At 38.7% G+C, this 72,089-nt stretch overlaps 3 protein-coding genes and 1 non-coding gene across 7 annotated transcripts; 3 read left to right on the top strand and 1 right to left on the bottom strand.

The window, feature by feature from the left end:
* Positions 1–31,734: 31,734 nt before the first annotated feature.
* LOC104118814 (F-box/LRR-repeat protein 14) lies at positions 31,735–37,435 on the top strand. 4 transcript variants are annotated; one of them, XR_691319.4, is made up of 4 exons: positions 31,743–31,976; positions 33,094–34,573; positions 36,325–36,394; positions 36,475–37,435. XR_691319.4 is itself a non-coding variant. In XM_033652190.2 (3 exons), exon 2 carries the CDS (start codon positions 33,131–33,133, stop codon positions 34,532–34,534), a length of 1,404 nt encoding a protein of 467 aa, XP_033508081.1. In that variant the 5' UTR covers positions 31,743–31,976; positions 33,094–33,130; the 3' UTR covers positions 34,535–34,573; positions 36,325–37,435. The 4 variants fall into 4 exon arrangements, 2 of the variants coding, with proteins under 2 accessions (XP_009628468.1, XP_033508081.1); XR_011407945.1 differs by having other exon boundaries at positions 33,094–34,574; positions 36,334–36,394; XM_033652190.2 differs by having other exon boundaries at positions 36,325–37,435.
* A 1,052-nt stretch (positions 37,436–38,487) lies between these two features.
* Positions 38,488–40,841, top strand: LOC117273091 (uncharacterized). The gene is made up of 4 exons (XM_033652191.2): positions 38,488–38,619; positions 39,206–39,259; positions 39,327–39,380; positions 40,173–40,841. Exons 1-4 carry the CDS (start codon positions 38,553–38,555, stop codon positions 40,610–40,612), a joined length of 615 nt encoding a protein of 204 aa, XP_033508082.1. The 5' UTR covers positions 38,488–38,552; the 3' UTR covers positions 40,613–40,841.
* Positions 40,842–40,847: 6 nt separating this feature from the next.
* Positions 40,848–46,722, top strand: LOC104118813 (DNA glycosylase/AP lyase ROS1-like). Its single transcript, XM_033652189.2, has 18 exons — positions 40,848–40,962; positions 41,075–41,431; positions 42,539–42,629; positions 42,772–43,249; positions 43,323–43,402; positions 43,713–43,797; positions 43,885–43,976; positions 44,061–44,129; positions 44,245–44,281; positions 44,363–44,445; positions 44,558–44,983; positions 45,160–45,196; positions 45,285–45,342; positions 45,486–45,661; positions 45,787–45,852; positions 45,990–46,104; positions 46,186–46,224; positions 46,438–46,722. The coding sequence occupies exons 1-18, from the start codon at positions 40,956–40,958 to the stop codon at positions 46,554–46,556; spliced, it is 2,415 nt and encodes an 804-aa protein (XP_033508080.1). The 5' UTR covers positions 40,848–40,955; the 3' UTR covers positions 46,557–46,722.
* An 8,813-nt stretch (positions 46,723–55,535) lies between these two features.
* On the bottom strand, positions 55,536–55,642 carry LOC117273092 (small nucleolar RNA R71). Its single transcript, XR_004503054.1, has one exon. It is a non-coding gene; the product is annotated as a small nucleolar RNA R71 (small nucleolar RNA).
* Between the last annotated feature and the right edge of the window lie 16,447 nt (positions 55,643–72,089).

Raw genomic sequence — 72,089 nt, 5'->3', positions numbered from 1 at the left:
ATCGAAATGTTATGGCATCCATAACTGGTGAATATGTTTTTTCATAATCGACTCCAGGTCGTTGTGAGAATCCTTGTGCGACAAGGCGAGCCTTGTATCTTTCAACTTTATTTTGGTCATTCCTTTTTCGCACAAAAACCCATTTATGACCAACTAGTTTTACACCAGCAGGTGTTTGGACTACTGGTCCAAAGACCTCTCTTTTAGCAAGTGCGTTCAATTCTAATTGAATTGCCCCTTGCCATTTTGGCCAATCAGATCTTTGTTGATATTCTTCGATAGATTGGGGTTCACAATCCTCACTATCTTGCATAATGTTAAGTGCAATATTATATGCAAAAATATTATCCACCACTATTTTAGATCGATTTAAATTAATCCCATCACCAGTAGAACTTATTAAAAGTTCCTCACTCACTTGAGTCTCGGGTTCATTGATTTCTTCAGGAATCTCAGAACTAATCAGATCTTGGGTCTCTTCAGGAGATCCCTTCATAATATCATTTTAATCGTTTGTCGATTTTCTTTTTCTAGGATTTCGATCCTTACAACCCAAAGGCCTACCACGCTTCAGGCGTGCTTTAGGTTCACTAGTTCGCTAGTAGATGGTCCTACTGGGACATCAATTCGTATAGGCACATTCTCTACAAGGATATGTGATTTAGTTATCCTTTTCAAATCAGTAAACGCGTCTGGCATTTGATTTACTATATTTTGTAAATGGATGATCTTCTGAACCTCCTGGTTACATATAGGGGTACGTGGATCAAAATGAGATAATGATGAAACTTTTCACACAATTTCTCTTTTGATTTCCTTTTTCTCTCCCCCCTAATTGTGGGAAATTTGTTTCATCAAATCGACAATCTGCAAATCGAGCAGTAAATAAATCTCCCGTCAATGGTTCAAGATAGCGAATAATAGAGGGTGATTCAAACCCAATATATATTCCTAACCTTCTTTGGGGGCCCATCTTACTACGCTGTAATGGGTGCTACTGGTACATATACAGCACATCCAAAAATTCGTAGATGGGCAATATTTGGTTCATGACCAAAAACTAATTGTGACGGAGAATATTTATTATAATGTGTTGGTCTGAGACGGATAAGTGATGTTGCGTGCAAGATAGCATGGCCCCAAACAGTAGTGGGCAATTTTGTTTTCACAAGTAGTGGTCTTGCTATCAATTGCAGTCGTTTAATAAATGACTCTGCAAGGCCATTTTGAGTATGAACATAAGCTACATGATGTTCAACTTTTATTCCAACTGATAGACAGTAATTATCAAAAGCTTGAGATGAAAATTCTCCAGCATTATCAAGGCGAATAGCCTTTATAGGATAATCTGGGAATTGTGCCCTTAATCGAATTATTTGGGCTAATAACTTTGCAAACGCCAGGTTACGAGATGATAGTAGGCAAACATGAGACCAGCTTAAAGATGCATCTATTAGGACCATAAAATATCTAAACAGCCCACTTGGTGGGTGAATAGGTCCACATATATCCCCATGTATACGTTCTAAAAAAGGTAGGGGATTCAATGCCAACCTTCATTGGTGATAGTCTAGTGATCATTTTGCCTTGATAACAAGCATCACAAGAAAATTCATCATTTGTAAGAATCTTCAGGTTCTTTAATGGATGCCCACTCGAATTTTTAGTAATTTGTCTCATCATTATTGATCCAGGATGGCCCAAACGGCCATGCCAAAGCATAAAAATATTTGAATCAGTAAACTTCTGGTTTACGATAGAGTGTGCTTCAATTGTACTAATCTTTGAATAATATAAGCCAGAAGATAAAGTTGGTAACTTTTCTACAATGCATTTCTGGCCAGAAATATTCTTTGTAATACAAAGATATTCCACGTTTATTTCATCTATTGTCTCAACATGATACCCATTTCGGCGGATATCTATAAAACTCAACAAGTTTCTTCGGGACTTGGAGGAGAATAATGCATTGTCTATAATAAGTTTTGTTCCTTTAGAGAGAAATACAATAGCTCTTCCAGAGCTTTCAATCAAACTTATATTACCAGAAATTGTAGAAATATTTGTTTTTTCCTTATGCAAATAAGAAAAGTATTTCTGATCTTTGAATATGGCATGAGTTGTTCCACTATCAATTACACAAATATCTTCATGATTGGTCTTTGATCCAAACATAATTTGAGGATTATCCATATTCTTCAAAATGACATAAACAAAATAAATATGATAGTAAACATTATTATCAAAGCATAACTTTTATTTATGTACAACAATTACATAACCATACTATCTACTACAAACAACAAAAATTAAAATATTTACATTTCTACATATTCACTACCGATCACATGACTTGTTTCTCCTTCTGGGAGTGCAAAATAATCAGCTACATCCAAATGCATGAAGTCTAAATTATCTTCAGAAATAAAATTTGCTTCAGCATTTTTCTCTGTCTTCTTCAGGGAGGCTTGATACAGCTCAACCAGGTGCTTTGGCATACGACATGTACGTGACCAGTGCCATTTTTCTCCACATCTATAGTATGCATTTTCTGGCTTTGTTGCTTGCACCGCTTCATGCTTTTGTTCCTTCCTTTTCCATTGCTGGTGGTGAAGAGAGTTCTTTGGTGCATTGTTATTACCACGATTAGAGTTTCCTCCCCGACCACGGCCATGACCACGATTGGGGCCATGTACTCTTCCACGCTTAGCTTGGTGGAAGTTCATCTCATTCACTTCAGGGAATGGATAAGAACCAGTAGGTCGACTTTCGTGGTTTTTCATTAATAACCCATTATGTTGCTCGGCTACAAGAAGATGTGAAATAAGTTCAGAATACTTTTTAAATCCCATCTCTCGATATTGCTGCTGCAGGAGCATATTCGAGGCATGAAAAATGGTGAAAGTTTTCTCCAACATATCATGATCAGTAATATTATCACCACATAGTTTCAATTGGGAAATAATTCTGAACATAGCAGAATTATACTCACTGATAGATTTAAAATCTTGTAGCCTTAGATGAGTCCAATCATAACGTGCATGTGGAAGAACGACCATCTTCAGGTGGTCATATCTATCTTTCAAATTATTCCACAGTATGACTGGATCTTTAACAGTAAGATATTCCATTTTCAGGCCCTCATCAAGGTGATGGCGTAGGAATATCATTGCTTTGGCACGTTTTTGGTTTGATGCCTTATTTTTATCTTTGATGGTGTCTGCCAGATCCATCGCATCAAGATGAATTTCGGCATCAAGCACCCAAGACATGTAGCTTTTGCCCGATATATCCAGGGCTACAAACTCAAGTTTAGAAAGATTTGACATTATTTAGAAAAAGAAAGTTCGTACCTCTGATACTTTCAAAGTATTTTCTCGAGATGACAAAGTCTCGTGATGATAACGTGTTATAAAATAAAAGCTGTAAAGTAAAGAAAAGTATAGAGAGAAACTGATATACTATTCAAACTTCAAACTTATGTACATAATGAACTGAAAACTCCTCTATTTATAGAAGAAAGGAAGCAGCTGCAAGGCTTTTCTTTAGCTGCTTGTAAGCTGTCTACATGAGCTACTTGCAACCTGTCTGTTTAATAAGAAGCTGTTGCAAATCATTTCATTGAGCTGCTTGCAACCTGTCTGCATCAGCTGTTTGTCGATAAAATTCAACAGAGTACTAAATGGATAATCTTCTTCAGGAAGATTATCTATAGCGGAGTAATAAATAAACATCCACAATATAATTATTTTCATAACAGTTACATAATTTTTTTATTTTTTTTAATTTTTTTGGCTTAAAGATACTAGTAATAAAGATACCTTCACTTGACACAAGTTGCTTTGTGAATACACGGTCTAGCAAACCTTACACGCGGTATCATGGATGACGTGTCAAACAGACAAACTAACAAATGACACGTGCATTTTTTTAAAAAATTAACTTTTTACATATGTAACTCTTACATTTACATCCAAACATAAAAAATAATAATAGCCTCACTTTTTAAAACCTATCCGAGGTAGGTTGGATTTGACAATAACTCCTACTTGTTATAAAATAAAGATTGTAAAGTAAAGACAATTATAGAGAAACTGATATATTATTCAACTTTAAACTGGTGTACATAATGAACTGAAATTTTCTCTATTTATAGAAGAAAAGAAGTTGTTGTGTAAGCTGCTTGTAAGCTACTACTGCAAGCTGTTGTGTAAGCTGCTACTGCAAGCTGCTGTGCAAGCTGCTTGTAAGTTGCTACTGTACCAGATATAGATAATCTTCTACCGGGGGTAATGTTTATCCATAACGGAGTACCAAAATGATAAGCTTCTTCAAGAAGCTTATTTTCAATAGAGTACTAAATAGATACACATATTTACGGCGGATTCTCATATGGATAAGCTTTTTCACGAAGCTTATTTACAACATAGTACTAAATGAACATCCATAATATAATATATTTATAACACCCACCCTTGGATATTTATTAAAAGATAATGTGCCTCATTAAAACCTTACTATGAAAAAACCTATGGGAAAAAATCCTAGTGAAGGAAAAAAGAGTACACATATTTAGTAATACGCATAACTAGTTGTCTCATTAAAAACCTTATAAGAAAAATCCTGTGGGAAAAACCTTAGTAAGGAAAAAAAAGTATAACGCGTATTTTACTCCCCTTGATAAAAACTTTGTTTCAAATATTTGAGTCTCCGCATTCCAATATTGTATACCATCTTCTCAAAAGTTGAAGTAGGCAAAGATTTAGTGAATAAATCTGTCGGATTGTCACTTGAACGGATTTGTTGCACAACAATATCACCATTTTTCTAAAGATCATGTGTGTAGAATAATTTTGGTGAAATGTGTTTCGTTCTATCTCCTTTTATAAATCCTCCCTTTAATTGGGCTATGCATACAACATTTTCTTCGTATAAAATTATGGGTCTTTTCTCACATTCCAAACCACATTTTTCTCGAATAAAATGAACTATTGATCTCAACCATACGCATTCCCTACTTGCTTCATGAATAGCTATTATCTCAGCATGATTTGAAGAAGTAGCACCAATAGATTACTTTGTGGAGCATCATGATATGACAGTACCTCCACATGTAAACATGTACCCGATTTGAGATCTAGATTTATGGGGATCAGATAAATAACCAGCATCTGCATAACCAACAAGATCTGCACTATCTTTGTTAGCATAAAACAAACTCATATCAAGATTTCCCTTTAAATATCGCAATATATGCTTAATCCCGTTCCAATGTATATCTTGCTATTAAATTAACAGAAAATGCTATGTCAGGCCTTGTAGCATTAGCAAGATACATTAGTGCACCAATTGCACTGAGATAGGGTACTTCGGGACCAAGGAGTTCCTCATCCTCTTCTGGAGGTCGGAACAAATACTTATTCACTTCAAGTGATCGAACAACCATTGACGTACTCAATGGGTGCGCTTTGTCCATGTAAAAGCGTTTTAAGTCCTTTTCTGTATAGGCAGATTGATGGATGAAGAACCCGTATGCTAAATGTTTAATTTGCAGACCAAGACAAAGTTTTGTCTTTCCAAGATCTTTCATCTCAAATTCTTTCTTAAGATATTCAATTGTCTTTGGGATCTCTTCTCGAGTTCCAACAAAATTTATGTTATCAACATAAACAACAAGTGTAACAAATTCTGAAGCCATTTTCTTTATTAAAATGCATGGACAAATAACATCATTTATATAACCCTCTTTCAGCAAATATTCACTAAGGCGAATATACCACATGCGTCCAGATTGCTTTAAACAGTACAAAGATCTTTGTAATCTGATTAAGTACATTTCCCGATATTTTGAATATGCTTCAGGCATTTTAAATCCTTCAGGGATTTTCATATAACTTTCATTATCAAGTGAACAGTACAGATAAGTTGTAACTACATCCATTAGATGTATTTCAAGCTTTTCATGTAGTGCTAAACTGATGAGATTTCGAAATGTTGTGGCATCCATAACAGGTGAATATGTTTCATCAAAATCGACTCCAGGTCGTTGTGAGAATCCTTGTGCAACAAGGCGAGTTTGTATCTTTCAATTTCATTTTTATCATTCATTTTTTGCACAAAAACCCATTTATGACCATCTGATTTTATACGAGCAAGTGTTTGGACTACTGGTCCAAAGACCTCTCTTTTAGTAAGTGTGTTCAATTCTGATTGAATTGTCTCTTGCCATTTTGGCCAATCAGATCTTTGTCGACATTCTTCGACAGATCGGGGTTCAATATCCTCACTATCTTTCATAATGTTAAGTGCAACATTATATGCAAAAATATTGTCCATCATTATTTCAGATCGATTTAAATTAATCCCTTTACCAGTAGAACTTATTAAAAGCTTCTCACTCACTTGAGTCTCGGGTTCATTGATTTCTTCAGGAATCTCATAACTAATCAGATCTTAGGTCTCTTCAGGGGATCCCTTCATAGTATTGTTTTGATCATTTGTCGATTTTATTTTTCGAGGATTTCGATCCTTAGAACCCAAAGGCCTATCATGCTTCAGGCGTGCTTTAAGTTCACTAGCTCTCATGCTAATAGATGGTCCTGCTGGGACATCAATTTGGATAGGCACATTCTCTGCAGGGATATGTGACTTAGTTATCCTTTTCAAATCAGTAAACGCGTATGGTGTTTAATTTGATATATTTTGTAAATGAATGATCTTATGGACCTTCTGATTACATATAGGGGTACATAGATCAAAATGGGATAATGATGAAACTTTTCACACAATTTCTCTTTTGATTTCCTTTTTCTCTCCCCCTAATTGTGGGAAATTTGTTTCATCAAACCGACAATCTGCAAATCGAGCAGTAAATAAATCTCTCGTGAATGGCTCAGGATAACGAATAATAGAGGGTAATTCAAACCCAATATATATTCCTAACTTTCTATGTGGGCTCATCTTACTGTGTTGTGGTGGTGCTACTGGCACATATACAACACATCCAAAAATTCGTAGATGAGAAATATTTAGTTCATGACCAAAAACTAATTGTGACGGAGAATATTTATTATAATATGTAGGTCTGAGACGGATAAGTGATGTTGCATGCAAGATAGCATGGCCCCAAACAGTAGTGGGTAATTTTGTTTTCATAAGTTGTGGTCTTGCTATCAATTGCAGGCGTTTAATAAATGACTCTGCAAGACCATTTTGAGTATGAACATAAGCTACAGGATGTTCAACTTTTATCCCGACTGATAGACAATAATCATCAAAAGGTTGAGATGAAAATTCTCCAGCATTATCAAGGCGAATAGCCTTTATAGGATAATCTAGGAATTGTGCCCTTAATCGAATTATTTGGGCTAATAGCTTTGCAAATGCCAGGTTGCGAGATGATAGTAGGCACACATGAGACCATCTTGAAGATGCATCTATTGGGACCATAAAATATCTAACGACCCACTTAGTGGGTGAATAGGTCCACATATATCCCCATGTATACGTTCTAAAAAGGCAAGGGATTCAATGCCAACCTTCATTGGTGATGGTCTAGTGATCATTTTGCCTTGATAACAAGTATCACAAGAAAATTCATTATTTGTAAGAAAATTTGTCTCATCATTATTGATCCAAGATGGCCCAAACGACCATGCCAAAGCAAAAAAATATTTGAATCAGTAAACTTCTGGTTTACAATCGAGTGCGCTTCAACTGTACTAATCTTTGAATAATATAAACCAGAAGATAAAGTTGTTAACTTTTCTACAATGCACTTTTGGTCAGAAACATTCTTTGTAATACAAAGATATTCCATATTTATTTCATCTATCGTCTCAACATGATAACCCATTTCGGCGGATATCTATAAAACTCAACAAGTTTCTTCGGGACTTGGAGGAGAATAATGCATTGTCTATAATAAGTTTTGTTCGTTTAGACAGAAATATAGTGGCTCTTACGGAGACTTCAATCAAACTTGTATTACCAGAAATTGTTGAAACATTTGCTTTTTCCTTATGCAAATAAGAAAAGTATTTCTGATCTTTGAATATTGCATGAGTTGTTCCACTATCAATTACACAAATAACTTTATTATTGGTCTTTGATCCAAACATAATTTGAGGATTATCCATATTCTTCAAAATGGCATAAACAAAATAAATATGATAGTAAACATCATCATCAAAGCATAACTTTTATTTATGTACAACAATTATATACCCATACTATCTACTACAAACAACAAAAAATAAAATATTTATATTTCTACAGATTCATCACCGACCACATGACTTGTTTCTCCTTCCGGGAGTGCAAAGTAATCAGCTACATCCAAATGCATGAAGTCTAAATTATATTCAGAAATAAAATTTTCTTTAGCATTTTTCTCTATCTTATTCTGGGAGGCTTGATAAAGCTCAGCCGTGTGTTTTGGCATACGACAGGTACGTGACTAGTGCCCTTTTCCTCCACATCTATAGCATGCATTTTCTGGCTTTGTTGCTTGCATCGCTTTATGCTTTTGTTCCTTCCTTTTCCACTGTTGGTGGTGAGGAGTGTTCTTTGGTGCATTGTTATTACCACGATTAGAGTTTCCTCCCCGACCACGATCATGACCACGACTGGGGCCACGTCCTCTTCCACGCTTAGCTTGGTGGAAGTTCGTCTCATTCACTTCAGGGAATGGACAAGAACCAGTAGGTCGACTTTCATGGTTTTTCATTAATAGCCCATTATGTTGCTCGGCTACAAGAAGATGTGAGATAAGTTCAGAATAGTTTTTGAATCTCATCTCTCGATGTTGTTGCAGGAGCACATTCGAGGCATGAAAAGTGGGCGAAGTTTTCTCTAGCATATCATAATCAGTAATAGTATCACCACATAATTTCAATTTGGAAATAATTATGAACATAACAGAATTATATTCACTGATAGATTTAAAATCTTGTAGCCTTAAAAAGAGTCCAATCATATTGTGCCTGTGGAAGAACGACCATCTTCGGGTGGTCATATCTATCTTTCAAATTATTTCACGGTATGACTGGATCTTTAACAGTTAGATATTTCATTTTCAGGCCCTCATCAAGGTGACGACGTAGGAATATCATTGCTTTAGCACGGTCTTGGTTTGATACCTGATTTTTGTCCTTGATGGTGTTTGCCAAACCCATCACATCAAGATTAATTTCGGCATCAAGAACCTAAGACATGTAGCTTTTTCCAGATATATCCAGGGCTACAAATTCAAGTTTATAAAGATTTGACATTATTCAGAAAAAGAAAGTTCGTACCTCTGATACTTTTAAAGTATTTGCTCGAGATGGCAGAGTCTCGTGCTGATAACGTGTTATGATATAAAGACTGTAAAGTAAAGACAAGTATAGAGAGAAACTGATATATTATTCAACTTCAAATTGATGTACATAATGAACTGAAATCTCATCTACTCATAGAAGAAAGGAAGTTGTTGTGTAAGCTACTACTGCAAGCTGTTGTGTAAGTTGCTTGTAAGTTGCATGTAAGATGTTACTGCAAGCTGTTGTGTAAGCTACTTGTAAGCTGCTACTACAAGTTGCTGTGTAAGTTTTTTGTAAGTTGCTTGTAAGCTACTACTGTACCAGATATAGATAATCTTCTATCGGGGTAATGTTTATCCACAACGGAATACCAAAATAATAAGTTTCTTCATGTGACTTATTTTCAATAGAGTACTAAATAAATAAACATATTTACGGTGGAGTCTCATATGGATAAGCTTTTTCAGGAAGCTTATTTACAACGGAATACTAAAACATCCATAATATAATATATTTATAATACTAGATGGTTATTTGTTGAACTTTTAGGCAACTCAATGACAAATTCTAACCAAATCTTAATTCATTCTCTCTTTCTCTAAAAAAAAAATTAGCTTACCTACTCTAAACCACTAAACCTCTTTTTTCTCCTTCCACCTTCCGCCTCCTACCACCTCTTTCTCACTTCTTCTCCCAACATAAAAAAATAGTAACCTCCTCTTTTCATTCCCACCTTCTCTCTTATTATTGTTCTTTTTGCTTAGTAATTTTCTGTGAGGTATTGAATTACTAGCATATAACAGTCAAGGATTTCATCAATTTGTCTCAAAATTAGGGAGCTATTGTGATACCTTCTGAACATATCATGGGCAAAAGATAAAAATAATGTACAATCAAAGGAGGATAATTATAAAAATTAGGGAGCTATTATTATACCTTTCGTACCACATGACTCTCTAGACCAAAAAAAAAATCAAAAGATACTCCAAAAGGAACTTATGCTCAATGGCTAAGAAAGTCAAACATAAAATATTGGTACAGAATAAAGTATGCTTTACAATGTTCACGTATATACGTCTAAATGGGCAAATTTCACGTAGACAAGAGGTAAGGGTAAATCTAAAATCTCTACTAAAGGAACGAAAACCAACTAAAACTATTTTTTCTTCGATGCTCACCTTTCTCTTCTTTCAAAACAACCAAGAAAAATCTACTCCTAGTATTAAATTATATTCCAATTGTATTATGAGTGCATATATAATATAATTGTATTATGAGTGCATATATAGTCATTATATATGCAATACATACTCAATGAATATATACATTCAATACACATTAATTATATAATAAATATATATCTTATACTCAAATGGTGTTGGAAGAGGTGATAAAGTGTATAATGTGAAATCGATGTATAATAAGTGTATATTGTGTTTATAATGTATACCCGGTGATTATACATTAATAAATTTACTTAATGAGTAAACATTGATTATATAGTATCTATTGTTCATTCTAATTGTTATTGTTAGCTCGTCTTTCGTTATCTTTTTTTTTCTTCGTCTTCCTCTTTAGTTGTGCCTGGATAATGATGATGTTTCTCTCGGCTAGTTCTCATTTTTTTATAGGTCTAATAGCGTGGATTCTTCTAAGAATGATTTTTGGGCTTGTCGTATATTATACGTGATTGTGAATACGAAAAGATGAAACAGGAGATGGTAACGGGGCTACTAATGATTCGATGCTTTGAGGTTGCATTGATGGCAGAGTAGTGGTGGAGGAGCGGACATAGGGGAGAAGATAATAGAGGTGGTAGCATAAAGATGAATTTTATCGAGTAGTAGATTTTATTTTATTTTGGCTACATTTAGTTAAGTATAAACCTAGGCCAATTGACTGTAATTAGCAATACAATTATTCAATTTTTTAAAAAAAATTAATTTTTGGTTTTGCTAGTCCTTTTTCGATTCTTCTTCTTAATACATAATATACAAATTCAATCCATTCGATCTATGAAGAATTTATGATCAATAGTAATATATTTACATATAAGAATTTCTCTATAATTATTTCCTTGCATTAATCTAACAACAAACTTACAATTGTATACTTTTTACTAAAAAATAATAATAATTAAAAAGAAATAAACAAATAACTCCTAAATTTTTTATTAACAAACGTTGATACAATATAGAGGTTAAACTATGATATGGTATATATTTAAGAATGGTCAATAACATAATATTTACACATCTAAACAAATACATTAGCTTAATAAATTTTTGCTTGTGAAGATAAAAGGACAAATAGATTGAAGAATATAAGCAACAATTAATAACAAAAATGGGCATATACTATTGGATGGGGCATTTAAATAGACAAAAATAGATCCTCCATTAATGGTCATGTTAAATAACACATTCCAAGCAAGGATTGTGTTTAAGTATAAACTATTTTTTTTAAAAAAATATATTAGAATTTTAAATTATCTATAAAAAATTAAAAATAAATAAAATTATTTATATGTCATTTTGGTTCATCTTTTCTTGCTCAATACTAAATCAAACCAACTTATATAACATAGAAATAGGTTGAAAGTTACCCATGAAGTATTAAATTTGTCTTATATTTGTCCTTTGTTTATTTATTAGTCCATGAAAGTTCTCGCCCTTATCTTTCGTCTCAATTATGCCCCCCTCCCTTTGATGGATGTCCAGCTTGACTCTGGCATCTGCCCCGGTGAAGCCACGTATATAAGTAAAAGTAACAGATCCAAACTTTTCACCTAACAATTGAAAATATCCACATATATTACTTTGAGCCATAAAAAAAATGTTCAATTATACCCCCTATATGTGGCTTCCAAATCAAACCAATTTTATTATGATGAAAAATCAACAGTGATAGAATCATATTTAACCCGGAAGATAATAGTGGGGGCTTTCATTGGATATCACTTGAGAAAAGCTTGTCGAAGAAACTCGACAAAATGACCCATAACTTCGAGAGAATGAGTGCCCTCCTATCTTTTGGTTAAGAAAGCGATGCATATCGGGGATTAAACGTAAAGATATATTTGTGAGGCTACTTTAGAGCTAGCTTTGGATGTAATAAGACGTAGTTACACATGGCTTTTGAACACTAGCTATCTTCAAACCTATCCATATTACTCATGAGCGACAACTAAGCGTATTTGAAAGAAAAGAAACTTGACATGCCAAAATTTGACTTGCGAACTCGTAACGAATTGAGCGAAAGGGATCAAAAGTTCCAGGAACAGACAAAAAAGGACGAGCACTTTGGGTCACAAAGCCAACGTTTAAAACAAGACTAAAAGAGGCCATACGTATAGTAAACTACTTTCATTGCGAAGAGAGTGAGTCTATAGAGCATACGAACCATCATTTATCTTACTACTAGTAAGCGATAGTCCGTGCTGTGCACAGGCCCAAGATCTAATAGATAAATTATTATAATTCAAATTAATTAATTTAACTTTGTATTCTACAGATTTTATGATGAAGAAATTTAATCTCAATTTTGTTCCCTATATTCAATATTTAAAACACTGATCAAATATTGAGAAAATTGTTTAAGGAGTATTTCACATGAAATAAATGAAATTTTCCAATCAAAATTTTTTAGATTTTAATTTTAAATATTAGTTTCTTTCCCTCACTCAGATATTTTTTTAACTCTTACAAATTTTTAAATTTTAACCCTAGCAAATATTATACATAGCCTATTGATCGCACTCAACTATGCCTTATAAAAAAGACTAAGCGGTTGTTACAAATATAGTCTAGTTAACAAGTTCGGAGTCGAATGCCACAAGGAATTAACCTACTAATAACAACTACTAGACTCGCACCAATTCACGCCATCAATCTTCAGAAATATCAAATAATAAATTGGATGTTTACTAACTAAAGATCAACTAATGAAAATGCAGTAATTAATAACTAACTACGAATAGGTTGTAGATAAGATTTGGAATGATCTAAGGTTCTGATTTTCCCTATTGTCGGACTCCTTTTCGCTACGTTTTCTATAAATTTGCCTAAGTTTTCTCTACCGATCATGAGCGCTCTGAGTGTCGTAATTCTCTTTCGAGTATCTACCACAATTTACTAGACATATTCTTCCGAACTACGCTAGCTGGCACTAAGTTACGGCTCACTCAGATCGCATCAAGATTTCGTTATTCCTAATCCCACCTTTAAACCCTCCGTATTGATCCCTCGCATATGTTAGGAGTGATGTTGTTCAACAACTACCTCAATATGTACTCTCTTCCGAGTAATACACACTAAATAGGCACAGTCGATTGAGAGCTCTTCAACCAACCACAATATAAACGTAGTTGAACAAATAGAGAAAAAGCTACGACAAATCTATATTAAACGTAATAGAAAAATCATCTTCCAATAGGTTATATCAAAATTCTAGATTAGAAGTTTAGCTACTCATACTCATAGTAACAATTTCTCAAGTATTTTGCATAATTAAATTACAAAGAAAAGATGAAGGAATGTAGAACTCGATGATTCTTTCCCCCCAAAAGTTGTTCCACGAGCTATTATTGCCTCCGGTCGCAAAAACTCCTTCAAAAGTAGTGTTTAATACCTATTTATATGTGTAGGAAAAGACCTAAATGATATAGCTCAAGTCTAAGTTCAACAAGGAGACGAAATAAGCCTTCAAAATCCGGTTCAGGCTCGCTATGGACCGTGCCTCGCGAGGTGAAACGCGAGATGTATCTCACCTCAGATTGTGCAGCGCGAGACATTCCACGCACTCAACCTCGCCCTACACCTCACGTCGCGCGCTTCCACGCGAGCTCAATGGCTCGCCTCGCCTGCTCTAACACGAGCCTCTGGCTTGCTTCGTGTGCTGCTTCATTTTTCCGCTACTCAATTCTTTCTTTCTTCTTTCCTATTATTTTCAAGCATGATTTATACTTTAAATACTCATTTTGCTCTAATTTCATCTCCAATGTACCTACATATAAAATAGACTCCATTACGCGCAAATAAAGTATAATTTAGAATTAAGGCACCTAAAATGTAAGGTAAATCATGTACTAAAATATGGAATTATAGCCAAACATCACTACCCCACACTTAAACGTTGCTCGTCCTCGAGCAATCAAACTATACTTTATAGATACGACCTTTTTAAGCAATTCTCTTAACTCGTCACACCAAGAATCTTTAAAATATACTAAGCACACAGGTGTAACATCTTCACCTCAAGATTTGACTCACAAATACGATGCATTTTTCACCATTCACTCACTTACTCTAACATAGATGTCAATGACATTACCTTTCCGTTATGAGTCATGTGCCCTCACCCAACAAAAGAGATTAGTTCCACACACAATGAATTTTAAGAATGTAGGAACTCAAGATAGGAAGAATTCACTCGCTCTCAGAAATAACATTCATATGCCACAAAAGATGCATCATAGGCTTGCCCGTAGTGTAATACTTTACTAATCGAGCTCATTCAGTCTAGGATCAAGTAGGACTTTAATTGGTTGTAATGTAGGCTGCGGGTCAGGTAGGATACATTTGGATATGAGTGACTACACCTCCCTTAAGCACTTTAATACATATACTTTAATACTTAAACCCGTACTTATGTCAAACCAAAATTCTACCTTCACATCAATGTATACTACCCCATACTTCTTTAAGCACAATTACATCACTAGCCAGCGCCATCAAGAAATATTTTTTTCATACAATACAACTATATATATTTTTTTTTCTCTTTTTTTTTCTTCAATCCAAGTGGCTTTTATTGATAATTTTTTTCCTCCTTATTTCATTTGTTCCACTCAAAAGCCGAACCACCACCCCACACTTTAACTTTACATAATTCATAACAATTTAAGTGCTCATGGATGGCGACAAGGTTCAAATATATGGTCAATTCAAACAAATGGGTAAGACTTGTAATGTGGTTACCAAAGAAATAGGATTATAGGCTCAAAGGGGTTAACTACGTTATATAACATTTAGGCGGGTAAACTATATATATCCGGCTCAACAAAAAAATACCTATATCACTTCCCAGACTGAACAAGACTACTATTTTGCTTTGCAAACATACGAGGCAAGTTCTAGACATCAACTGCAATGCACGGAATACAAACAAACCTCACACACACATGGCACATACTCACTCAGGATTGGTTTTATCACGATACTCTAGTCAAAGCAGTTAAGCAAATTTAAGAATCTCTGATTTAAGGTACTTATACTAGAGTCAAACACTGAGCCTAAGCATCACAACCCAAGTACTCACTATTCTCAAGGCATAACAAAATCAAGAGATATCGCTGCAATTCAATTCATAGAACAATGGTTTCTACTCCTAAAAATTAAAACTAACTACACCCGATTCAACTAAAACCCTTGAAAAAGAACCGCGGTCCAAAGAAAATCCAAGGGGGAATTACTACACTACTACAAAGCAAATCTATTTTTTTTCTTTAGACATAATTCCCTAAAGAAAACTGTCTCGGAGATCCATCGTCGGGAAGAGTTCAATTTTTCTAAAAAAAATTCTCAAAAGCAAGACGACACTACACATTTTTATCATATTTTTCTCTAAAAGGCTAAGACGACACTAAATACAAAAAACTACGAATTCAAACAAGACTAATATTTACAGGTTACCACCCCACCCTTATTTCATGCAATGCCCTTAGTGCATACTCAAACAGACAAAACAAGAAAAATAACAAGTAGGGTGTATAACAACTCCCTGATCAAGCCTCGTCATCGCCTCAATCCTCGAAGGCTGCCCATTCCTCATCTTCTGCTTCCTCCTCCTCATCAGAATCATCATCCGACTATTCTTTCTCGGCCTCGGACTGCTCAGGTGTGTTGACATACTCATCCTTTGGGAGTCTGTAGCCATCACCAAGCCCAACCAACTGCTGAGCATGAGCATTGAGAGGGAAACGCTCCTCCAATATGGCCCTCTCCTCTGTAGTGACCAGTCGTCCCCCAATCTGAAGCTCAAGTCCATTATCCCATATAAATGGGCCATAAAGTTATCATTGCGAGCATTGCGCTCGACACCTGTCATTGATGGCATAACAGTCTCCTCCTTAACCCGGACATTTGTAATGTCCATTAGTCGTAGGGGCCGATCAATGGTGTGATCGAAAGCTTTCTCCTCCTCTACCTCTTCTTGTCTCAAGTACCGAGTCAACATGTTTGCGAAGGGCATTCGATCAATTCTCTTGCTAGTTCTCACTTGAATCATTTGGTAGCGGATCAAGTGGACCATATTCACCCTCTGGCCAGTCATGAGAAAATATAACACACACGTCCTTTCACGGCTAATAAGAATGTCATGGTTGCAAGGTAGGAGCCGTGTATTAATCAATTTCAACCACACTTGAGCTTCTGCCTTTATTTTCTTCTTAGGGAATTTCCTATGGCGATTGGTTTTTTTGTCCCGAACCCAAGCCGCCAAGGAATTGACACCACAAAGAGTGTGTCTCAGTTCTCAATATGTAGGACGGGCGATGAAGTTGTCCAAAGGTTCCTAGGGAACATCCGGCGCACCTAAGAAATTGCATATTGCCGGTGCTGAAAAATCGATCAACCTTCCCCTAAAAGGCACCAGCTGCTCAGGATCATTTGGATCAAAACCGGCATAAAACTCCCGAACTAGATTGACATCGATATCCCCGGTATTTCTGAACATATAACCGAGCCCCAAATCATTAATACCTCTCCAGATTGCTTGGTACTTGGCTTGTAGGCGACACTCATGAATGGCAGATTCCGGATGTATATGTATCGGCCTACAACATTTGTACCAGTCCTTAACATATGGAAGTATGCTCTTGAGTCCAAATTCCCTCTGTCCTTGAAGTTGTGGGTGAGTGGCTGCTATAGCTGCCACTGCTTGGAGTCCTTCAACTTGACTTGAAATGGCTCCCCCCCCCCCCCCCCAATTTTTCTCTTATTCGATGGAGGTGCGGGGGGACCCTTAGCCTTAGACGGAGCAGTGGATGTGGCCTGCCTTTACCGGTGTCCTTCCTTGGAGGAATATTTGTACCTACACAAGTGAGCATTCATCAGTTTAGGACGCATTACAAAATTCAAAACATGGTCTTGCGACCCCACACTTAAGAGTTCATCAAATAATGTTCAACAATTTTCTGAGGTTACTTAGACTTCACCTCATCTCCTTCTCTTAGCATGAGAATCAAGCAATGACACAAGGATGTTTCCTCCAATTTCGAAGCATCGGGATACCGGTGAGCCACCCCATACTTAAAATTTTAGAATGGTGCACGGAGACATAACACTAATCTTACAATCCCGGAAACTCGGGCTCCAATTGGGGATAAAGAATTCCTTTGAGGCATTATGACAAACACTTAGCATGAACTAGTGCTATGGTATTGCTTGTACGGATGAGGGATTGCCTCACCCTCCCAAATCGGCTTGGGAATTCCGTGCTACCATTTTTCACACAATAACAACACAATTCCTATGGGGTTTATGGGTTAGAGACACACAAACACATTGTTACAATGAAGAACAACCCCAACATTTTTATCCAATGACATGCATTCACCCACTTCGAAATTGTCAAAGAATGGGAGTAGAAACCATACCTTAGATGTTTAGGGGGAGGTATTGCTCTTGAATTGACGTTGCAAGTGAAGGAAGAAGCAGAGAATGCTTTTCTTCAAAAGGGTTTGTGAGGGAGGGGGTGACAGTGTGTTCTTGTCGTGAGTGTGTTTGAGGCATTTAATTTAGGTTTTAAGGGAGGGGGTTAAAAGAAACAAAAGAAAGAATTGAAAAGAAAAATGAAAAAATTACTTACCTGGCGATGCAAGGTTACTGTCGCGCTTTCCCCCGTGCGAAGCGAGCTCCAACGCGAGTTGTGGGGCGCGCGGCGCGATACAGTACGCGAGTTGCACCTCGCTGTAACCCATGCGAGGTGAGCTCCCACGCGAGAAATAAAGTTGGTGATGCGAGGCTTTCCACCTGGCCAAGCTCGCTGGGGACCGGACGACGCGAGGTCCAGTGCACGATCCGCCGAAATTGCCTGCAAACATGTTAGTTCCTACAAACGAAAAGAAAAATTCTAATTACGCTAAAAATCAACTACGAATTGGGTTGCCCCCCAATGAGCGCCTTAGTTAACGTCACAGCATGAAGAATACAACATTACAATGGGTTGCCTCTCATGAAGCGCCTGATTTAACGTCGCGACACGACGCAAGCAATTGAACTTAAGACTCGTTCAACATTTTTGGCTCTTGCAAATGAGTCACTGATACTACTTTCGTCTCATCTATGCCCAAGTAATGTTTCAACATGTGACCATTGACTCTAAACTTGCGAGAGCCATCTTCTGATGCAATCTCTACGGCTCCGGTGGAATGAATCTCTAGCACACAAAATGGTCCTGACCATCTTGACTTCAATTTTCCCGGAAACAATCTCAATCTCGAATTGAATAATAATACCACATCTCCCTGCTTAAAAATTCGCTCAAGAATGTTTTTGTCATGCACCAGTTTCATTTTTTCCTTATATAACCGTGTAGTCTCAAAAGCATGGTAACTGAACTCGTCAAGTTCATGCAGCTCTATGACTCTACTGGTTCCAACGGTCTTCAAGTCCAGATTTAATTGTCGTAACACCCAAAAGGCTTTATGTTATAACTCCATCGGTAAGTGACATGCCTTTCCAAACACCAATTTATACGGTGACATACCAATCGGAGTTTTGAATGCAGTGCGGTAAGCCCATAGCGCATCATCCAATTTTATAGCTCAATCAGTCCGAGTAGCATTTACAGTTTTGGTCAAAACACTTTTGATTTCTCTGTTTGATACCTTTACTTTCCCCACTTGTTTGTGGGTGATACGAAGTAGCAACGTTATGGCGAACGCCATATTTCTCCAACAACTTTGCAAAGGCTCGGTTGCAGAAGTGGGTGCACCCATCACTGATGATAGCTCTTGGAGTGCCAAATCTGGTGAAGATATGCTTTCTTAGGAAACCAATAACTGTCTTCGCATCATTTGTTGGAAGTGCCACAACTTCTACCCATTTGGAGACATAGTCCACCGCTACAAATATGTACTTGTTATTATATGAGCTGACAAATGGTCCCATAAAATCGATTCCCCATATATCGAATACTTCTACCTCTTGAATTGGGTTCATGGGCATCTCATGTCGACGGGAATATTCCCCGTCCGTTGGCACTCATAACAACTTTTCACCCAGAAGTGTGCATCTTTAAATAACGTCGGCCAATAAAAACCCGACTCCAACACTTTAGCAGCTGCCCTTACTCCTCCAAAATGACCTTCATACGGTGAAGCATGACATGCCTGCAAAACAGAAGATTGATCTATCTCGGGAATGCATCTCCGGATCATATTATCAAGACAAATCCTAAAAAAATATGGTTCATCCCAGAAATACATGCGACAATCAGGAAAAACTTTTTATTTTGCATAGAAGACAAGTCATAGGGAACAATACCACTTGCCATGTAATTTGCAATATCTGCATACCATGGTGTAGCGTCGAGGCTTGCTGCTAAAAGTTGTTCATTTGGGAAAGTCTCCATGATCTCTTCCACCTCAACCTTCTTTTCCTCTCTTTCAAGCCTGGACAAATGATCAGCAACTTGGTTTTCTGTTCCATTTCGGTCACGGATTTCCATGTCGAACTCTTGTTGCAGTAGCACGCATCAAATTAGGCGCGGATTTGACTCATTTTTCTCAATTAGGTACCCGAGAGCAGCATGGTCAGTGTAAACAATTACCTTTGAGCCTATCAGGTATGACCTGAATTTATCAAATGTGAACACCACATCTAGCATCTCTTTCTCTGTCACTATGTAATTCAGTTAGGCGCCACTCAAGATTCTACTTGCATAGTAGATCAGATGCATGACTTTATCTTTTCGTTGCCCAAGAACTGCTCCCACAGCATAGTCATTTGCATCACACATCAGCTCGAAAGGTTGCCCCCAGTTGGGGGCCACTATGATTGGTACAGTCACCAGTTTCTTCTTCAACTCCTCAAAAGCTACCCTGCAGTCATCAGAAAACACAAAAGGGTGATCTTTTTCAAGCAGTTTACACAAGGGGTTAGCAATTTTGGAGAAATCTTTTATAAACCATCTGTAGAAACGGGTGTGGCCAAGGAAACTTCTTATTGCTTTGACGGAAGTGGGTGGTGGTAACTTTTCTATCACGTCAACCTTTGCACAATCCACCTCAATTCCCTTACTTGACACTAGGTGCCCTAAGACTATACCTTCATGTACCATGAAATGACACTTTTCCCAGTTGAGCACCAGATTAGTCTCCACACATCTTTTCAGCACTCTTTTCAGATTCTTAAGGCAGTCATCGAATGAGTCTCCCACCACTGATAAATCATCCATGCAGACTTCCATTATGTATTATACCATATTTGTGAAGATGACTATCATGCACCTTTGAAATGTGGCGGGTGCATTGCATAGGCCGAACGACATTCTCCGGAAAGCGGAGACACCATATGGACATGTGAATGCTGTTTTCTCTCTATCTTCTGGGGCAAATAAAGATCTGATTATACCCCGATTATCCATCCAGAAAGCAAAAGTGGGACCTCACAGCCAATCTATCTAACATCTGATCAATGAACGGCATGGGAAAATGGTCTTTTCGGGTGGCCTTGTTCAATCTTCTGTAGTCCATACAAATTCGCCATCCCGTGACTGTTCTTGTTGAGATCAGCTCATTGTTCTTGTTTTTCACAGCAATCATTCCACCTTTCTTTTGCACACATTGAACTGGGCCAATCTAGTTGTTGTCGGAGATGGGAAAAATGATTCCCGCATCTAACCACTTTATCACCTCCTTTTTCATAACTTCTTTCATGTTGGGATGAGCTTTCTTTGATATTCTCTGGAAGGTTTGTGGCCATCTTCCAGTAAAATCTTATGCATACAGAAGGCTGGGATGATACCCTTAATTTCTGCAATGGTCCAACCAATTGCAATTTTGCACTCTATTAATACCTGCAAAAGATGTTCTGCCCGCATATCTAACAAACCAGATGAGATAATAACAGGTAAAGTTGAGTTAGGTCCTAAGAAAGCATACCTGAGGTGAGGTGGTAGCGGTTTCAGTTCCAACTGTGGTGGCTTTTCGATCGATGGTTTAGCTGGAGGAGTCTTTCTTTCTTCTAAGTGCAAAGACTCAAATTCGAGCTCTCTTTTCCAGAACCCTTGGCCTTCAAGAGCCAGCACTCACTCCGCTAAGTCCTCTCCATTTACTTCTTCTAAGTTCATGAGACATGCTGCTAGAGGGTCTTTAGCGTTCAGAGTTTCATCTTCCTCCTCCAAAATTACATACATAGCTTCTATCAGAGAGCAGTTAGCAAATTCATTTGGTCGCCGTATAGACTTATGCACATTGAACGTTATCTCTTCATCGTTCAGTCTCATTTTTAGCTCTCCAGTTTCACAATCAATTAGAGCTCTCCCAGTGGCCAATAATTGTCTTCCCAAAATTATGGGAATCTCCTCGTCAACCCGGCAGTCCAGAATGACAAAATCTGCTGGAAACACAAATTTTCCAACCTGTACTAGTACATCATCAAGGATACCTGATGGACTCTTCACTGTCCGGTCGGCTAGCTGTAGTAACATAGATGTGGGTCTTGCTCTTCCAATGCCTAACCTTTTGTAGATAGCCAAGGGCATCAAATTTATGCTTGCCCCTAAACCACACAATGCTTTAGCAAAAACATAACTCCCTATTGTGCATGGGATTGTGAAACTCCCTGGGTCTGACAACTTCTCAGCTATGGGTCTCGTCACGACAGCACTACATGTGTGGGTTAGCGTAACAGTGGCCAAGTCTTAGAAGTCAAACTTGCGAGACATCAAATCCTTCATCATTTTGTTATACCCAGGCATCTCCCTCAAGGAGCCAATCAGTGGAATGTTCACCTGGATTTGTTTCAACATCTCCATGAATTTCTTATACTGCTTACCCTTCTGATATTTTGTCAATCTTTGTGGGAATGGTGTTGGAGGTCTCTTCCTTCCTGTGATTTGAGTTTTATCCTGCTAGGGCACTGCTTCTACTGTCATTTCTTGCACTACCTCAGTCTCCTTCGCAACCTCTTTTTCCTTGCTTGTGCTCTCTTGTGCATGTTGTATCATTACCTCAGTTAACCCTGTTGAATCATCTACCACAATGGGTACTGGCACAAGTGTTTCAGTTGGTCGACTTTCACGAGCAATTTCTTACTCTAGATATAGGTCTCTACTATTTCTTAGACTCACTGCCATAAGCTGCTTCGGGCCCTGCTCTTTTGATTGACATGGGTGTCCGCAGGTAACGTCCCTTGGGGACGATTATTCAGAGCCATCGATATTTGCCCTAGTTAAATCTCAATGCCTTTGATAGATGAGTCGTGCGATACTACCTTTTCATGCATCTGGTGCGCCTTTTCTTGCATCTGGTGGACCTTTTCTTCCATTTTCCCACTGGCCCCAATGAGTTGTTGCAACATTCCTTTAATTTCAAACAACCCATCATCTTGTCGCACTATCTGTTGTTGTTGAGGCTGTTGATAAGCTGGCTGCTGATTTTGCTGATTGCATCCCTGTTGCCTTTGGTAAGGCACAACTTGACCCTGTGGTCGCATAGCTCCAGGATTGCTGCTATTATTGTACTCATGTTGTGCTGGTCTATATTGCGGATTTTGTTGCCCCCAATTCTGACCACCTTGCCTCTATCCTCCATAGTTGGCCACTTAGTTCATATTTTCCTGATAGTTCTGATTGTCACTTTCCACACTCTACGAGCATACATATGGTTGGTTAATTTATGGTGTGCATAAGCCCCCATTAGTCGCGTCAACTATGTGTACCTGATGCTTCTGGCCTGATTTATCGATCTTTATGGTGAGGATACTCATTTGCATCATCAGAGTGGCCATATTCTCGGCTATGGAGTTGTTTGGGTCCAAAGCCACTGAGTGAATGACATGATTGATCGTAGAGTCTCTTGTCATCCATCCTGAGTTTTAAGCCATTTTATCAAGTAAGATCTTGCATTCTCTGAATGATTTGCTCAAAAATGCTCCACCTGCTGAAACATCAACATTGGCCTTCAAACTGTCTGCCAATTCCATGTAGAACCTCTGCCCCAATATCTGATCTGGAATGCCATGATGTGGATACTTAACCAGCATACCTTTGAACCTCTCCCACGTTTCTTGTTGTGTTTCTGTTGGTCTCTACCAGAAGCCCAATATCTCATCAACTTGTTTGGCAGTCTTATTGGGTGGGTATAATTTGTTCAAAAATTGCTTGACTAATTCCTCCTAAGTAGCGATGGAGTTTATGGGGAGTGAATTGAGCCAAGTCTAAGCCTCTCCCGTCACCGAGAATGGAAACAACAACATCTTTATTGCTTTTGGTGTCATATTTGGTTGCCTTTGCGTGACACATATCGACATGAAATTTTCAGATGCTGTTTGTGATTTGAAATGATTCCGCTTGTATCTGAGGGACTGCAATTACGGTTGCCAGATTTTTGGCGGTGGGTTGTTCCTAATCATACAAGGTTTCTTCTGGCATAAAAGGTGCCACACCCTGATTGTTCGGGTCATTCGCATTATTTCTGTTGTTTGGATTTTCTATTACGTCATCCATGTGTAATTCGATTCATTCTGTTGAGTTCTATTACTGTTTGTCCTTCTTGTTTGCACGATTCAATGCCTTGAAAAGTTCTCAGGATCTGATAATGCTTTGAACAATTCACCAGTTTTTGAGGAGTTTCTAGGCATGCACCTGTAACACCCAAGACTACGAACGTTAGAATTTCAATGTATTTAGTTTAAAATGAAGAAAATTGACTACACTACGAATTCTAGCACTTCTTTAGCTGTAATTAATAACACCATTAATTCTCCGGCAACGACGCCAAAATTTGATCTCGCCCAACTATGCCTTATAAAGAGGACTAAGCGGTCGTTGTAAATATAGACTGGTTAACAAGTACGAAGTCGAATCCCACAAGGAATTAACCTACTAATCACAACTACTAGACTCGCACCAATTTACGCAATCAATCTTTAGAAATATTAAATAACAAATTGGATGTTTACTAACTAAATATCAAGCAATGAAAATACAGTAATTAATAACTAACTACGAACAGGTTGAAGACAAGATTTGGAATGATCTAAGGTTCTGATTTCCCCTATTGTCGGACTCCTTTCCGCTACGTTTCCTATAAATTTGCCTAAGTTTTCTCTACCGATCATGAGTGCTCTGAGTGTCGTAGTTCTCTCTCGAGTAACTACCACAATTTACTAGACATATTCTTCCGAACTACGCTAGCTGGCACTAAGTTACGGCTCACTCGGATCACACCAAGGTTTCGTTATTCCTAATCCCACCTTTAAACCCTCTGTATTGATCCCTCACATACGTTAGGAGTGATGTTGTTCAACAACTACCTCAATATGCACCCTCTTGCGAGTAATACACACTAAATAAGCACAGTCGATTGAGAGCTCTTCAACCAACCACAATATAAACGTAGTTGAACAAATAGAGAAAAAGCTACGGCAAATCTATATTAAACGTAACAGGAAAATCATCCTCCAATAGGTTCCATCAAAACCCTAGATTAGAAGTTTAGCTACTCATACTTATAGTAATAATTTTTTAAGTATTTTGCATAATTAAATTACAAAGAAAAGATGAAGGAATATAGAACTCGATGATTCTTTCCCCCCCAAAAGTTGTTCCACGAGCTATTCTTGCCTCCGGTCACAAGAACTCCTTCAAAAATGTTATTTAATGCCCATTTATATGTGTAGGATAAGACCTAAATGACATAGCCCAAGTCCAAGTCCAACAAGGAGACGAAATAAGCCTTCAAAATCCGGTTCAGGCTCGCTATGGACTGTGCCTCGTGAGGTGAAACGCAAGATGTATCTCGCCTCAGACTGTGCGGCGCGAGACATTTCGCACACGCAACCTCGCCCTACCCCTCGCATCGCGCGCTTCCACGCGAGCTCAATGGCTCGCCTCGCCTGCTCTAATGCGAGCCTCTGGGCTTGCTTCGCCTGCTGCTTCATTTTTCCGCTGCTCAATCCTTTCTTTCTTCTTTCCTACTGTTTTCGAGCATGATTTATACTTTAAATACTCCTTTTACTCTAATTTCATCTCCAATGTACCTACACATAAAATAGACTCCATTACGCGCAAATAAAGTATAATTTAGAATTAAGGCACCTAAAATGTAAGTAAATCATGTACTAAAATATAAAATTATAGCCAAACATCACTACCCCACACTTAAACGTTGCTCATCCTCGAGCAATCAAACTACACTTTATAGATACGACCTTTTTAAGCAATTCTCTTAACTCGTCACACCAAGAACCTTTAAAATATACTAAGCACACAGGTGTAACATCTTCACCTCAAGATTTGACTCACAAATACGATGCATTATTCACCACTCACTCACTTACTCTAACATAGATGACAATGACATTACCTTTCCGTTATGAGTCACGTGCCCTCACCCAACAAAAGAGATTAGTTTCACACAATGAATTTTAAGAATGTAGAAACTCAAGATAGGAAGAATTCACTCGCTCTCAGAAATAACATTCATATGCCACAAAAGATGCACCATAGGCTTGCCCGTAGTGTAATAATCTACTAATCGAGCTCATTCAGTCTAGGATCAAGTAGGACTTTAATTGGTTATAATGTAGGTTGCGGGTCGGGTAGGATACATTTGGATATGAGTGACTATACCTCCCTTAAGCACTTTAATACATATACTTTAACACTCAAGCCCATACTTATGTCAAACCAAAACTCCACATTCACATCAATGTATACTACCTCATATTTCTTTAAGCACAATTGCATCACTAGCCAGCGCCATCAAGAAATATTTTTTTCATACAATACAACTATATATATATATTTTTTTTTTCTCTTTTTTTTTTCTTCAATCCAAGTGGCTTTTATTGATATTTGTTTTTCTCCTTATTTCATTTGTTCCAGTCAAAAGCAGAACCACCCCCCACACTTTAACTTTACATAATTCATAACAATTTAAGTGCTCATGGGAGGCGACAAGATTCAAATATATGGTCAATTCAAACAAATGGGCAAGGCTTGTAATGTGGTTACCAAAGAAACAGGATTATAAGCTCAAAGGGGTTAACTAAGTTATATAATATTTAGGCGGGTAAACTATATATATCTGGCTCAACAAAAAAAATGCCTATATCACTTCCTAGAATGAACAAGACTACTATTTCGCTTTGCAAACACACGAGGCAAGTTCTAGACATCAACTGCAATGCACAAAATACAAACAAACCTCACACACATATGGCACATACTCACTTAGGATTGGTTTTATTACGACACTCTAGTCAACGCAGTTAAGCAAATTTAAGAATCTTCGATTTAAGGTACTTATACTAGAGTCAAACACTGAGCCTAAGCGTCACAAATTCCAATATACCTACACATAAAATAGACTCCATTACGCGCAAATAAAGTATAGTTTAACATTAAGCCACCTAAATGTAAGGTAAATCATATAGTAAAATATGAAATTATAGCCAAACATCACCTATATAGGTATTATTCTTTATGTCTTTAAAAGAACGATAATGACACGATATGTGGGACTATCTATTTTGGTTTTATCTTTTTAGTATGAAAATAATTCCTTTTCATTAATAATAATTTATTTCTAAACCTTTAATACCAAATACTTACCTAAGTATTATTTTGTCACCTTATCTTCTTAATGTTGCTCCTAATATTTGTTTGAGGTGTTAGTTTTTAAATTGAAGTCATCTTCTTCCTCTAGCTAAGTTAATATTTTCATTGGTTATTTTTTTTATCAGTGCCCTCACGACACCTTTGGCGGCATGATATTTTCTTATTCACTTGTGTTCTGAATCTAAGGGATGGGTCTTCCCCTTTTTAATAATGACATACTTGGTTAGGTTACCATCTAAGTCTAGATCTCAATTAAATCCTTTTTTTCCTCTTGATTCTTCTGTAAAAATTCTATAAGTTTTTGCTCCATTTTTTTAAATTTATTAGCATAACTTGAACGTCCTTTTTTGTCTTAGTGGAGAATTTGTCTTTAATATATATCATTGTAAAAAAGCTAATACCTTCACCAATATTACACAAAATTTGCACCAAGTAGAATCATATAACTTGATAATACTTATATTTAAACTATTGAACTTTGCATGTTTATCATCGATCATTTTATATTTTTTTTACTATTGTGTGCCTAACTCATTTGACTTTTATTAAGGAAAATAATTTTCTTTACTCCAATAAATATCTTGTATTACTTCTACGGTATTATTTTTGTATGTTGTTTTACCATTGTAGCTATCTTAGTATATGATTTGCTGCCTTGCTAAATAGTACAAGAATAGGGCCAGAGAGGTACGTGGGGACTATGAATCAGACATTTAAAAACCCCTCAAAGGTTTAGAAAATTTATAGAAGCAAATAGGTCATCTAAAGCAATAATGTTATAACTCACGGGTATAAATAAGTGCCAGGTGTGAACGCATGAAATGGAAAATTGAGATGGGCCCATTTTCAGCCAACTTATCGGGAGAAATTTAAAAATAGCTAGATTTACAAGTGATAATTCAAAAATAGCCACAGTTTTAAAAGTAATCGAAATTTAGCCACTTTTCATGTAAAGATAAATCTGAACGAAAACACTGTTCAAAATCCGAAAAATATTCCATCATATTATACTGGAGTTCCTGTATAATATACCGGTCCAGCATAATATGCTAGAAGTTCATACACAGGTGCTCCAATCTCGAGTATATTATGCTGGAACTTTCCGCGTGTTGGAGTTCCAGCATAATATGCTGGAAGTTCATACACATGTGCACTAATCTCTAGTATATTATGATGGACCGATCCGTGATACAGCAAAATAATGGCTATTTTTCAATAACTTTGCAAACACTGGCTATTTTTGAATTATCAGTCCAAAAACTAGCTAGCCCGTGCTATTTTTACCAACTTATCTTGTGTGTACAAGCGATGTTGCTAGCACGTACAATACCTCTAAACCAAATAAATTATGAAATACCATAAATGCCCCTACATAAGCAAGCATGTTGACGGAGAGGTGCTTGCTAACTCCCACTTATAGAATAGTAGAAAGTAAGCATGTGGGTGTACTTATAAAATGATTTTTCAAATTCTTTGTTTCTCATTTTAAATATTTTTTATACACATATATTTGTCACCAATTAAATAATATTTGTAAGTTCATCTAAAAAAGTTTATTTATTTTTTATAATTAACTTTTACTTAAAATAAAAGAATATCAAATGATATAATTACAATGCTTCGATCAAGGAAATTATAGTATAATTGGTTTATGATAAACAAATAGATTATTATAATTACTATACTAATTAATAACTAAAATATATAATTAAACAACTTAATAATTACACGTGATTTCCAAACGGACCTAGGATGTCACGACCCAAAAACCCGTTATAGGTTGTGATGGCGTCCAACATTGCCACTAAGCAAGCCAACGGTGAACTTATACGTTAATTGTTCATTTTATTACTTTCAAAATCATAAATTTTATTAAGTAAAGAAATTTACACATTTAAAATCATGGGTACATACATAATAGGTAATGCATAAAAATAAAAGGTGATAATAATATGCAAATCCGTAAACATCAACTAGAATATCCCAAAATCCGGTGTCACAAGTGCATGAACATTTACTAAGGGGTACAATAATAATACAACATATGTGTGGAATGTACATTAGACATAATAAAGTAAGTAATACGATGGAGACTCTGTGGGTTGCGATACGTAGCCTGAAATGCAACTCACCATAAAGTCTCCTCGGCAGTTATGACTACGTGCCAAGATGACCACCAAATGAACCTATCAGATCCTGCACATTTAGTGCGGAAGTGTAGCATGAGTACGTAAATCAACGCGTACTCAGTAAGTATCTAGCCTAACCCCGGAGAAGTAGTGACGAGGGGTCGACATCGACACATACTAGAGGTCCAATAAAGCAGTATGATAAATCATAAGAAAATATGAAGCACAACAGTAATAATGGGGTAAAACGGTAACTAACATAACCCTCCAACATTTCTTTTGGCAATATAAATCTCTCAAAGGTCATATGTTATCTCAACTGATTAGAAATATCAAATGTAGTCTCAAACTGGTAAGGAATACCACATAAATTTCAGGTCTCAAAAAAGGGGAATCTCATGAATATTCGGATTCTTAGCGATATTACACATGATTATGTCGAGGTCGTACGACCCGATCCAGAGTGGTGTGTACACTGCCGAGGTTCAACCGATGCGAACCAGAGATGCATCTCAATATACTGTCGATGCGTTCGGCCCGATCCACAAGAAATGAAGGAACTTATCGAATTATGGGTCACATGCTTACAATACAGGTACAAGCAAATAAAGTGGATATAACCTTTACCGTTTATCAAATATTTCGCCCAAAACTCAAGGTGATAAGGCTCGACCTAATATATATATTCCTAAATCGATTCCAAATTATAAATTCAATTAATCAAGCTAGCAGATTGGATTCAAATAACTCAAATATACATGATTGAGTCCTAAGTCTACCCGGACATAAACATGCTTTAACTACGTACCGACTCTCGTCACCTCGTGCGTACGAAATACCCACAATTAGTAGCACATAATATTTTTAATACCTACGGGGTAGTTTCCCCCTCACAAAGTTAGACATGAGACTTATCTCACCCCGAAGTTCCAATAATCGGCTCCAAATGCCTCTCTAATACCTCAACCAATGCCCATCGATTTGAAACTAGTCAAACAATGTGCAAATCAATCAAAATATACCCCAACACTCATATTTAATTAATTTATAACAATCCACAACTCAGCTCTAAAACTCAACAAAGTCAACCCTCGGGCACACATGCCCGTATTCCGAAAATTTCGAAGATAAACATTACCCATAACACCTCGAACTCAAATATATAATTTATCCCTAATTCCATGTCCAATTTCGTGGTAAAAATACAAAAAATATAAATTCTAGATTTTCTTCAAAATCTCACAATTTTCACCAATTTCCATGTTCAAATCCATATAAAATTCATGTATTTAACCCACAATATGTAGAAGTCACTTAGCTAATGATGGATGACGAAAAAGCTCCATCAAAAGCGCTCCAAGCTCGGCTTCCATAGAAGATTTGAGATAAAATAAGTCAAAACCCATTTTTAATCTTATACACTGCCCATACGACCTTCATCGCGAACGCGGAAATCCCCTCGCGTTCGTGAAGCACATACAGCTTTAGCTCCCAAACTCATCTACGCGAACGCGAGAAAGGACATGCGAACGTGAAGCTTTACCAGCATGCCCATCGCGAATGCGAAGACCAAGTCAGCCGCTAGGCCAGTTTCTTCATCGCGAATGCGAACATCGAATCATGAACGCGGAGCCTTGCTCCCCAAAGCTCCGCGAACGCATGACCACAGTTGAGAACGCGAAGCACAAAAATCCAGCAGCCATGATCCTTCTTCGTGAACGCAATAACCAATACGTGTTCGCGATGAACAACGCCAGAACCAGCAACAACAACAACAAAACATGGAGAAATGACCCGAAGCCATCTCGAAACACACCCGAGGCCCACGGGACCCCGTCCAATCACACCAACAAATCCCAAAACATAACACGAACTTGCTCGAGGTTTCAAATCACACCAAACAACATCAAAACTACGAATCGACGATCGAAATCTTCTTTCAACTTTCAAACATTCAAACTTCGACGAACGCGTCACATTCATACTTAAACATTCCGGAATGACGCCAAACTTTACGCACAAGTCACAAATCACGATACGAACCTATTCCAAGGCTCAGAACCCCAAACAGACATCGATAACACCAAAGTCCACTTCAAATCAAACTTAGAAAATTCTAAAACCTTTAAAATGCCAACTTTCCATAATAAGCACCGAAATGATCATGGACCACCCGATACTCAACCCGGACATACGCTCAAGTCCGAAATCATCATGCGAACCTATTGGAACCTTCAAATCCCGATTCAGATGTCGTTTACTCAAAAGTCAAATTAAGTCAGATGTTGTTTATTCAAAAGTCAAACCTTAGTGAACTCTTCTAACTTAAATCTTTTGAATTGAGAACTTTTCTTTCGAAATAATTCCCAACTTACCGAAATTGAATTGCGACCACACGTACAACTCATGGAGTAAATGTATAACTCATAAACAATTCCTACTCACGGCCTTGAACCGTGAACGATGTGCTAGATTGGTCCGTCGTTAGCACAAATCACAATATATTTGGATCTTTCCACTTAATTTTTTTTGTGAGAACTCCAGAAAAAGAAAAAAAGAGAGACCCGAGGAGAACTCGGTGAAGTAAGACGGTAAACTGGAGATTTGGTATCCTCAAAATAATAGTATCATATATCCATTTCAGATAGCGATCGGAAAAGAACTGTCAGAATCCCAACTCGGCAAAAGCTCTGCGGTATGCAAGCCTGAATCTATTCAATTGAATGTTTTTTTGGCTTCTTATTTCCGGTCATGTTTTCGGGAAATATATATGAATTCATAATCTTATGAAAATGCGATTAGTATGTATGTTTTTTAATTCAATTCCATCCAATCAATCGAAAGTTCACTCCATTTAACCTCTTCGTTATTTTCTGAAAAATTCACGGTCAGGTTATAATATATGTGATCTGATTTTAAATAAGTTGGTAATTTTCTTAGTTTTTGCGTGAATTACCACGTGGTAATTCGAATATTTGATTGATGCTTGATTGTTTTTGCTTTTGTAATTGAGAGGTTTTTTTTTTTTGAATTGTATGGACTTAGATATTTTGCTTTCTTTTAATTAGTTAAGTTAATCTTAATCTCTCTCTTTATGATGTTAATTGGTTTTATTTTTTGTTTATTCTTAGTTTTAACCATTTTGTTCGTGGTTTTTGTGCCTTTTCTTTTAATGGATTTTGAGGTCTTATTATGTGGTACTGGTATCTTATCTGAATTTCAGAATTTAGTACTTTTCCATCCTTTTTGCTTGAATTAGCTCGGAAAAGTTTGACGTTATGGTCTGAAACTAGCTGGTTGATTCCCTGCATTTTTTTCCCACTACGTAATGAAGAGAGGTTCCCTTTTTTACTCTGGATAACAAGGACTTTAAAACATTTTGCTCCAGGATTCAACAAGTTCAACCTTTGGATATTTTAACATTGAAACCATTGCACATTAGAAATAATGTTTAACACTTGGTGTATATACATATATCGGGTCCAGTTGAACCCGTTGACTATATATCGTAAACAGCCTCTCTGCCCTTCCAGGGTAGGGGTAAGGCTGCGTACATCCTGCCCTCCCCAGTCCTCACCTGTGGAATTACACTGGGTTGTTGTTGCATCACTGTTTTGCGCTTCTTTTCTGTTGGTTCAATTCAGATCTGCCTATTTATGAAGTTAATTAGTGTCTAATAGTGTCCTATGATTCAAGAGAGAGATGTATGGGGGGGGGGGGGGGGTCCCTTTTGTATCTCTTTCTTTAATTTTGCAGGTTGAGTTTTTAGTTTTCTTCCTATCTTTGGTAAAAATATGTTTTATGCATTTCAGGTTGTTACTAGATTGATGAAAAAGAAGTCTAGTCCAGATGGATAATTTACCAGATGAATTACTCTTGGATATTTTGGGAAGGATTAAGAGAACCACTGATAGGAGTTCTGTATCCCTAACTTGCAAACACTTCCACAAATTGGCTAATGGGCTGAGAACATCTATCCGCGTGGGGTGTGGGTTACATCCTGCCTCTGATGCATTAACTGCTCTATGCAACAGATTCTGTAACTTGGAGAAAGTGGAAATTATCTACTCTGGTTGGATGTCCAAGTTAGGGAAGCAGTTGGATGATCACGGCCTTCTCATTCTTTCAAGTCATTGCCCTTCGCTCAAGGACCTCATGTTGAGTTATTGTACTTTCATTACGGATGCTGGTCTGAGTTACTTGGCTTCATGCTCGAAACTTGCATCCTTGAAGTTGAACTTTGCCCCCAGAATTACTGGTTGTGGCATCCTGTCTCTCGTTGTGGGCTGCAAAGGCCTCACTGTGCTTCACCTGATTCGGTGTCTTAATGTCAGTAGTATGGAGTGGCTAGAATATCTTGGAAACCATGAAATGCTTGAAGATTTTTGCATCAAAAATTGTAGGGTGATTGGAGAAGGTGATTTGATTAAGCTAGGGTCTACTTGGAGAAAATTGAAGAGACTGCAATTTGAGGTTGATGCCAACTATAGATACATGAAGCTTTATGACCGTTTGGCAGTTGATCGGTGGCAAAAGCAATGGATCCCATGTGAGAACATGCTTGAACTTAGCTTAGTGAACTGCGTTATCAGCCCCGGGAGAGGGCTTGCATGTGTTATAGGCAAGTGCAAGAATTTGGAAAAGATTCACTTAGACATGTGTGTTGGAGTGAGGGACTGTGACATAGTATGCTTGGCCCAGAAATCAAGCAACCTTCGATCAATCTCTCTCCGGGTTCCATCAGACTTCTCCCTTCCTCTTCTACAAAACAATCCGTTACGGTTAACAGATGAAAGTCTAAAGGCAGTGGCTCAGAACTGCTCTCTGCTTGATACGGTTAGGTTGTCTTTCTCTGACGGGGAGTTCCCCTCATTTTCTTCCTTTACATTAAATGGAATACTAATGTTAATACAAATGTGTCCAATAAGAGAACTTGCTCTTGACCATGTGTATTCTTTTAATGATGTTGGAATGCAAGCTCTTTGTTCGGCACAATATCTCCAAATCCTGGAACTTGTGAGGTGCCAAGAGATCACAGATGAGGGCCTGCAGCTTGCTGGCCAAATTCCTCAATTGTGTATATTAAGGCTGAGGAAGTGTTTGGGAGTAGCTGATGATGGGTTAAAGCCTCTTGTCGGATCTTACAAGTTAGAGTTGTTGGTTGTGGAGGATTGTCCACAGATATCAGAAAGGGGTGTTCAAGGAGCTGCAAAGACAGTCTCCTTCAAACAAGATTTGTCATGGATGTACTAAGTTTTCCCATTTGTAAATATTTTTCCAGATGTTGTACAGGTTAGGTTATTGTGTCTGTTCGACCTTTTGTACAGTCACTCGTTTCATTTTGTTCAATAACTATTCTGTAATCTGCATCACGAAGTTCGATTTGTCCACATGTTGCATAATAAATGTTAATCTGAGGTTCTGTGCCATTCCCTGTGAAGCAGCTTGTCACTACTTTCTACTATTATTTGTGTATCTTGTTGCATATTGATGGTCCCCTACTTGTGCTCATCCTATAACATGTTTGGTATGAAATTGATAACGGCAAGAGTCTCCAGAATGAGCATTAATGATGAAAGTTGCTTTCAGATGATTATCTACCTGTTTTTAGATTTTTCTTTTGATCAGTATCAACCTATTTTTGGATTAGTTGATTGCTAATAGATTCATTACATGGATGGAAAAGAAAGGAAAGAAAATATAAGATAAACAATTCATTCATTCCAATCCCATCTTTTAGATATACATGGTAAGAACAATGGATATATGGATGAAATATTTACATGATTTAACTAATTTCCCCTATTTAGTGTCCTCTTTACCCAACATTTTACTGCATAGGTTCCAACTCCATCTAAAGGCACTTGTTTCCCATTCATTTGGATGTGCTTTTTCGGTCAAAATGGTTTTTTATTTTGACTAAATGAAGTTATGCGTACATAACTTGAGATTCCCCTTGCTAAAGCTGATTCTAAACACTGGACACCCCTGGATTATTCTAAGGAAATTGCTGTAGTACGCCCCCCACCCCAACCCCCCCAAAAAAAAAAAAAAAAAAAACCAACTTGTAAAACTGTCTTCTGGCTTTCAGCATGCTCTCCCCTCCTGTCAGTCTTTGTGTTCATCTTTCATTTATATTCCATTGTACCTGGAGTGCTGCTATGCAATCCAGGACAACAAACAGTTTTGCGCTGGTAAGGGGGTATTCTTGGGCTGCCCGACATATATGTTGAAGCAAGGAGAATCTCTTTTCTACTTTGTGTGTGAGTGGGGGTCCTTAAGTTTGATTGACTGATACTAAACTTGCAGATTTTGTGCACTCTGGTCTCAATGTTGGATCTTGCAAATTTTGTAGTGGTCTAAACCTTGGAATCGTTCTATTTTCTAGAATTGCTTGATTTCTCTTACAGTGTTATCAGTCATGTAAATGCTTTGTGTTAAGGAGTCGTGATTTGATGATTCCTCGATGCTCTTCTGGAAAGAATGATGACGGGAAGGGGTATTGGAAAGCTTCTTTCGCCTCTGACATAACACTACAGAAACAAAAAAATAGCAACTGTGGTTTGGGTGCCTCTTCACTGCAAGAGTATATCTTGCGTGAAGATTTATGGTGTCTGTTTTTTTTTTTAGCATAAATGGTTATATGAATTGGCTCATTTATAGTAGTATAAAGAATGTCTAAAGTAACTATACTTCAATTTGCTTGAATTGATGGTTAAGAATCATAAAGGTTTGGTCGCTTGACTAACATAAGATGATATAGACTTATTCCAATTATGCCTTGCTATTTCTTTGCATTGATATTTTTTGGACCAATGTTGCATCTTTCCAGTTAGAAAAAGATATAACATTCCTTCTTACATTCAGATTCCTAAGGAAGGAAAGATATATTCAGCGAATGAAGTTTATGCCGACAAGTGTATATTTAGATGTCTTTGCATTCTTCTAAGAAAGATTCTGGTTTATTAGTATGTTATAAATGTTTCTTTGCTTCACTACATTATCGATGAGTTCCATGCTTCAGGCTTATGGTACTGTCTAAGTTTTGTACGGGGAAAGGAAAGTGCTTAACATGGAGGAAGAGAATGATGATAGCCAATGGAGCTGCTAAAGGTAAGTTTCAGTGCCTCTATGGCTGATCAATTAAAGATGACAAGACAATTTTGATACATGTTCCCCTTGCTATCCCACAGAAGCTGCATAACAGAATCAAAGCAACTATTAATACTTCGTGACATAAAACCAAGAAGCATGTTGGTAGGAGAAGGATTTGTAGCCAAGGTCTCAGGATTCGGATCTATAGAATCAAGTGCTTGGAAATATCATATGTTAGCACTCAAATAGATGGCCATTTGAGTCTTCCTACTGGCGTATACAGCTACGGTGTTATGCAACTGTTGATTGTTGCTGCTAGATGAGAAATATAGGAAGTTAATATTATCATTTGGTTGGGCAAGGAGAGTCAATATGAAATAGCATTCTATTTCAATATGATCCATTTCCTCTACCTGCAAAAATCTTAGTGATTGATGTTATAGGCATGGATGCAAATATTCCTTTAGGCATATGGAGAAAACACACAAAAATATTTTCGCCATCATGGTTTGCAACCGTACCATTCATTGGAATGCTCAGGAAATCTGTGTTAATGCCTATAACAGCCATGACATTTACCATAGCTGCATCTGTTCTTGGGACAAGTCATAGGCTCTAGGGCTGAACGATATAGGCTGAAAGCCGTTGCAAGTAAAAAATTGATTCTTACCGAAAACTCAACTCCTGCAAACGGTCAACTCGTGGTTAATGGAGATAGAGGTGGAAACTGCAGTGAGACTGTTGATTGGAGCAAAGGTCCTCTGCAGATTGCTGGTCCCTCTTCAACAACCAGTGTATTTATCTGATGTTTGGTATCTTTGATGTTGTAATGATATGTTTCATGAGGTCGCATTCGATCTATTTGTTCTTTATATTTCTTTCTATCAGCATACAACATTCGGCAATTGAAAATGAGGGACGGGATGAGCATTGTTTCTTGTTTAGGGACAGTTGATATATTCATGAAATTTGGGAGAGTATTTTCTGTAGCAGAATACGCCAAAAGAGATTTTCTATTCAAGCTTTGATCTGAATGTGTACGTTTCTGTGTTTTGACAATACCTTGTTTTTCCTGTGTTACGCATTGCTCTTAATTGACAGAGCAGATGATTGTCACCTTCGTGATGATATTGCTACTGGGAAAATATAGCTCTTTTCAAGAATATACAGGCAATATATGAAATAGGTGGAGCCTAGAAAAATGGAAAAGAAAAAAGTTCGACCGTGAAAACAGAAACTGTGATTTTAAAAAGGGAAAAGAGGTAATATTTACCCCTGGAAAAGAGTTAAATTTGCTTTGATCCTGTTCAACAACAACAACATACCCACAAGTGAGATTTGGGGAAGATAGAGTATACGCAGATCTTATCCTGACTTTAGTAAGGCAGAGAAGCTGTTTTCGGTAGACCCTCGTTAAGTAATTTTAACTTTATTAAACTTTTGGTTTAACATTTCTCCGTTAAGAGAAACCGAGTAAGTCTTGACTGCCCTTGATCTTTGACGGAGCTTCGACTTGAGGGTAACTCCATAATAAAAAATTGAGAGGTAAAATTGAATCTTTCGAAAAAATTGGACGGGTGAAGTCACAGATTTCACGCTGGAATTTCTTTAATGCAAGAGTAAAAGGAGATGATTTATTAACGATAAGAATATAGAAGGATCAGAAGTGTAACTAAGAACAAAATTAAGGGAGTAATTTCGAATAGTATATATGCAAAATTCGGACTTTTTTCCTTAAAAAAAGTGACAAATGAAAGAGAAACTAAAGTTACCTCAGGTGAAATGTTTTGTTCAAATAAGCAAACATAAAACATGTGGCATTGCTCGAAAATTTGATAGTTGCCATTCACTTTATTTAGTTTAGTGAGTAGTAATTACACGTGGCAATAGATTGAAAAGCAAACACTCGACTATATATACTTTGGATTTTGTCATCTTCAAGTTGTATTCTCCCACTTTGGTTAAGAGCTCTCTGTTTTCAAGAGTCAGTAAACAGTAAATTCTTGTGCAGTTTGGGGTTGGGGTATTATTCTTGAATTGTCTCATGCATGCATGCTTTTTATGGCCACACTCCGTATACAAACATTGTTTCTCACATTATATTCTTTCTTTTGGTCCTGTCAATCGTTTCTAATTCCTCTGCTTCCCTTTTTTTCTCTTTAATACTCACAGAAAGATGCAAATGGGAGGGGGTTCAAAGGGAGATCCCAACACCCCAGTAAGGCTAGAGGCTGACTCCCACAGTAAGCATATTTATTACTTCTACTAGCTACTAGTACAAGTATTTTTATCATAGCGTCTTTACTTTTGTATTTTTCAAACTTGTTTTGGAAATAATTTTCTTAGCTGAGGGTGTACCGGAAACAACCTTGTAGGAGTAAGGTGCGGACACTCTACTCTCCCAGACCCCACTTGTGGGATCGCACGGAGTATGTTGTTGTTACTAGCTACTAGTACTTAATTATGGAGTTATATTATTCAATTCAAAAATTAGACATATACATGCAATAACACTATTACTGTTCAAATTTATGTAGTTACAAATCACATGCATAGAATAAATTTCTGTTGAGTTACAATATCCTTTTCCGGAAAATTCTTTACCATAAATGATGAGTTTTGAGCACAAAATGAGCGGTAAATTGATGAATTCAGCACTGCTTATTGTTTACATACTATGTGACTGGATTATCTAAGGCCTAAAAATAATGTACTCCTATATCATACTCTTGATTGGTTGCAGAATTGTAGTCTCCCAATTCATGCATTTGGGGTAATTGTTGTATTACTGGGATTTCATCTATATACTAAGGGGTCTTTTTTCCGCAGATTATTATTCGCTTCGACCACGGAAAAGAAAGGAGATATTTAGCTCGGGAGCAGGTGATTAATCTAATAAAGGTTCTGTAGTTTTGGGATCACTCAGCTGAAAGCATTTGTTTTTTGACAGATAAATATTCTCTTCGTCCAAGGAAAATAAAGCACAGGTTTAGCATGGGAGCAGGTAATGAATTCAATTGCACATTGTTAGTTGAAGAGTGGGACAAGTTTTTCACTATGGGGATAAATCAACATGATCTATACAATTACTACCTTTTTATTAAAACCATATTTTGCTTTGGTCAAAGAAAGGAAAGATTCAGACAAGGAAAAGTTTAAGTTAAACAATGCCTCCATATTTTTGAAAATTTGCAAAAAGTTTTATGCTTTTTACATGCTTGTTACAAAGGTGAATGCTAGTGGACTATGCATATGTGTGGTATGTTTTATGGCAGAATATAGGGATCAAGAAAAATTTGATTGAATTCAAGAAACTTTACATAGTTACAGTTGTGGTTATTTTACAACTCCTATTTTATATTAGGGTAGGCTGGCTACATCATACCCCTTGGGGTATGTTCCTTCCCCCGGACTCTGCGTAAATGCGGGATGCTTTGTCCACGCAATACTACACTTAAATCTCTTTTAACTTCAACATCCAATTTTACATTTTGGGACAAAATACTTTAGGTCATGCATGCAGTACTTTATCTTCTGTCATGCGCATAAAATGGATTCGTGGGAAGCATGAGAAGTCCTTTGTTTGTATAGAACACACAAAAGATGTATTCATGGTTTTGTGATTTCTCAATAACCATGTCCCCTTCATATTTACTAAATAAACCAAGTCAACTATTTTTGTGCTTGATAATTATCTCAAGATTGAGCTTGTACCATGTGATATCTATAATTGTTTCTATTGGAGATTTAGAATTGATGCCACTTTCCAGGATATTACTAAATTATGTTTTAGCAGACGATGAAGAAAAAGACGAATACGAAGGCTTGAAATTTAACAAGACGCTGGGGCAAAGAGCCGAAACTAAGAATTACAAGCCAAAAGTAGTGCTTGAAGATAATCTTGTTAAGACCTTTAGCCCTGAGACACCGAAATGTGCTACCGAAAGAGTAAGAGAAGAGTTATTGGGAGATGAAGAACCCTTGGAAAGATCCTGTAAGCGAGCTTTGGGTTTTGATTCTGGGAATATTGAGAAAGATGATCTAGTTGCTGAAGCTGTTAATAGCCCTGTTTATGCGATCCAAACTGCTGATAGTTTCCCATGCAGTCAAACTTTTTCGGGGGATCCAAGCTCCTCAAAGAAGCTTGGTCCATCGTCGGTTCCTTCCAAGATTCTCCGGGCAAAACTTTTCCCTTATTTCTTCGCTGTCAATCCTGCAAATGTTGTTTCACTATAATCTCTTCCGTTTCTGATCCGAAGAGTTCTACTATTATTTGTTGCAGGTTTACCATAGAAGATATGAGAAGAATCAGAGACACAATAAATGCATAAAAGTTCAGCCATTCTTTCAGGGGCATAACAAGCCTCTCCAGGCAAAAGCTTGCCCTCTATTTCTTCAACTGTTATTACTACAAAAGTTGTTTCACTGTCGTTTCTAACCCGAAGTATGCTACTACTATTCATTGCAGCTGTACCATAGAAGATTTAAGAAGAAGAATCAGAGACATAACAAGTGCATAAAAGTTCGCCCATTCTTTCAAGAAACGCGAAACAAGAAGCGGAAAGCATCAATATGTACTATGAAAGGTAACGAAGACGGTGGTTTGCCGTGGTTATACAAATTCCTTGGATTCATAATATGTGTGGCATGCCATTTAACAAGCAATTCTATATTTCCTTTGATGTAATTTTTTTACAGGTATAGAGGACAGCCAAACCAGCCTTTCAAATCTCAAAAAACCAAAGCTTCAAGTACCTAACAGTGAAAGTGGAACGATAGTGAAACGTAGTAAGAATTCTCAAACACATCACAAGCAGCAAGATGCACTAGTCCCAATCAATGAAACACCTAGTTACACAGACAAAATGATCTTAAGAACAAAAGTAGTCCTCGATGAGGAGACAATACGAGAGTGGAAATTGCTGATGCAACAACCGGAAGAAGAAGGCTGCGGATCAGCGGAATCTGATAAGTGTAAGAAAACGTGGGAAACAGAGAGGGAATTGTTCCGCGGACGAGTGGCATCATTTGTTTCTCGCATGCATCTTATCCAAGGTATTAGATTATGCTTCTATTTTTATGCTTCTTTTTTTTAAATCACGGTATCAAAATGTGATAATCTAATTTCCTATATGCAACTCTGAAAGATAGAAATTTGTTCAGCATAAATGAAGCAATAGCCTTTATTTAATTCCAGAAATTTCAAGTCTAGAATTCAGAAACATCATCGGAAATTGCATGAACTTGCACGTGTCTGTAAAGTGGAGTCGCAGCATTGCCAGGGCATAATTTTAAAATTATTGAAAAATCACTTTAGCAGGCCAAATTCAAGCAGACAAACTGCTGCTAACTGTTTGTAATGTGCAACTTGATGAAATACTTGTCTCAGAACATCACCAAAGCTAAACTCTATCACCTAAGATGAAAACACTATACTCATTAACGGCTCCACCTTTTGAAGTATCAAAATGCGAGTTTATGCATCACATGTTATGAATACAAATTCAGATGTTTCAGGGCAGTGGCAGAACCAGAATTTTCACTGATGGAATTCAAAATATACGGTATATACCTAACAATTAACTTTGACCTTATATATGCAGTTTAATTTCTAAGCGAAGGGGGTGCAGATGAACCTCCTCACACCCCCTAGCTCCGCCCATGTTACAGGGTGATTTCTCTTGGGGAGAGTCAAACTATGGCTTTGATTGTAATCTTTTCTGATCTGTAGTGTTGACAAGAGTGGGTTGCTCTAGTGGTGAGCACCCTCCACTTCTAATCAAGAGGCTGTGAGTTCGAGTCACCCCAAGAGCAAGGTGGGGAGTTCTTGGAGGGAGGGAGCCGAGGGTCTATCAGAAACAGCCTCTCTACCCCAGGGTAGGGGTAAGGTCTGCGTACACACTACCCTCCCCATACCCCACTAGTGGGATTATACTGGGTTGTTGTTGTTGTAGTGTTAGCCTATAAAGAAAACATGATAAGAACTTGAGAAATGTAAATTTTTAGATGTTAAAGAATGGAATCCACAACTGGAATATTTCACATTATCCTAAAGAAGGTTTACCACTTCTTCTCTCTAATCATCATATAAAGAGAATGTGAAGTCGGTGTCAAAATTAGGTACAGGAAGACATAACTGGGTGCTGCTTATATATTTTACAGGTGATAGACAATTCTCACAGTGGAAAGGTTCAATTGTAGATTCTGTGGCTGGGGTATTTCTGGCTCAAAATGTGGCCGACAACTTGTCAAGGTAAATTAATTTTGTAGTTTGCAATGAACTTTCCACAATGAATTCTTATTGTGTCCATTTTTCCACACAAAAAACAAAGGAAAAAAAGGAGAGAAAATCTGAATAGTGTTCTCTTTAATTGTCTGTGCTGATGCATTTGCAGCTCTGCTTTCATGTCCCTTGCTGCTGAATATCCTTATAATTCAACCTCTGCTGAAAATGTTACAACGAAAGCAGAAAGTGCACTGATGTCAGAAAAAGCTACTGAAAATATTTTATCATGTCAATCCCACAATGCAAAAGCAAAGATCAAGCTGGAGAAATCATCAAAAGGAAGTGCTATTACTTTGAGACAGTGGATAAACCGGAGAAAAGTATTGAATCGGTGGAAGAGGAAAAAAGAGGACATAGGAGATCAACAAGCTGAACCAGTTTTAAGAAGGAAAAATGAAGACTTGACAAGTGTAGCCATTAAATGGGATAACATACTGAAGTCATCTGCCTTTGTTAATCCCAAAGAGAGAAGTGATAACACATTAGATGCGATAGATTGGCATGCGGTTCGTGCAGCAACAGTGGATGAGATATCGAGAGCTATCATGCTGAGGGGAATGGACAAAAAACTTGCACTAAGAATTAAGGTAAAACAATGTTGTATATAGTCAGTATGCACTTCTTTTAAGGCATGAAAACTGAAATGCTCAATTCATACAGAATTTTATCAACCGCCTGATGCTGGAACAAGGGAAAGTGGACCTAGAATGGCTACGTGAAGTTCAACTAGAAAAGGCAAAGTAATTTCTGCACCTTCTTTTATATGAAATCGACAAAACCTAGATAGTTGGTGAGATAGGCAATGCCAGGGTCGGAGTCACAAGCCTGCGTACGGGTTCGGTAGAACCAGTAGCTTTGGCTCTGCGCCTGTATTTTTGGTTAAAAATTTCATTAAATACGTATAAATAATTTATCCAGAATCTAGTAACCTTTTCTGAAATCCAGAACCCATAAACTCAAAATCCTAGCCCGGCCTGTGGGCAATCCAGAAGTTAACTGAGCTTTGAAAGTGTACTTCAAGAAGTGATGATAGAGCTTTGTTTGTTGCAGAGAATACTTGCTGAGCATTTATGGTTTGGGACTGAAAAGTGTAGAATGCATAAGATTGCTCACTCTCCAACAGCAAGCCTTCCCCGTAAGTTTATATTATAAACGTGTGGAAACACCTGTTAATGTGGGTCTGAAAGCTTTTTATCGTTAACACCCTTTATTATTTGATAAGGTTGACACAAATGTAGGACGAGTACTCGTGCGACTGGGTTGGGTACCTATTCAACCACTTCCACGAGGACAAGAGATGCATCTTTTAAAAATGTAAAAATTTGGATTTAGCAATTGGAGCTGTCAAAATTTCATATTGTAAGTTTTTCTCCTTGTTCCTGATATGTCATGCTTTAGGTACCCGAATGTGAAAGATGTTCACAAGTATCTCTGGCCACGGTTATGCACAATTGATTATTTAACACTGTAAGGATCGACTTGCAAAAAGCTCATCTTTAGACTTACAAATATATAATGATTGATTTATTCCAGCAGAAATATTAGTGAAAGTCATTCTGTATTCCTTTGTGATTGCTTGTAGGTATGAATTTCATCATCAGATGATTACCTTCGGAAAGGTTAACTGTCATTAATCTTAAATTGTGTTTTTTTTTTCTTTAATGAATAGGACTTTGGGACTGTAATTTGGTGCCTTACAGGTATTCTGTACGAAATCAAGCCCAAATTGTAACGCATGTCCGATGAAAGCAGAGTGTAAACACTTTGCAAGTGCTTTTACAAGGTTTGCTCTTTCCGCATTGCCTTGATTATTAACCATACATTATATCTCCCTATCATTGATGCTTCTAAATATTTTTCAGACAAACTTAACATAATTTGAACATTGATTGCAGTGCAAGAGTATGCCTGCCGGGACCAGGGGAAAGGAGCTTTGCAAATACAGATACTACTTTAGCACCTGTAGACAGTGTGGCCGACGGTATTTCTGTTCTCAATCAAACAGCAATTGTTCCTTTATTGGGGGAAGCCTCAAGTTCAGAACATTTGATTGGAGATCACCGGAATGAGCTTATTACCTATCCAGCACTTGAATGTATTGGAGAAACAGAAATTGAAGATCAATATGCCAGTGACATACCTAGAATAACATTTGATGGCAAGGCATTCGTGGAAAATTTATTACGCTACATATATGAGACTGATCTCTCGATAAAGGACACTGATATGTCTAAGGCTTTGGTCATTGCCACTCAAGAAGCAGCATCTATCCCTTTGCCTAAATGGAGGAATATAAGTCGGTTAAGGACGGAGCACCAAGTGTAAGTATGTAATAAGTTTTCATTTATTTTTGCCATTTGATTGACCTTACTTGGGAAAGCTATGCGACACTGTAAGCTGAATCTGTAATAAAGAGGATGTGGTTTCCCAGAATTCTATGCAATGCTGAAGTGTTTAACTAAGATGCTCATAAACTTTTTTTTTCTCTGTGCTGCAGCTATGAACTTCCAGATTCACATCCACTGTTAGAAGGGGTAAGTTAAGTTACCAACATAAAAGAATGATTGTAAGCATGCCTTGTGATTTGGTTAAGTTTTGACTAAATTCAGCATGCAAATGCAGCTAGAGCAACTAGAACCTGAAGACCCGTGCCCGTATCTACTAGCAATAAGGATACCAGGTCATTGCTTCCTGAAAAGTTATGATATTGGGAATTACTTGAATGAACTAAGTTTCTAGAAAATTATGCTGGAAAAGCACAATGACCTCACACTTATAATTCAAGAACCCTATTGTTAATAGCACGTGATCTACTTGGTACAGGAAATGCGGCTTCCGCAGAACCTCCAAAAGAGAAGTGTGAATCCTGTAATTCCGATGAAACTCTAAACAAAGTTGAGAAGTGTGGATCCTGTAATTCTGATGAAACTCAAAACAAGGTCGCTGTGTTAAATAATGAACCAGGAGACAATATCGAGACAGTTCGTGGGACACTTCTGGTGAGATAAACTTAGCACTTAATTATTACTATACCCATGGTTGGGAAAATTTAACCTTCTAATTTCTTTGCAGACTTTTGGCATTTATTTATCCATTAAAAACTAACTCCTAAGGCCATCTTCAGATTCCGTGTCGAACAGCAAACAGAGGAAGATTTCCACTCAACGGAACATACTTCCAAGTAAATGAGGTGAACTTTGCCCTCTCTCCTTGTTAATCTCATGATAATATAGAGTCATATTGTGGTAAATAATATACTCATTAATGCGACCATTCCATGCATGTCACATTTAATTTCATTGTGAAATAACAAAGTGATTTATGCAGGTTTTTGCAGATGAAGAATCCACTAAACAGCCAATTGATGTTCCGAGGGCATGGATATGGAATTTGCGGAGAACGACCCTATATTGTGGCACCTCCATCAGAGCAATATTTAGAGGTAGAGACACAATAGCCGTTAAATAGTCGAAAATGCCATAAATTGGAAACTTCTCTTACAATATGTCTTATGTGAAATCAGGGATGTCAACAGAGGAAGTACAAAATTGCTTTTGGAGAGGTATGAAGTGATTTCTTTCATAAATAAACAATGTCAACATTCTTACACGAACAAGGTCTGAACTAGTGGTACTTTTGATATGGTATATGACATGGTGAAAAGGTGTATAGTAGTTTGTGAGATGTAATTTTGCTGTAAAATCTAGGTAAATCAATGTTATGTTTTTTAGTACAACCTAAAAACAATTTCACTAACTTTTGTTAAGTGTTGCAGGATATGTATGTCTGAGAGGATTTAACCGAAAAACACGAAAACCTGGACCTCTTCCCCTTGACCTTCATCGTCCAATAAGCAAACCAGGAAAACTGAAGAGTGAAGGAAAAAGAGAATAAAATTGTGACAACACCACCTTATTAAACATTTTGCTTATGTCCAGACTGTTGAATTATGATCACCACGTTTTTTGTGTCTTCTCTCCATGTTCAATCATGTAATTAATCAAGCTAACTTTGATGCAAAATTAAATTTATGGCTAAGCCAAGCATTCTTTTTTACTCAGTCTCGGCGCAGCTTTTGTGAACTGAACTTGAGTTGATTGCTAATATAATTCATTAAAAAACTGGAAAATAAAAGATGAGATGAACAATTCGTTGATTTCAAATCCATCTTTCAGATATAACTGTCACGACCCAAATTCCCTCCGTAATATGTCGTGATGATACCTAATCTCTAAAATTAAGGTAAGCCTATCAATACGGAATAATAATAAATTTCTGAAATAAATGAATTACAATTCAAACAGTTTCAACTCCCAAAACCCGGTAGAAATAAGTCACAAGCTTCTAAAAATTTATTCTCTATGTCTCTCTACATCAGAGTGTAAAGCAAATAAGGAAGACAACATAGTAAGATAGAAGGGGACTCCGGAGTCTGCGGACGCTGACAGATATACCTCGAAATCTCCTCGTACAACTAGTTTACTGATGCCTGGTTTGATAAGATGTACCTGGATCTGCACAAAAAGATGTGCAGAAGCGTAGTATGAGTACACCACAGCGGTACCCAGTAAGTGCCAAGTCTAACCTCGGTAGAGTAGTGACGAGGTCAGGTCAGGCCCTACTGGAGAATAAATAATGGCATGGTAAAATGTTTAAACAATATTATAAGATAAAATGACAATGGAAATGAATCAAGTAGTATGTCACATTTAATTACACCAAATAATGGCAAATAAATACCTCGTGGAAACAAAACAGAATTCTTTTCAATTTTAAGAAAATCACAACAATAATCAAATGCAACTGTGGCCATAAATCAATATCAACAAGGGCACTCCCGAGGTACCGCCTCGAAGTCCCAAATCATAAACAAATTCAAAATATCTCATTTCCTTATCTCACCGCGGGAGCCTTCACAATTTATTTTAAAGAAAATATTTTTTCCGAAATAGCATCCCGCGTTTTAGCCATCCTTATCACACCGCATGACTTCTAGTAGTTCTCCCTACTAGCCACGCGTATCAAGCCACCCTTACCCCAATATTTTTCCTTGAAAATATATCAAAATCGTCTCTCCTCAAGCTCCAATTCGTCAAAAATGACAAATGGGACGAAGTCCCCTGTTTTTTTATAACTTACAGATCTATCAGGGAGCCCGATTTATCGGAGAGCCCGATTGTCAGGGAGCCCGATTTGTCAGGGAGCTCGATTTGTCAGGGAGCTTGATTTTGATAGTATTTCCAGCAGAAAAATTACAGCAGCATAGTCCCACTTTTGATCCGTTAACCATCCGAAACTCACCCGAGGCCCTCGGGACCTCAACCTAATACACCAACAAGTCCTAAAACATCATACGAACTTATTTGAAACCTCAAATCAAGTCAAACAATGCTAAAATCACAAATTACACCCCAATTCAAGCTTAATGAAACTCAAGAATTTCTAACTTTTACATTCGATGTCGAAACCTATCAAATCAAGTCCGATTGACCTCAAATTTTGCACACAAGTCATAAATGACATAACAGAGCTGTAAAAAATTTTAAAACTGAATTCCGACCCCGATATCAAAAAGTCAACTTCCCGGTCAAACTTACAAATTTAAATTCCTATTTTAGTCATTTTAAGCCTAATTTCACTACGGACTTTCAAATAAAATTTCGATCATGCTCCTAAGTCCAAAATCACCATACGGAGCTGTTGGAATCAGAAAAATTCTATTCGAGAGTCGTTTGCATATAATTCGACATCCGGTCACTATTTGAACTTAGACTTTTAATTTTTTATCAAAATTTCATATCTCGGGCTAGGGACCTCGGAATTAAATTTCGGAAATATGCCCAAGTCCCAAATCACGATACGGACCTATCGGAACTGTCAAAATACTGATCCGAGTCCGTTTGCTCAAAATGTTGACCAAAGTCAACTTAGTTGTGTTTTAAAGCTCTAATTCATATTTTAATCCATTTTTCACATAAAAACTTTTCAAAAAATTTTACGGACTGCGCACACAAGTCGAGGAATGATAAATAGTGCTTTTTGAGGTCTTAGAACACAGAATTAATTATTAAATTTAAAGATGATATTTTAGGTCATCACAATCTCCACCTCTAAAACAAACGTTCGTCCTCGAACGGAGTTAGAAAAAGTACCTAAGCTGATGAATAAGTGTGGATAACAGCTGCGCATATCATGCTCAGTCTCCCAAGTCGCCTCCTCGACTGGATGACCCCTCCACTGAACCTTCACGGAAGCAATATTCTTTGACCTCAGCTTTCGAACCTTCCTATCTAAAATAGCCACTGGTTCCTCAACATAAGATAGATCCTTGTCCAACTGAACCGAACTGAAGTCTAACATATGAGACGGATCGTCGTGATATTTTCGAAGCATGGAAACATGGAATACCGGATGAACCGCAGAGAGACTAGGTGGTAGTGCAAGTTTGTAAGCCGCATCTCCAACTCTTTCAAGAATCTCAAAAGGCCCAATATACCTAGAGCTCAACTTGCCCTTCTTCCCTAACCTCATCACACCCTTCATAGGCGAAACCCAGAGCAATAACCTCTCACCAACCATGAATGCAACATCACGAACCTTCCGATCCGCATAACTCTTTTGTCTAGATTGGGATATACGAAGCCGATCCTGAATCAACTTAACCTTTTTCAAGGCATCCTGAACCAAGTCTGTACCCAATAGTCTAGCCTCACCCGGTTCGAACCAACCCACTGGGGACCGGCACCACACACCATACAAGGCCTCATATGGAGCCATCTAAATGCTTGACTGGCAGCTGTTGTTGTAAGCAAACTCCGTAAGTGGTAAGAACTGATCCCAAGCACCCCCAAAATCTATCTATCACACACGCACAAAGTATATCCTCAAGTATCTGAATAGTGCGTTCGGACTGCCCGTCCGTCTGAGGGTGAAATGTTATACTCAACTCCACATGAGTACCCAACTCTCGATGTATAGCCCTCCAAAACAGTGAGGTAAACTGTGTATCCCGGTCAGAGATGATAGATACCGGTACACCGTGAAGTCTGACAATCTCGCGAATATATACCTGAGCCAGTTGCTCAAAAGAGTAGGTAGTAATCACATGAATGAAATGAGCTGACTTGGTCAATCTATCCACAATCACCCAAACTGCATCGAACTTCCTCCGAGTCCATGGGAGCCCAATAACAAAATCCATAGTGATCCGCTCCCATTTCTATTCTGGAATCTCTAACTTCTGAAGCCATCCACCCGGTCGCTGATGCTCATATTTCACTTGTTGACAATTTAGACCCCGAGCTACATACTCCACTATGTATTTCTTCATCCGCCTCCACCAATAGTGCTGTCTCAAGTTCTGATACATCCTTGCAGCACCCGGATGAATGGAGTACTGTGAACTGTGAGCCTCCAAGAGAATCAACTCACGTAAGCCATCTACATTGGGTACACATAGCCTGCCTTGCATCCGTAATACACAGTCATCTCCAATAGTGACTTCCTTGGCATCACCGTGCTGAACTGTATCCTTAAGGACAAGCAAATGGGGGTCATCATACTGACGTTCTCTGACACGGTCATAAAAAGAAGATTGAGAAATCACACAAGCCAAAACTCGGCTCGGATCGGAAATATCTAGTCTAACAAACTGGTTGGCCAAGGCCTGAACATCCAAGGCTAAAGGCCTCTCTGCTACCGGTAAATATGCTAAGCTGCCCAAACTTTCTACCTTACGACTCAAGGCATCGGCCACTACATTGGCCTTTCCAGGATGATAGAGAATGGTGATATCATAATCTTTAAGCAACTCCAACCACCTATGCTGTTTAAACAGATGTTGTAGACTTTGGTGACCGGTGTAGACCTCACAATGGACACCGTACAAATAATGTCGCCAAATCTCCAAGGCATGAACAATAGTTGCTAACTCAAGGTCATGGACCGGATAATTCTTCTCATGTTCCTTTAACTGTCGAGACGCGTAGGCAATCACCCTACCGTCTTGCATCAATACTGCGCCGAGACCAATATGCGACGCGTCACAATACACAGTATAAGACCCTGAACCTGTAGGTAATACCAATACTGGGGCTGTAGTCAGGGTTGTCTTGAGCTTTTGGAAGCTCTCCTCACATTCTTCGGTCCACCTGAACGGAGCACCCTTCTGGGTCAATTTGATCTTAATAGTTGTTCATAATAAATTACAAAATCGCCAATTAACTTCATATTAACAAAAATCTCATTTCAAACCTTCACAATACTGATAACGAGACACGGGACATGAAGACCTCATAATTATTTATCCGAATTAATGAGTCACATTTAACGTCACCTGGGCGGGAACCTACCTCGTAGGTTAAAACGCAATAATTACAACACAAATTTGGCAAGTATGCACAAATAATTTCATATAAAAATTTTCAAATAAGCCTAACAGACATGACTCCCTATTAGTACTATAGTACAAATTAAAATTCACAAGGGAGAACTTAAACTCAAGAATTTTTCTCACAAGGATCTCGTCCTTATATAACTTCCACCGCAGCTCGTAGCCCGGTTTAAACATATCAGTTTATATCAAAATGCGAGGATCTCGTCCTCGGTTCTGAATCACAAGTAATATGCACATCGTGCCAATCGAAAATTTTCATTTGCTCTTTCTAAATAATTTTCGTTAAACAAAATCACATCACATAATGAACCCCACACCAGTAGGGTATATAATTCACAATTTATAATTAATTATCCGTAAATTACATCAAAACTTACCGAAATGAGTAACAGAAAGCCACATTTAGCCTCACAGTCTTATTAGTGACCAACATGGAATGATAGGCGTAGTTATCTCCATGGAATCTCCCAACAGGAGTAAACACATAAGTAGATTATAGAATTATAAAACTCACTCATAAGTGGAAGACAATAGGAGGACTCGTCTCGATACTCAGAACCGAATCAAGTTACGAAAATTATTCCTTTATATTAAATCAAGGTCGTACCTGTAACGACACCAACTGATGTAGCGACCTCTGCCATACTATAAAACATATATATCAACGGCTGGCTCTCCACCTCTAGGACGCCTTCTACTCGTCTGTCCTCCACCCCTAACTGGTCGTGTGGGGTGGTGTAGTAACTGCAATGGGGCACGTAGCCTGAGTGCTTTGATGAAATAAGTCTCTCCCAAGTTTGGGATAATTTTCTCATGATGTGCCTAGTATTACCGTATTCATAACAACCCCTTTGTGGACTCGCTCTCTGGCTATAGGAAGCAAAGTAGGAGTATGACGGGCTGACTTATTGAACTTGATGGCATATTCTGACACAGTCATGATGACCTGACGCAACCGTTCAACCCTATGCGCCACGCATTACAGAGAGTCCAGGAAACAAACTCTTTCAAAAGCATTTCTGAGAACTAAGCCAAGTGGGCGGTGTTGCATTGGCTGGTCTGCCCTCTTCATAGTCTTGCCACGAATATCGGTGGAGAATTATCTCTCCCAAGGCAAATTTCTTCTTTTGTTATGCTGACTCAACACTGTTGAGCTGACCCATTTCTTAACATACTCTTCGATTCTTCTTTGGGGTAAACCTTACCCCTGTTTATACACAACGATCACAAAATTAGAGCTCTATACAGACAAATCTTGGCACGAACCACATAGGCCAGAATCTCGTCAACAAGTGTACTTCCTCCGAAGCACCCCAAAATCCGCAGCCGTGACGTCCACGCTGGGTAGACCTTTTGCAAATTTAGAGTTGTTTCTATAACTCCTTTGGTACTGAAGTATATGATTATTAAAGAGGCAGACATACCGCAAGTCCCAACTCTATCCTCTACAAAATCTCAGGCCTTAAACATGTGTAAATTTTTAGGGAATATTTCAGTACCACATATATACATTTCAAGGCAAAACTGACATAACACATGACCCCACAATCCATCCATTGATAGTGGACTCCTCCCACTCGGCGCGAAGTCATAGGCCACAGTCCAATGATCCATAATAATAACCTTCACAGCTCGTATATATCAACCAGATGCCAACATCCATTGCACCCTGCTACATGATTTACTGGGTGATATCTCAATACGTCCGCATCTTCAGTCGGAACCACACGTTGAGGTAATGTTTGAGCATCTCTGGCGCCCTCCTAGTCCATCTGCGGCATCATGAACCATCGACGCACAATTGATACCGAGTGCGCAATATCATACATGAGTGGATAAAAAGGAATATAAGATATATGTTTCAAGCTAAATCAATGCCGCACGATAAGGAATCAAAGAAGTGAATATTTTCTAACAGTTCCATAGCCTCTCGAAGATAAATACAGACGTCTCCGTACTGATACGCAAGACTCTACTAAACCTGCTTGTGACTCATAACACCTATGAACCTACAGCTCTGATACCAACTTGTCGCGATTCCAAATTCCCTCCGTAGGATGTCGTGATGTTACCTAGTGTCTAAGACTAGGTAAGCCTATCAATGCGGAATAATAATAAATATCTGAAATAAATAAACTACAATTCAAATAATTTCAACTCCCAAAACCCGGTATAAATAAGTCAGAAGATTCTAAGAATTTATTCTCTATGTCTCTATACATCAGAGTCTAAAGCAAATAAAGAAGACAACATAGTAAGATAGAAGGGGACTCCGGAGTCTGCGGACGCCAGCAGATATACCTCGAAGTCTCCTCGTATAGTTAGTTTATTGATGCCTGGTTTGATAAGATGTACCTGGATCTGCACAAAAAGGTATGCAGAAGCGTAGTATGAGTACACCATAGCGGTCCCCAGTAAGTGCCAAGCCTAACCTCGGTAGAGTAGTGATGAGACTATTAGTCGAGCGTCACGAGTTACCAGGGCTCGGAGAGAGTCTCATAGTGAGATTCTATCTCAGACTTCATATACCCTACCCTCTCCAAAGGAGCTCTGAGGGGCACCAGCTCTAGCGCCCGCCCCTATACGTCCAGCTCTTCAGCCAGATGCACCGGGTTAGGAGATGAGAGATGTTGTTCAGCTATTAACTCGATTAGTATCCGCACAGGCTCGGCATCAGGAAGTAGGTATTGGTCATGCAGATAGGTCCTTCAGTGCCAGGAGAAAAGAGCACAAAAGCATCAAGTATCCAAACCGTGCTATAGACCAGGCTTAGCAAGGTTTAGACCGTGCTACAGAGCTTGCCCAGTGAGGTTTAGACCGCGCTATAAACCAGGCTTCGCAAGGTCTATAGCACGGTAATTAAAAGTTGCGGGTTAAAAGACCCAAACCCGAAATTGGACCGGGGGATTGACATAAATACTCCCCAAATGAGTTATTCTAGGGTTGGACGTGATTTTGTAGAAGAAATAGGCTGCCAAGCACTGTGAAGCAAGAATCAAACGAGTTTTCCCTTCCTTTATCTCTTTACTTTGTAGTTTCATGTCTTTAAATATTATGTTGATTGTTGTTGTATTTATGAGTAGCTAAACTCTTTTATCTAAGGTTTGATGGACCCTATTAGAGGATTATTCTTTCTGCGTTTAATATAGATTTGTTTTTGATTTTTCTCTACTTGTTCAATTATATTTTCATTGTTGTTAATTGAAGAGCTCTCAATTAACTGTGCCTATTTAATGTGTATATTGCTCGAGAGAGAGTGCACATTTAAGTAGTTATTAAACAACATCACTCCTAATGTAGTTGAGAGATCGATACGGAGGGTTTAAAGGCGGGATTAGAGATAACGAAGCCTTGGTGCGATCGTCGTGAACGGTAAATTAGTGCCATCTAGCGTAGTTTGAGAGAATATGTCTAGTAAATTGTAGCATTTACTCGAGAGAGAGCTACGGCACTCAACGTACTCACGATCGGTAGAAAATATTTAAGTGAATTTATAGGATATGTAGCGGGGAAGATTTCGACAATAAAGGAAAATTATAACCTTAGACTTTTCCAAATCTTGTCTACAATATTTGCCTTGTTAGTTATAAATTATTGCATTTTTAATTACTTTGGTCTTAGTTAGTAAACTCTCAAATTATTATAAGGCATAGTTGGGCGTGATCAAATTTTGGCTCCGGACTTGTAAACCGGATTATATTTGCAACGATCGCTTAATCCTTTTTATAAGGCATAGTTGGGCGTGATCAAATTTTGGTGCCATTGCCGGGGAGGCAATATTGTTACTAATTACAGCTATAAGAATTTGTAGGATTCTTAGTTTAGTCAATTTTATCCATTTTTATTCATTACATTGAAATTCTAATGTTTGTGGTCTTGTGTGTTATAGGTGTATGCCTAGAAACTCTTCAAGAACTGGTGAATTATTTAAAGCATTACCGGATCCTGAAAAAACTTTCAAGGCATTAAATTGTGCAAACAAGAAAGACAAACAACATCATCACCCAAGAGAAAAAATTGAACCAAACATGGGTGACGCTTTGGATAATCAAAACAATCGAAACAATGTGAATGACTCGAACAATCAGGGTGTGGCACCTCTTGTGCCAGAAGAAGCTTTGTATGATTGGGCACAACCCACTGCTAAAAATTTGGCAACTGCAATTGCAGTCCCTCAGATACAAGCGGAGTCATTTCAAATCACAAACAACATGCTACATTTGCTGCCAAACAAGGGACTATTCTCCGGGTCTTACATTGAGGATCCACAACAACATCTGAAAAATTTTCTGTCAATTTGTGTCACGCAAAGGCAACCGAATCTGACACCTGAAGCAATAAGACTGTTGTTGTTTCCATTCTTAGTGACAGGAGAAGCCCAGACTTGGCTTAATTAGCTCCCCATAAATTCCATTACCACTTGGGAGGAATTAGTCAAGCAGTTTCTAAACAAGTTTTACCCACAAAATAAGACCGCCAAGCAAGTTGAGGAAATATTGAGCTTCAGGCATAAACTAGCTGAAACATTACAAGAAATATGGGAGAGGTTCAAAGGTATGCTGGTTAAGTGTCCACATCATGGCATTCCAGATCAGATGTTGGGACAACGGTTTTACATGGGATTGGCGGATAATTTGAAGGCCAATGTTGATGCTTCAGTAGGTGGGGCATTTTTGAGCAAGTCATTTAGAGAATGTAAAGTCCTGCTAGATAAAATGGCTCAAAACTCAGGCTGGATGACAAGAGACACTATAATCACCCCTATAGTTCACTCAGTAGCATTGGACCCAAACAATTCCATAGCCAAGAATATGGCTACTCTGATGACACAAATGAGTATCCTCACCAAGAAGATTGATGAATCAGGTACACATAGTTGACATGACTAATGAGGGATTATGTACACCATGCATTAACTAACCATACATGTGTTCTTGGAGTGGCGAAAGTGACAACCAGAACTATCAAGAGAACATGAACTATGTGGGCAACTATGGAGGCCAGAGGCAAGGTGGTCAGAATTGGGGGCAGCAAAATCAGCAATATAGACCAGCACATCAATAATACAATAACACCAACAATCCTGGAGCTATGTGACCACATGGTCAAATAGTACCTTACCAAAGGCAACAGGGGTACAATCAGCATTATCAGTAGCTGGCTTATCAACAACCTCAGTAACAACAACTAGTAAAACAAGATAATTGGTTGTCTGAAATTAAAGGAATGTTACAGCAACTGATTGGGTCTGATGGAAAAATGCAAGAAAAGGTGGAAGCACACGAGTCAACGATAAAAGGTATTGAGATTCAATTAGGCCAAATATCTATGGATCTGAATAATCATCCCCAAGGGACTTTACCTGCAGACACAAATGTCAATCCGAAGGAGTAGGGTCCGAATCAGCTTATGGCGGTAAGCCTGAGAAATGGTAGGGATCTTGATTTAGAGCAAGAAATTGCTCGTGAGAGCCGGTTATCTGAAACACTTGTGACAGTGCCAATTGAGTTAGATGAGTCAACTGAGCTAACAAAAGTAAGAGTGAAACCAGACCCTGAGGAAATAAACAAGGAAAAAGAGGTTGCGGAGGAGACTGAGAAAGTACAGGAGAAGGCATTAGAAAAAGTGCCTGAGTATGATCTAACTCAAGCTACAGCAAAAAAGCGACCTCCGGCACCCTTCCCGCACAGGTTGGCCAAATATCAGAAGGATTAACAGTACAAAAAATTCATGGAAATGCTAAAGCAAATTCAGGTAAACATTCCTCTAATTGATTCTCTGAGAGAGATGCCCGGTTATGCAAAAATGATGAAGAACTTGATGTCTCGTAAGTTCGACTTCCAAGACTTGGTAACTGTCACGTTGACACAAACTTGTAGTGCTGTTGTGTCAAGACCTATAGCTGAGAAGTTATCCGACCCTGGAAGCTTCACAATTCCATGCACCATATGTAGCTCTGCATTTGCCAAAGCATTGTATGATTTGGGAGCAAGTATAAATCTGATGCCATTGTATATCTATAAAAAGTTAGGCATTGTAAGAGCAAGGACCACATCCATGTTACTGTAGCTAGCTGACCGAACGGTGAAAATACCATCAGGTATACTTGACGATGTACTTGTGCAAGTTGGAAAATTCATGTTTCCAGCAGATTTTGTCATTTTGGACTGCAAGGTTGATAAGGAGATTCCCATAATTTCGAGAAGGCCGTTCTTAGCCACAGGGAGAGCTCTGATTGATTGTGAAATGGAGGAGCTGAAAATGAGGCTGAATAATGAAGAAATAACATTTAAAGTGCAAAAGTCTATGCGGTGACCCAATGATTTTGCAAATTGCTCTTTGTTAGACATGGTGGATGTAATCATGGAGGAAGATGATGAGGCCATTAATGCAAAAGACCCTCTAATAGCCTGCCTTATAAACTTAGAAAAAGTAAATCGTGAGGACTTGGCGGAATGGGTGTTGGCTCTTCAAGAGCAAGGGTACTCGAAAAGAGAGCTCGAGTTTGAGCCTTTACACTTAGAAGAAAGAAAGACGCCTCCATCCAAGCCATCGATCGAAGCATCACCATAATTATAGCTCAAACCGCTACCATCTCACCTCACGTATGCTTTCTTGGGACCTAATTTGTCTTTGCCTGTTATTATCTCATCTGGTTTGTTAGATGTGCATGTAGAACAACATTTGCAGGTATTAAAAGAGTGGAAGAATGCAATTGGTTGGACCATTGCAGACATTAAGGGTATCAACCCGGCCTTTTGCATGCATAAAATTTTAATGAAAGATGGGCACAAACCTTCCAGAGAACATAAAGAAGGCTGAACCCTAACATGAAGGAACTTATCAAGTGGTTAGATGCGGGAATTATTTTTTCCATCTCATATAGCAACTGGGTTAGCCCAGTTCAGTGTGTGCCAAAGAAAGGTGGGATGACTGTTGTGCAAAATGAGAATAATGAATTAATCTCAACAAGAATAGTCACGGGATGGCGAGTTTGCATGGACTACAGAATATTGAACAAGGCCACCCAAAAAGATCATTTTCCCTTGCCGTTCATTGATCATATGCTAGATAGATTGGCAGGGAGGTCCCATTTTTGCTTCTTGGATGGATACTCGGGGTACAACCAAATATCTATTTCCCTGGAGGATAGAGAGAAAATGTCATTCACCTCTCCATATGACATTTACGCTTTTCGGAGAATGCCGTTTGGCCTATGCAATGCACTGCCTCATTCCAAAGGTGCATGATGGCCATCTTCACAGCTATGGTAGAGGATATAATGGAGGTTTTCATGGATGATTTCTCAGAGGTGGGAAATTCTTTTGACGATTGCCTTAGAAATCTGAAAAGAGTGTTGCAGAGATGTATGGAGACTAATCTGGTGCTGAACTGGGAAAAATGCAATTTATGGTACAGGAAGGTATAGTCTTGGGACACCTGGTGTCAAGTAAGGGCATTGAGGTGGACCGTGCAAAGATTGATGTAATAGAGAAGCTGCCACCACCCACTACCGTCAAGGCAATAAGAAGTTTCCTTGGTCACGCCGGTTTTTACAGGCGGTTCATAAAAGATTTTTCCAAGATTTCTAACCCTTTTGTGTAAATTGCTTGAAAAAAATCACCATTTTGTATTTTCTGATGATTGCAGGGTAGCTTTCGAAGGACTGGAGAAGAGGCTAGTGTCTGCACCTATCATAGTTGCACCCGAGTGGGAGCAACCATTTGAGCTGATGTGTGATGCAAGTGACCATGCCGTGGGAGCAGTACTTGGACAGAGAAAAGATAAAATCATGCATCCAATCTACTATGCAAGTAGAACATTGAATGGCGCTCAACTGGATTACAAAGTGACAGAAAAAGAGATGCTAGCAGTGGTGTTCGCATTTGACAAATTTCGGTCCTACTTGACAGGTTCGAAGGTAATTGTTTATACTGACCCTGCTGCTCTCAGGTACCTATTTGATAAAAAGGAAGCAAATTTGTGCCTGATTCAATGGGTTCTACTGCTATAAGAGTTTGACATGGAAATTCGTGACCGGAAAGGAACGAAAAACCAAGTTGCCTATCACTTGTCCAGGCTTGAAGGAGCTAAAATGAAGGTTGAGGTGGAAGATATCATGGAGACTTTCCCGGATGAACAACTGTTAGCCACGAGCCTTGAGGATGCGCCATCGTATGCAGACATTGCAAACTACTTGGCAAGAAGCATTGTTCCCTATGAATTATCTTTTGTGTAGAAGAAAAAGTTTTTTCGTGATTGTCGCATGTATTTCTGGGATGAACCATATTTGTTTCGGATTTGTATTGATAACATGATTCAGAGATGTATTCCCGATATAGACCAAGCTTCTATTTTGCAGGCATGTCATGCTTTGCCTTATGGAGGTCATTTCGGAGGAGTAAGGACAACTGCTAAAGTTTTGAAGTCGGGCTTCTATTGGCCGACGTTGTTTAAAGATGCACATTTTTGGGTAAAAAGTTGTGATAAGTGTCAAAGGATGGGATATTTCCCATCGACATGAGATGCCCATGAACCCAATCCAAGAAGTAAAAGTATTTGATGTATGGGGAATCGACTTTATGGGACCATTTGTCAGCTCATACAACAACAAGTATATATTTGTAGTAGTGGACTATGTCTCGAAATGGGTAGAAGCTGTAGCGCTCCCAACAAATGATGCAAAGGGAGTGATTGGTTTTCTAAGAAAAAATATCTTCACTCGATTTGGAACTCCAAGGGCGATCATCAGTGATGGAGGAACTCACTTCTGCAATCAAGCCTTCGCAAAGTTGCTGGAAAAATATGGCGTACGCCATAAGGTTGCCACTCCATATTACCCACAAACAAGTGGACAAGTTGAGGTGTCAAACTGAGAAATCAAGAGTCTTTTAACCAAAACTGTAAATGCGTCTCAGACTGATTGGGCAAAAAAAATTGGATGATGCACTATGGGCCTACCAGACTGCATTCAAAACTTCGATTGGTATGTTACTGTACAGATTGGTGTTCAGAAAGGTGTGTCACTTACCGGTGGAGCTAGAGCATAGAGCTTTCTGGGCATTAAGGCAATTAAATCTTGACATGGAGGCCGCTGGTACGAGTAGAGTCATAGAACTTCATGAACTCGATGAGTTTCGTTACCATACTTTTGAAAGTACCAGGTTGTACAAGGAAAGGATGAAGATCATGCACGACAAGCATATTCAAGAGAGGATTTTCAAACTCAGAGATATCGTGTTGTTGTATAATTCAAGATTGAAACTATTTCCGAGCAAGCTGAAATCTAGATGGTAGGGACCATTTAGAGTGGTGCAAGTACTCTCAAGTGGAGTTGTAGAAATTGAATCCGAGGATGGAACGAACAGGTTTAGAGTTATTGGGCAAAGGTTGAAATAATACCTTGGCATGGATGAGGAAAAGGTTGTATTAGTGATTCATTTGAAGGAGCCTCAATTGTTGAGTGAACCTTAACTTTGATCTCATGCGTCGTGCCGCGACGTTAAATCAGGCGCTCGTTGGGAGGCAACCCAATTCGTAGTTTATTTTAGCTTAAATATAAATTTTCGTTTGTTTTATGCACTAACAAGTTTTTAATTTAATCTTGGTGTCTGAACATGTAATGGAGCATGATGGAAATTATGGCGCTTGGAGTTGTTGACGAAATGAAATAAAAATTACATGCATACGCTCCAAACAACACTGCGTACCTCGCGACACCCAGTTCAAAGCACAACGCACATGGAAGCAAACCTCGCGTCACAAACATTTCACCTTGCGGCACAAATTGCATCGCCTGCTGTCCAGCATGTTTTCCAACTCACATCTCCCAGTCTTCAGTGCGCTATAGAGCTCGCCCAGCGAGGGTTATAGCGAGAACAATCTCGCGGCAGCCTCGCGTCGCAAGGGAAATAGTGAGCAAATCCTGGCATTATGCCTTGCGTCTCCTTCTTCATAGCTCGCTAAGGAGCTCGCGTCACCACGTAAGTTCTCGCTGTGATCTCACATCGCCAGGTAAGTTTCTCGCTGTGATCTCGCGTCACCGGGTACTCAGCATGCATTAGAGATAGCTTCGCACAATCCTTTGGTCGCGTCGCCAGCCATGGTTCTTGCTCTCTATTATTTTCAATGGCCATTCCCCATTTTCGCTGTAAAAACTCAGCTTCAGAGATCGCCATGAACCTCACACCAAACTGTCCAGTGCTCGCTTGGGAGCTTACCTAGCAAGATTTGCCTCGCGTCGCGCGGGTAATCGTAAGGTCCAGCTCGCGTTTGCCTCATGTCGCTCGGGTTATCGCGAGGTAAGTTTTCTTTGCTTTTCAAACTTACCTCGCATCAGACCTCGCCCAGCTAGAAAATCATCTCGTTAAGCCTCGCGTCGCATGTGTTGTAGTGAAGTCCACCTTGCAGCAGCCCTCGCGTCACCTGCCTCTAAGCTCGAAATGGAGCTCGCATCGCCTGCGTCTAAACTCGCAATGGAGCTCGCTTCGCCTGCTTCTAACCTCGCTAAGGAGCAAGCCTCGCCAGGTAAGTGATGTTTTCATATTCTTGTAAGCTTAGTTTTCTAACTTCTTTAGATTAATATACTACTTAGTTTTCTAACTTCTTTAGATTAAAACACTACACTGTTTTCTAACTTCTTTATATTAAAATACTACTTTGTTTTCTAACTTCTTTATAATAAAATACTACACAAAAGACATACACCTCACTAAACACACTACACTGCCCATCCATTTTTTCCCTTTCCCCTCTCACACACAAATTTCATTGAAGACGATTTGCATCCACTCTCACTCACTTGAGACATCAATTGAAAAGAACACTTCAATCCTCCTAAGCATCTAAGGTACGAAGGAAAGAGCCAGAGCAATCCGACGAGGATGATGATGATGATGCTGAGGGAGCAGAGGATGAGGACTGGACAGGTGCATATGGAGGCTTCGACGATGACTTATCAGGGAGTTTTTCCATCCACCTTACATGTTTTTCTATTTATGAATTTATATATGCATTGAGGACAATGCATGATCTAAGTGTGGGGTGGAAGGTATTCTCTGTCATTTGTACATATTAGATAAACTAAATAGTTTGTGTGTTTAATGTTTATTTTATTTTTGTATTTTCCCTTATTTAATAGTTAAAATAAATAAATAAATAAATGAAATGACTAGACTTTTCCCGACCAAGGATCTCTTATGCAATTTTCTTGAGGGACTTAAGTCTAACAAAAAATAGTTTATATATATATATATATATATATATATATATAGGCCCTTTTATTATTGTAGATAGTAATAATCCCTCGTGGTTTTTCTTTGTGCATCGGTTCTTTTCCACGGGATGTAGTTGAATTGGGTAGTAGTTTTTGTTTTGTCTTTAGATTAGAATAAAATTTAAGGAATAAAAGAAAAAAAATGACAAGAAATGTTAGGCGCTTTTGACTAATTTGATAGTAGCATATTTAGGCTCTAGCATGTATATTACCTTCCCTATGGGAAGTTGCTTATGATGCCTTGTTGAGTTAGATAGCATGTTTATTAATGCCTATATCTCGTTTTCTTGGCTTGTGTCACTTTGTGTTTAATGCTTAATATTTTGTGGCTCAGTGAATACTTATAATTATTTGAGAATTGGAATGGAACCGTCCTTAGTGAGTCATGTGTCATGTGTGGTGAGAAATTATTTAGTCTGTGTCATTGCATTAGAGTTTAGAACTTGCCCAACATGTGAGTTGAAGCGAAATTTTAGGTTTTGCTCGGTTTAAAAAATAATATTAGGCTTTCTTTGATTTGTTTGAGCTTAATACTTACCACAATAAAAATTATCTCTAATCAACCTTTTTGAGCCTATAAACTTTTATTTGGCAACCACATTACAAGCTTATACTCCTTTGTTCTTAATTATTATTGTTTTGATCCTTTTACCTCTTAAAGAACTTTAATTGTAAAATGAGCGGTAAAAAAAGTAAGGATGAAACTTGGGTGGCTTTTGAGTAAAACCAATGAAAGAAAGAAATGTGCACTTGTATTATAAGGAATACACCACTAGAAGGAAGGTTAAAAAAAAAGTATTGTTTAAAAGAAAAAAATATGTAGCAAAGGAAAATAAGCATATCTTGTCCTTGCTAGTGTGTATGAATTAATGTGGTGCTTAAAGAAAGAGAAAATATTTTTGGGGGTGATAATATTTGTGAAATTGAAGTTGATTGAATAATTTACGCTTAAAGTTTATTATGTGATGTGTTAAAGTGCCTGGGAGGGTTAGTCATTATTCCTAAATTTATCCTACCCGTCCTTAAGCCAACATTACAACCATAAAAAGTCCTAATTAATTTTAGATCGAGCTAGCCTACATTAGTAGAGGTTTAAATAATGGGCAAGCCTATGGTACTTTGTGCATACATGTGACTTCTTTGTGAGAGTGAGGAATTTCTTTGATATATGAGAATCCTTAAAATATATTTGAGCATTTGATTCGAATGTGTGGATTCATTTTACTCTATTGTTCTTGTTGTGATGGCACATGATTTTTCAAGGGATAGGTGATGTTATTAGATTTCTCTATGATGTTAAATGTTCAAGCCATGAATGCATTGTGATATTGAGTCGGTTTGTAAGGTTAGGATTGCTAGAAACATATTGTCCTTTTGTTGAATCAAGATTTGAAATATGGCATAAAGTAAAGGGAAATGTGTGTCGAAGACATATGCTAAACGTTTAATTGTTGCTATCAACTATAGTCATAGGTATGGTGTGCTTCAGATATGCTAAAAGAAAATAAAAGTGCTCTAGGAATTGGTGGTTGACTCAAGGACGAGAAACGTTTAAGTGTGGGGTGCTGATGTGATGCCAAAATGCTATACTTTTAGCACATTACTTGTCCTATATTTTTTTAGTTTAATGAGTTATTATGCGCTATATGAGCTAAATTGTGTTGTTTTATGTGTAGGAACATCGGAAGGAATCATCAAATGAAAATTGCACAAAAAGAGGATAAAAATACAAGAAAAGAGCACAAAAGCATCAAGTATCCAAACCGTGCTATAGACCAGGCTTAGCAAGGTTTAGACCACGCTACAGAGCTCACCTAGCAAGGTTTATACCGTGCTACAGAGCTCGCCCAGCAAGGTTTAGACCGTGCTATAGAGCTCGCCCAGTGAGGTTTAGACCGCGCTATAGACCAGGCTTCGCGAGGTCTATAGCACGGTAATTAAAAGTCGCGGGTTAAAAGACCCAAACCCGAAATTAGACCGGGGGGTTGATATAAATACTCCCCAAATGAGTTATTCTAGGGTTGGACATGATTTTGGAGAAGAAATATGCTGCCAAGCACTGTGGAGCAAGAATCAAACGAGTTTTCCCTTCCTTTATCTCTTTACTTTGTAGTTTCATGTATTTAAACATTATGTTGATTGTTATTGTATTTATGAGTAGCTAAACTCTCTTATATAAGGTTTGATGGAACCTATTGGAGGATGATTCTTTACTGCGTTTAATAAAGATTTGTCTTTGATTTTTCTCTACTTGTTCAACTATATTTTCATTATTGTTAATTGAAGAGCTCTCAATTAACTGTGCCTATTTAATATGTATATTGCTCGAGAGAGAGTGAACATTTAGGTAGTTGTTGAATTACATCACTCCTAACGTAGTTGAGAGATCGATACGGAGGGTTTAAAGGCGGGATTAGAGATAACGAAGCCTTGGTGCGATCGTCGTGAGCGGTAAATTAGTGTCAGCTAGCATAGTTCGAGAAAATACGTCTAGTAAATTATAGTAGTTACTCGAGAGAGAGCTACAACACTCAAAGTACTCACGATCGGTAGAAAATATTTAAGCGAATTTATAGGAAACGTTGCGGGAAGATTCCGACAATAGGGGAAGATTCCGACGTAGAGGGAAGATTCGTGCAAAACTATTAGTTGTAATTCACACGTTATTTCCCTGTGGGATTCGACTCCAAACTTGTAAACCGGATTATATTTGCAACGACCGCTTAGTCCTTTTTATAAGGCATAGTTGGGCGTGATCACTATGTTTACAGGATTTTTTGACTAATGCCCCTACCCATAGTCCTATCTTTACCCAACATTTTACCACAATACCAAATCCCTCTTGTTTCCTATTCATTTGTATGTACTTCTTCAATCAAATCGATTTGTTGTATTGACTAAATGGTTATCTATATATTGTAACGACCCGACCGATCATTTTGAAAGTAATAGCCCTGATCTCCTATTTACTGTTTTCCCCACATCTATTAATGCTATTGTGACTTGTCGGGAGACTTCGTTTTAGTTTTTGGAGTGTTCCGGGATACTTAGTCCCTAAAATGGGAGCTTAAGCCTTAGAATTTGGACCGTAGTCGGAATTGTATGAAAATAACTCCGGAATAAAATTCCGTCAGTTCTGTTAGCTCCGTTAGGTGATTTTGGGTTTAGGGGTGTGTCTGGATTGTGTTTTGAAGGTCCATAGCTTATTTAGGCTTGAAATGGCGAAAGTCGAATTTTTGGAGATTTTGACCGGTAGTGGACTTTTTGATATCGGGGTCGGATTCCGATTTCAGAATTTGGAGTATGTCCGTAATATTGAATATGACTTGTGTGCAAAATTTGGGGTCAATCGGACGTAGTTTGGTTGGTTTCGGCATCGGTTGTCGAATTTGGAAGTTTCAAGTTCTTTAAGTTTTAATCGGAGGATGATTTGTGATTTTAGCATTGTTTGATGTAGTTTGAGGGCTCGACTAAGTTCGTATGGTGTTTTAGGATTGGTTGATATATTTGGTTGAAGTCCCGGGGGCCTCGGGTGAGTTTCGGGTGGTTAACAAACTTGGATTGGAAGTTGAGAAATTTTTGAAGTTTGGTCTTTTGGTGGTATGATCGCACCTGCGAGGGTATTAGACGCAGGTGCAAGGCCACATGTGCGGTAGGTTGAGCGCAGGTGTGGAAGGGGTGGAGATCAGCAGAGGTCACATGTGCGATGGTTTCTCTGCACTTGCGATAGCGCAGATGTGAACCAGTGGTCGCAGAAGCAGAGGCAGCCAAGGTTAGTCATTTTCGCAGGTGCGCCCACATTTTTCGCATCAGCGGCGTGCAGGTGCGAGCCCAGGCTCTGCAGGTGCGGAAATGCCTGGGCAGTGTTTAAAACCGAAGGACTTCGTGAGTTTTGTCATTTTGGACTTTCAAACTCGGTTTAGGGCGATATTTGAGAGCATTTTCGAGGCATTTCTTAAGGTAAGTCCCTAGTGCTTATTTTTTATCAATAATCTTGCTTCCCTATTTATTGTTTCCACCTAGTTAGTGTGTATTTAAGGTGAAATTTGGGAGTTTGAGGCTAGGGATTTGGAAAGTTTGAATTGTGGATTTGAAGGACCATTTGGTGTCAGATTTTACTTATTTCGGAGACGTGGGCCCGGGTCGATGTTTTAGGACGGATTTCGGAATTCTTATTAAAATCTTGATTTCATTAATTAGATTAGTCTATTATAGTTATATTTATAATATGTAATTGTTTTGGCTAGATTTGGCCATTTGGAGTCGGATATTCGTGTAAAAGACATTGTTACAGATTGATTGAGATTGGTTCGAGGTAAGTGGCTTGCCTAACTTTGTGCGGGGAAACACCCCGTAAGATCTGTACTATTTTTGATATATGAGCGCCGTGTACGTGAGGTAACGAGTATGTACACGAGCTAATTGTGTAAAAACTCGATTTTCTACTAAGTAATAACCTGATTTCTTTCTTATTTGAGTTTCATGAGCATGTGCAGTATCCTGCTGGATTAGAATAGCATGTCTAGTTGCCTTAACTGTTTACTTGAACTACGTGTGGCATGTTTAGTGAATTTACATGTTTTTCCTTAACTGGTACTTGGGTTGAACTCTAGATTTTCGTACCGTGACTATTGAATTCTATTGTTTAGATGCATATTTACTTTGGGACTACGGAACGGTATTCCGGGAGATCCCCATGTACTGCATATTTACTTTGGTACTACGGAATGGTATTCCGGGAGATCCCCATGTACTACATTTACTTTGGGACTACGGAACGGTATTCCGGGAGATCCCACTGTACTGCATATTTACTTTGGGACTACAGAACGGTATTCTGGGAGATCCCCATGTACTGCATATTTACTTTGGGACTACAGAATGATATTTTGGGAGATCCCCCTACACTTTTATGTTTGGAACTATGAGACGGTATCTCGGGAGATTCTCTATTATTATCTCTGTATACTGAGCTATTGTCTTCTATTAATTCATTCTTTGTTAAATTTTAGCACTTATTTTACTGCAATATTTCATTCTGTCTTAGTTTATTATTTATATACTAGTAGGGCCCTGATCTGATCACTCGACCGAGGTTAGGCTTGGCACTTACTGGGTACCGTTGTGGTGTACTCATGCTACTCTTCTGCACATGTTTTGTGTGTAGATCCAGGTACTTATTATCAGCCCCGCTACTAGCTGAAAGTGCATGTTGTTGTACGGAGACTTCAAGATATATCTGCCGCATTCGCAGACCTCGGAGTCCCCCTCTATTCCCTCCTATGTCATTACCTTCCTTACTTCTGTTATTAGATTCTGGTGTATAGAGATACTACTTTCCTTCTATAGCTTGTGACTTATGATGTTCTGAGTTCTGGGATTTCTGTGTATTTTTGAATAGTTGGTTATTGTACATGCCAAGCGGCATGGTACCCAATTATGTTGTTTCTGCTATAGTTAGTTGTTAAATTTATGTTTTTATTTTATTATTCCGCAAATGTTAGGCTTACCTAGTCGTAGCGACTGGGTGCCGTCACGACATTATACATAGGAGAAATTTTGGTCGTGACAAGTTGGTATCAGAGCTCTAGGTTCATAGGTGTCGTGATTCACAAGCCGGTTTATTAGAGTCTCGCGGATCGGTACGGAGAAGTATGTACTTATCTTCGGGAGGCTATGGACCTGTTAAAAAAATTTCACTACTTTGATTCCTTGTCGTGCGAAAATTGTTGACTTCAAAAATTCTAAACTTCTGTATTCTATTCTCTCACAGATGGTGAGGACACGTACAAGCAGATCTAATGACCAGGCACCCACGCCCCCTGCTAGAGCCGCGAGAGGTCGGGGCCAGGGTAGAGGCCGAGGACGTCCACGTGGTGCAGCTAGAGCACCCGCACGAGCTGCTACAGAGGAGCCCCCAGTAGCTCCAGCTGGAGGGCAGACACCTGAGGCACCTGTTCCTGCACCAGCCCTCCAGGATACTCTAGCCCAGTTTCTTAGCATGTTCAGTACCTTAGCTCAGGCGGGATTGATTCCACTTTCCCCTTTCACATCTCAGGCCGGGGGAGGAGTACAAACTCCCGTCGCCGGTACTCTAGAGCAGCGGGTTCAGGTCGACCAGGTTCCAGAGATTGTACCAATACAGCCGGTAGCTCTAGCTCAGCCCAAGGTTAGGCAGTAGCTTCTGAGGTGGAGCGGCTCAGACTTGAGAGGTACAAGAAGTACCACCCACCTACCTTCAGCGAATTAGTTACAGATGATGCTCAAGGTTTTCTGGAGGAGTGTCATCGTATTCTCCGTACTATGGGCGTAGCAGAGACGAGCGAGGTTTCTTTTACTACATTCCAGCTTAGAGGAGTAGCCTATCAGTGGTGGCATGCTTATGAGTTGAGTAGTCCGGCTGAGGCAGCTTCACTTGCATGGACTCAGTTCTCAGACATGTTTTTGAGAGAGTATGTCCCTCAGAGCCTTAAGAACTCATGGTGCGCAGAGTTTGAGCAGCTGAGCCAGGGTGCTATGACCGTGTCAGAGTATGCAGTTCGCTTCAGTGGTTTGGCCCGACATGCACCGGCCTTGGTTGCCATAATTTGAGAGAGGATTCGACGGTTTATTAAGAGACTCTACCCCAGCATCCAGATTAGTATGTCCAGGGAGTTGGAGATGGATATTTCTTATCAGCAGGTGGTGAGTATTGCCAGGAGATTGGAGGGCATGCTTGCCCGTGATAGAGAGGAGAGGAAGGCCAAGAGGTCTCGAGAGACTGGTTATTATTCTGGAGATCGTGTCCCAGCAGCTCGCCATGGTAGGGGTTATGTGAGTCACCCCGTTCATTCAGCTCTTCCAGCCACCAGTGGTGTTCCAACTCCTTCTAGGCCCCAGGAGCATTATTATGCACTGCCAGTATCTAGTGTGCCTCCTGTACGGGGTGTTCCTAGTGGCCAGTCCAGCAGACCTGGCTCGAGCCAGTCACAGTAGCCACGCCCTCCCAGAGCTTGTTTTGAGTATGGCGACACTCTCCATATGGTGAGGGATTGCCCCAGATTTAGGAGGGGTGCACCTCCAGAGACTTCTCAGCCACAACGTGCTCCACCGGTCCTCAGGCTATGATTATAGAACCAGCTGCCACCCTACCTGCTCAGACATCCCAAGGTAGAGGTCGCCCTAGAGGGGGAGGTCAGGCCAGATATTATACCCTTCCTGCTCGTACAGAGGTAGTCGCTTCTGATTCTGTCATTACAGGTATTGTCCTAGTCTGTCATAGAGATGCGTCGGTGTTATTTGACCCAGGCTCTACATATTCTTATGTGTCCTCTTATTTTGCCCCGTATTTGGGCGTATATTGGGATCCTTTAAATTCCCCTATTTATGTGTCTACTTGTGTGGGAGATTCTTTTGTTGTGGACCGCGAGTATCGGTCGTGCTTGATTGCTCTTAGTGGTTTTGAGACCAGAGCCAATTTATTATTGCTCAGCATGGTAGACTTTGATATTATTTTGGGCATGGACTGGTTGTCGCCCCATTATGCTATTCTTGATTATCACGCTAAAACCGTGACGCTGGCTATGCCAGGTTTACCGCGGTTAGAGTGGAGAGGTACCTTAGAGTATACTCCCAGTAGAGTTATTTCATTTCTTAAAGCTCAACGAATGGTTGAGAAGAGGTGTGACGCGTATCTAGCTTATGTGAGAAATGTCAGTACTGATACCCCTACAGTTAAGTCAGTTCCAGTAGTGAGGGACTTTCCAGATGTGTTCCCAGCTGATCTTCTGGGCATGCAGCCCGACAGAGATATTGATTTTGGCATTGATTTGTTGCCGGGCACTCAGCCCATCTCTATTCCTCCATATCGTATGGCTCCTCCTGAATTGAAGGAGTTGAAGGAGAAGTTATAGGAGTTGCTTGATAAGGGTTTTATTCGACCTTGTGTGTCACCTTGGGGTGCTCCTATCTTATTTGTGAAGAAGAAAGATGGTTCTATGTGGATATGTATTGATTACCGCCAGTTAAACAAAGTTACAATGAAGAACAAGTATACATTGCCTCGTATTGATGACCTATTTGATCAGTTACAGGGTGCCGGAGTGTTTTTCAAGATTGACTTGCGTTCAGGTTATCATCAGTTGAATATTCGGGAACCAGATATCCCAAAGACTGCTTTCAGGACCAGATATGGTCACTATGAGTTTCTTGTTATGTATTTTGGACTGACCAATGCCCCAACAGCTTTTATGCACTTGATGCACAGTGTGTTCCGGCATTATCTTGACTCATTCGTCATTGTGTTTATTAACGACATTCTGGTGTACTCTCGAACTCGGGAGGATCATGAGCAACACCTGAGAACTACACTTCAGACCTTGAGAGAAAAGAAGTTATATGCAAAATTTTCAAAGTGTGAGTTTTGGATAGACTCAGTGGCATTCTTGGGTCATATAGTATTGAGTGAGGGGATCCAGTGGATCCGAAAAAGATTGAAGCAGTGCAGAATTGGCCCGGACCGTTCTTAGCTATAGAGATCAGGAGTTTTCTTGGTTTGGAGGGGTATTACCGTCGCTTTGTAGAGGGATTCTCATCTATTGCAGCACCTATGACTAGGCTGACCCAGAAGGGTGCTCCGTTGAGGTGGATAAAGGAATGTAAGGAGAGCTTTCAGAAGCTCAAGACAGCTTTGACTACAGCCCCAGTATTGCTATTACCTACAGGTTCAGGGTCTTATACTGTATATTATGATGCCTCGCGGATTGGTCTCGGCGCGGTGTTGATGCAGGACGGTAGGGTGATTGCCTATGCATCTTGACAGCTGAAGGTGCATGAAAAGAACTATCATATCCACGACCTTAAGTTAGCAGCTATTGTTCATGCCTTGAAGATTTGGCGGCATTATTTGTATGGTGTTCCTTGTGAGATTTACACCGATCACCGGAGTTTGCAGCATCTGTTCAAGCAGAAGGATCTTAATTTGCGTTAGAGGATGTGGTTGGAGCTGCTTAACGATTATGATATCACCATTTTGTACCACCCTAGGAAGGCCAATGTGGTGGCCGATGCTTTGAGTCGCCGGGCAGAGAGTTTAGGGAGCTTAGCATATCTACCAGTAGCAGAGAGGCCCATGGCATTGGATGTTCAGGCCTTATCCAGCCAGTTTGTGAGATTGGATATTTCTTAACCGAGTCGAGTATTGGCTTGTGTGGTCTCTCGGTCTTCCCTTTATGATCGTATCAGGGAGTGTCAGTATGATGACCCTCATTTGCTTGTCCTTAAGGACACGGTCCAGTACGGTGATGCTAATGAGGTCACTATTGAAGATGATGGTGCATTGAGGATGCATGACAGGCTATGTGTGACCAATGTAGATGGTTTGCATGAGTTGATTCTTCAGGAGGCTCACAGCTCATGGTACTGCATTCATCCGGGTGCCTCAAAAATGTATCAGGACTTGAGGAAGCATTACTAGTGGAGAAGGATGAAGAAGGACATAGTGGAGTATATGGCCCGATGTCTAAATTGCCAGCAAGTGAAGTACGAGCATCATCGGCCAGGTGGGTTGCTTCAGAAGTTGGAGATTCCGGAGTGCAAATGGGAGCGAATCACTATGGATTTCGTTGTTGGGCTCCCACGGACTTAGCGGAAGTTTGATGCAGTTTGGGTGATTGTGGATAGGTTGACCAAGTCTGCTCATTTCATTCCTATGATGACTACCTATTCTTCCGAGCAGCTAGCTCGAATTTACATCCGTGAGATCATCAGGCTTTATGGC

Source organism: Nicotiana tomentosiformis, chromosome 5 (assembly GCF_000390325.3).
Source record: "Nicotiana tomentosiformis chromosome 5, ASM39032v3, whole genome shotgun sequence".
Taxonomy (NCBI): Eukaryota; Viridiplantae; Streptophyta; class Magnoliopsida; order Solanales; family Solanaceae; genus Nicotiana; species Nicotiana tomentosiformis.
The sequence above is the reverse complement of the archived record's forward strand: the minus strand, read 5'-3'. Positions and strand labels throughout refer to the sequence as shown.

Coding starts and splice junctions, on each gene's coding strand:
- LOC104118814 (XM_033652190.2), top strand. CDS start 33,131: ATGGATAATTTACCAGATGAATTACTCTTGGATATTTTGGGAAGGATT.
- LOC104118813 (XM_033652189.2), top strand. Junction 41,432..42,538: donor TCGCATGCATCTTATCCAAG/GTATTAGATTAT, acceptor TATATTTTACAG/GTGATAGACAATTCTCACAG. Junction 44,130..44,244: donor ACAATTGATTATTTAACACT/GTAAGGATCGAC, acceptor GATTGCTTGTAG/GTATGAATTTCATCATCAGA.
- LOC117273091 (XM_033652191.2), top strand. CDS start 38,553: ATGCAAATGGGAGGGGGTTCAAAGGGAGATCCCAACACCCCAGTAAGG. Junction 39,260..39,326: donor GATATTTAGCTCGGGAGCAG/GTGATTAATCTA, acceptor GTTTTTTGACAG/ATAAATATTCTCTTCGTCCA. Junction 39,381..40,172: donor CAGGTTTAGCATGGGAGCAG/GTAATGAATTCA, acceptor ATGTTTTAGCAG/ACGATGAAGAAAAAGACGAA.